The sequence below is a fragment of the Chrysemys picta genome, chromosome 5 (assembly GCF_011386835.1).
Source record: "Chrysemys picta bellii isolate R12L10 chromosome 5, ASM1138683v2, whole genome shotgun sequence".
NCBI classification, from domain to species: Eukaryota; Metazoa; Chordata; order Testudines; family Emydidae; genus Chrysemys; species Chrysemys picta.
The window spans coordinates 121318202-121390290 of record NC_088795.1 but is presented as its reverse complement, the minus strand read 5'-3'; the positions used below and the strand labels follow the sequence as shown (position 1 = coordinate 121390290).

General features: G+C 42.9%; 1 protein-coding gene across 1 annotated transcript; it reads right to left on the bottom strand.

The window, feature by feature from the left end:
- Positions 1-12078: 12078 nt before the first annotated feature.
- Positions 12079-71489, bottom strand: CPZ (carboxypeptidase Z). The gene is made up of 11 exons (XM_005309350.4): positions 71029-71489; positions 44484-44507; positions 43060-43434; positions 42237-42452; positions 40598-40794; positions 39749-39910; positions 30652-30810; positions 24017-24152; positions 20592-20731; positions 15612-15711; positions 12079-12656 (listed from the first exon to the last, which is right to left on the bottom strand). The coding sequence occupies exons 1-11, from the start codon at positions 71114-71116 to the stop codon at positions 12292-12294; spliced, it is 1962 nt and encodes a 653-aa protein (XP_005309407.2). The 5' UTR covers positions 71117-71489; the 3' UTR covers positions 12079-12291.
- Between the last annotated feature and the right edge of the window lie 600 nt (positions 71490-72089).

Genomic DNA, 72089 nt, shown 5'->3' with positions numbered 1-72089 from the left:
TTTCCCCTTTTATTGGAGGAAGTGTGATCTAGTGGTTAGAGCATGAGCTTGGGAGCCAGGGACTTCTAGACAGACTTCCATGGCAATGGGCGCCAGGGCCTGGATTCTACTAGTCTGTCACTGACTCCCGGTGTGACCTTAGGCAATTCACTCTGGAAAATGGATACAATAATACAGAATAATAATAATTAATACTCACCTACTTTCCTCTTGTTGTGTTATTTAGGGCCAATTTTGTTCTCACATACATCAATGTGAATTGAGCATAATTCCATTAAAGTCAGAAGAGCTACTCTGGATTTAGACTGATATAACTTACAAGAGAAACAAAAGTAGGTGATGCAATACCTATAGAAATCCTATAGAAATACAAAATATTAATAAACATCCTATTTCCAATCATCCCCTAAAGACCATGAAATATTGCTACAAACCTTTATAATATACAATATATAGAGATTATATTATATAATAGTATATAATATATACTGTACACTTACTCCTTATTTAAGTGATAACAATTAAGGTGATGGGAATTTATTAAAAATCAGTAACTGACATACAAGAGCGGGTGGACAAACAGATACCTAAAAGTCATTCATTTCCTCTACTCCTTAATTCCAGGAGAGGCCATTCACTGACCTTATTATGGCTGTAAATTGATAATACTAAATATAGATATATAGGTTTAAGGATATTTTAAAATGTACTGGAATTAATTCTGATCAGTTCTGATCACTTTTAAAGAATTAATGGTCATATATTAAATTATTAGGCATTTTTTATCCATCTTTCACCATTCAAATCAGCTGATAAATACAGAAACATGAATTGTGTGGTGGTCATCATAGGTAACCTGACACCATTATGTAAAGGAACCAAAAGGTGTCTGCTTCTAAACTCAGATATGTATAAAGTGAATAAAGCACAAACTGGCAGATGGTACATTAGGGACTGATTCTCCTCTATGTAATCATTTACTGCTTTAAACCAAAAAAACAGTCTCCACCTATGCTTTGTCAATGTCACTGACTTAGCCTGATAAGCAGGACAATCACCACGCGGAGTCCTAGCTGTTTAAATGAAGGTCCCATTTTAAACTGATTTAGTTATTATAAGAATATGCTGGGCCTGATTATCCACTGATTTACAGCAGTTTAGCATCAGCATAGCTCTATTAACTTTAGTGTACTGTAGTTACTCCTGATTTACACCTGCAAGAGTGAAAGGATAATGAAGACCATTGTGCTCATTTCAAATTCATATTTATTTTATGGAGTTTTTAAAAAAAAATCATTTCAGGGGAAACACTTTACTAAGGTAATTTTGACTCATTTACCAGCATAAAATGAACAAGGGGCCAAACAATTACAAAGTTAGTGATAGAAAACACCAATTCATGGCTCTTTAACTATTGTGAATAGACTACAGACAACTCCAGGAATGAAATTTAAACAGACTTTTCCATTGTTTAGAGTCATTGGTTTCCCTCACATCGGTTTTTACCCTAAGCACTCATCATAATTAATTGGGTGTGCCATTTATCATGGACTAATTAAGTGGCTTCTACTGTATTTGTCATTGCCAGCAAAGGAAAAGAGCTCATTTCAGCTTAAATTTTTATCACGGGCAAGCAATTTAAAACAAATAGCTTCACAATTTCCAGATAAAAGACATGTTAACTCCCAGCAATAAGCCCTGCCCACGGAGGAGGGGTGACAGCTCATTCCGATGCTCTGCATCTGAGTTATTTGCATTGCAAACTCATTTTTACAGCGTCACAACTTTCTGCAGCAGCAGGATTCACTCTGATGGGAATTTTTCCCTGAATGCTCTGGTGCAAAGTTACAGGAGGAGATAATAACAACTACAAGAGTTGTTTATAAGAGTTGTAATAACAACTACAAGAGAAATCCCTACAGGTGACCCAGACCCATGCCTTGCAGCCATATCGCTTAAAGACATGGTGGGCTAGTGGTAACTGCTGCTACTTCTATTACTCCTTTTGTAGTCATGACAAGGCAGTGTTGTTTCTAAGGGCTTGTCTACACTAGAATGTTTTACCCACAAAAGTTCTGCCGGCATACTGCTGTCAACATAGCTATTTCACATTTGACTGCCTTTGACTGTGCAGTATCAGAGGGGTAGCCGTGTTAGTCTGAATCTGTAAAAAGCAACAGAGGGTCCTGTGGCACCTTTGAGACTAACAGAAGTATTGGGAGCATAAGCTTTCGTGGATAAGAACCTCACTTCTTCAGATGCAAGTAATGGAAATCTCTAGAGGCAGGTATATATCAGTGTGGAGATAACAAGGTTAGTTCAATCAGGGAGGGTGAGGTGCTCTGCTAGCAGTTGAGGTGTGAACACCAAGGGAGGAGAAACTGTTTCTGTAGTTGGATAGCCATTCACAGTCTTTGTTTAATCCTGATCTGATGGTGTCAAATTTGCAAATGAACTGGAGCTCAGCAGTTTCTCTTTGGAGTCTGGTCCTGAAGTTTTTTTGCTGTAAGATGGCAACCTTTACATCTGCTATTGTGTGGCCAGGGAGGTTGAAGTGTTCTCCTACAGGTTTTTGTATATTGCCATTCCTGATATCTGACTTGTGTCCATTTATCCTCTTGCGTAGTGACTGTCCAGTTTGGCCAATGTACATAGCAGAGGGGCATTGCTGGCATATGATGGCATATATAACATTAGTGGACGTGCAGGTGAATGAGCCGGTGATGTTGTAGCTGATCTGGTTAGGTCCAGTGATGGTGTTGCTGGTGTAGATGTTGACTGTGCAGTGTGTACTTTCTCATAACATCAGGTTGACACTGGGGGTAGGCATCCCAGTGTCCCCGCTGCACCATCTGGTGCACTGTCTTTTGGGAAATTTGTGCAGTGTATTGTGGGATAGCGTCACTTCTCTCAGGGAACTGTGGTAGATTGGAGGCAAACTTCCCACAATTCCCTCTGCTTGCACTGGTTTTATAAAATTCCCACAATTCCTTCCCATAATCCACTCTTTTTTTTCTTCTGTTTTCTGCCAAAGATATGGATGCTGCCCAGATCAGAGGAGCTCTCTTGTCTATTATAAGGCTCCGCCAAATGATTTTTATTTTCAGAACCACAGCAACTACTATAGCGGCCAGTCATGCAGCTGGGCTACTGAGGAGGAGTGGATGACAAAGACACTGAATGAAACTGAAACTGACCAGCTGCGGATGGTGGAACAATGGTTCTGGGCCCATGAAACAAGCACTGAGTGATAGGGCTGGATCGTGATGGAAACCTGGGATGACCAGTAGTGGCTGCAGAATTGTCGGATGGGGGAGATTATATTCTTAGAGATGTTTGTTGAGCTCTGCAGGGCAGAGACACCAGAAGGAAAGCTGTTCTGACAATGGATAAATGGGTAGCAATCGCTCTCTGGAAGCTTGAAAAACTGGAGTGGTCAATCAGTTTGCTATTGGAAAATCTATGGTGGGGCCGTTGTCATCCAGGTGTGCAAGGCCATGAAGCATCTGCTGCACAGGATTTTGACTGTGGGCAATGTGCAGGAAATAAGAGATGGTTTCAATGCAATGGGCTTCCCTAATTATGCTGGTGCTATATATATATATATCCCCATAGTGAACCCTTCCATAACCTTGCCTCTGAGTACATATGTTGAAAGGTTTCAGAGCGGTAGCCATGTTAGTCTATCAGCAAAAACAACGAGGAGTCCTTGTGGCACCTTAGAGACTAACAAATGTATTTGGGCATAAGCTTTCATGGGCTAAAACCCACTTCACCAGATGCATGGAGTGGAAAATACAGGAGGCAGGTATAAATACACAGCACATGAAAAGATGGGAGTTGCCTTACCAAGTGGGGGGTCAGTGCTAACGGATCAACTCAACCTAAGTTACACTACTTCAGTTACATAAGTTAGATAACAGAATTCGACATAACTTAGGTAGACAGCGGTCTACACTGCGCTTCCACCTCTCGGGGAGGTAGAGTACACACATCAACCAGACAGCGCTCTGCCATCTACTTAGTTTGTCTTCACCAGACCCACTAAATCCACACCTCAGCACTGATCGCAGCAGTGCTGATTTACCAGGAAGTGTAGATGAGCCCTCAGTATAACGATGACTTATACTGGAATGTTAGTCCTCTTCTGGTATGGGAATAGCTATACTGGTATAAAGTGCCTTTGCATTGATAGAACTGCCTCCAGACAAGGAGGCTTGTATGGCTTTAATTATACTGGTATAGTTAAAGTGGCAAAAATTTCTAGTATAGACAAGACCTCAGTCACAGTATCTTCAGTTCTCCTGTACGGTACAATTTATTTACGGATAGATTGGGTATCCTTTACTCACCTTGGACTACCTGAGAGTGTAAGTGTTCTCCATGGTGAGTAATGGCTGCATGATCTAGACCTTTAATAATTAACTCATGATTTTAAAAAGACTTTTTTTCTCCATTACATTCATGTGCCACCTGAGTTTCTTTCTCTGTGTGTGTTCAGTTCTATTTATTAGCAATTTACTCTTGCAATAGATTGAAGGTTTCACCTTTACAGTCAGATTTTATATGGATTATTTGTCAACTGGGTTTTGAATGTGTGAGGCAAGAGGTGATTGAGCCAACCAGAATGTGACTTAAGAACATTCATTTGAATACCAGACACTTTAAAATTAAATAAACATTTTGCTGTAATATCATTGCAGCGACCTTCTATCAGCATAACAGCTATAGTGCATGGTCTTTGTTTTAGCTTTGAGGTTTGCTATTTACTGTTCAAATTTGATTGTGATTTTTATCCATGCAGTTTTATCTTCTGCTGACAAAAGTTATCTCTATTTCCAGTTAAAGATGAATAAAGCAAACAGTGAGTACTGAAGTCATTTTTTATTACTCTAATTTATGTAGATTTTATCAGTCATGTCCTCATTAACCATATATTATTGGCTGTTATATGTTTAGTTGGAATATAAATCATCATTTTATATGGCCTTAAATGTAATTACTGTTATTGGACATAAATTTAATATTGTGTAGAACATTTGGGCATCAGTCTGCAGTAAGAATTGGTTGCACCTGGCTAATTACATCTTTTCTCTATAAAGCAGAATGGAGATGAGCAGAAGGGTAACTATGGAGCTCAGTTAGCTAATGAATCAGTTATCAGTTGGTTACTGATTAGACATTGAAGCAATGATCCTCCTGAACTAACTTCACTGGGCTGGGCATTGCATGTGGATGCCAGACTCTTGTCTCCCAAAACAAGTCCTGTACTCTCAGCTCGCCCATGGTCAGAGATCCTGTGGCGGTCAGAGGAAGTGCTACAAAGACACACTGAAAGCGTATTCTAAGAAAACAATTTGGACATTGCAAGCAGGGAAGAGCAAGCCACCAACAGACCCATTGGCACCATAGCCTCCCTCAGGCAGTGGCCCACTTTGAGGAGAAGTGCCTTGCCCTTAAAGCTGAAAAGAGAGAGAGGAGAAAGGAAAAAGAAATAACTTTCTCCCAACAGGCCGCTGTCCTGCCACAAAATGTCTGTACCTACTGCAGGTGGATTTGTGGTTCCAGGATCGGGCTCCTGAGTCATCTCAGGACCCATATGTACATCCGTGGTAGAAATCATCCTTGAATCGAGGGATCCCTAATCACTGATTAGACAAAATCATTGATGGACATACGTAATGGATGAATCCCGGGTATTTCGCCATTTATTTCAATGGGGCAAGGATTTCATCCAATAAGTTAGAATAGAAACTCAGACTTCATATAGTGAACCGAGCATGGGAACAGAATCCAGAACCTCCCAAATTCTAATCTGGGCTCTAACACTTACTTACTATATATGGCTTCAAACAAGTCATTTAAACTTGTCACTGGACAATTCATTGGAAGGATTCCCGCAAATCAGTGGGAGTAGTTTCAGTGTGTGACACTGGCAGGCCAGCTGCCAGCTCATTATTGAGGTCCCCATGTCTCAAATGAACACTGACAACCACATAGCTGGAATTAATCTTGATCACCTGTGTGTCAGTAGTGTTAAATAGGTATTAGAATTAGAAGAATGTGTTTACTGTTTAAACTCTATTGAATGTTTGTGAGTTGCTGCATGCATTAATCCCACTTATATAACATCTGTATCCCATATTGCAAGGTAATATTGGAGCGGTTGTATTGTAAACCTCTGTGACTGTGTAAATCACCAGATAGGAGAGAGACATTAGTTAGTCTGAAGGGCTGATCTTTAACAGAAAGTTTTATGCCCTTCCCAAAAGGAAATGTCCATCAATACCAGCTGGACTACCGTGGGATGTTACAATTGGAATGTCCTACATACTGTCAACAAGCAGACAAAAGCCTTTTTTTATTCTGCCCTCCTCCCTGTGAAGGTGAGTTATGCAAGTGGACTCTTCCCATCACCTGAGTTTGTAGCTCAGAGCACATGGCAGGAGGGGAATAAAACCCCTAACAAGAAGGAACTGGTTATCTCTGCTACTTGGACTTGCGGGGCAAAGTGTTTCTAGGCATAAGAGAGAGATCCCCAGCTGCTTAGCCTGGGTTAGTCCCCTAAAGGATATATAGAGCTTGCTTATTATTGAAGCTTCTGTTACCTTTTGAAACGTAAGACTGTAAATCATTTGTGTGTGTGTGTGTTTAACCCACTTTAACCTTGTAAATAACTCTTTTTTTTTTTTTAGTGTTGTCTTTGGTATATAATCTAAGGTGCAAACTGACCTGGAGTAAGTGACTGGTCCTTTGGGACTGGTGGTAACCTGAATATTGCTGTGTGTCTTGGGGTAATGGACCATCTATCACAAAAGTGCACTCACCTGAGTGGTAAGATAGAGCAGAGTACCGAAGGGGACTGTCTGTGACTCCATGTTAAGACTGTTATAGTGCCTGAGGCATTTGCACTTGGTAATTCATTTGGTGAAATCTAAGTATAGAACTCACAACCAATTTGGGGTTTGTGCCCTGGTTCCTAGCAGTCTGCCTTGAGGCAGGTATTCATGCTTTTGGGTCACTGCAGGTAGTATTGCAAAGGGCCTTAATCTCTCTGAGTTAAATACATATATCAAATACATATACGCTGATTAAGACTTAACTTCAAAAGAAGAGAAGGTCCATATACATAATTACAGTTGCCTTTCAAATATATACTATAGTTATGTTACATCCCCTTCAATAATTCATGTTTTCAGTCACATACTGCAGTGGTGAGTGCCAATAAGTATATCAATAATGTAACAAATTTTCTTTATTTCAAAATGTTGTTTCCCTGTTCAAATAGTTTCACATACATTTCTAATAACTGGCCTTTTGTACTACTAAAAGTTTGAGAAAAAGTCAGAATTGGAGGGGAAAGTGATGATATTCTCCCAAGCTCTGCCCACAAACCAATTTGGCTCACTCATGACATCAAAATGCGACACCAATTCACGGTATACTGTGCAGATCTTAATAATATAATCATCCCTCTTCTTTCATGCATGCAACAGTGAAAGAGTTAATGGTGACATTTAGAGTAGCATCACCTAGTTCTGGGGTTAACCCACTGAGATGAATAAGGAAAATGCCCACCTCTCAGAGATATTATTTCAGTCTGTTTGCAGCCATCATTGGATCAGTTTACATTCTGTTCATATTTTGAAGGCTGTCTTCACTGCCATTTAAAGCAATTATTTAAAAAAAAATTAAACTAAGATCCTAGCAAATGATTGCTTCTAGGAAAAGGGACTGGCTTGCTGAGCTGCTAAAAACCTGCCCACTTCAACAGCTACTTCATAGGACTTTATCAGCATGCAAATGGAGATGTCATTTGAAAGCAGCCCAGTTCACCTGTGTGATGGAAACATAGTATATAGGTGTGAAAATTAGGAGAGCTATGCAAATATAAACATTATATATTATATTCAAAGAGAAATGGTCAATCAAAAGTGGCTAATGATTTTGGGTGCCTCCATTTTTGGATGCCCAGCTTGAGACATTTTCTTCTCCTTCCCTCTTTGGAAAAGCAAGAGAATCCTTCAGGAGACTGCAGGGACCATAACTGTGGCCACCTCCTGCACAGGGGGGGACAAAAGAAGGCATTTCTGCCTGCCTTCCCCTATCACATTGGTGCAAGGGACAAATATAATCTGACCCAGAGTTTCTTTAGCATAATAGGAGTTTTCACAATTCTTATGAAGTAAAAATTAATTTTCCTTTTCCCTTGGCATTTTTGCTTATTCTAAATGAACTCTACTGTATAATTAAAAGAGAAACTTCAAATATAACATTAGCAAACACTTCTCCCTGTTCTTCACCTTTTTAAAGGCTGTTAATTACATCTGTATACTGCAAAAAGAAGAACAGGAGTACTTGTGGCACCTTAGAGACTAACAAATTTATTAGAGCATAAGCTTTCGTGGACTACAGCCCACTTCTTCGGATGCATATAGAATGGAACATATAATGAGGAGATATATATATCTGTATACTGTGCATCCATTGAGGAGTTTCTAGACCGGCATATTAATGATGAAGCTCTCTGAAGAGTGTTCCCTAGACTTTCAGCAGTTCCAAATGCCTGTTAATGAAAAAAGCTTTGTGCATGGCATCCTGCTTGAAATAAACAAAGGTAACAATGGAGACTGGGAAATTAATTATTAAGGAGGATGCTACAAAAACATAGGTCAATAATGTTCAATATGTGGTTGGAAGGTAATTGAAAAAATCATAGGCTTTGACTTAGAAGGAAAGGGAGTCTCACTAGCATGTACTGTAATTCACATATAAGATGAGCTATGTTTGGGTGTGGAGTTTAGACTGATATTATAGTCCCTCTGGGGGACATGTCACACACCAAAGTAGTTCTGACATTCTGAAAAAGAGACTAGCCAAGTCTAAATGGAGGCTGTCAGGTAACTTTCATTGCTCTTATTTTCTTTTCTGTGTTCCTAAACCTTAGCGCTGCCTGAGGCCCCAATTCATCAAAGCACTTAAACACCTTTGTAAACCCATTCCTGTTCAGAAAAGCAGATAAGCATGTACTTAACTTCAATTCCCATTCCACTGGGAATTTAGCATGCGCTTAAAGTTAAACACATATATAAGGGCGTTCCTGAATCAGGGCATGAGGTTGTTTTTCATAGTGTCCGTTCTCATGCATTTATTATAGTAGTGCCTAGAGACGCCCCAAATGCTGAGCACTACATCCACATAGGCTAGGTCTACACTACAAGCTAAGGATGCGATTCCCCTGCTCGTGTACACATGCTTGTGCTAGTTCTCATCAAGCTAGCATGAGTATAAATAGCACCATAGCCGCAGTAGCACGGGTTGTGGCAGCAGAAGCATGGCTGAGGTGTGCCACATACAAACCCGCCTGAAAACTGGTGGCTTTGTACTCAGGAATCATACCCCTAGCTCACAGTGTAACATAGTCATAATAAGAGACAGTCCCTGCCCCAGAGAGTTTACACACTAAATAGATAAGACAGACCCAGGGTGGGAAATATCATTACTCCCACTTTATAGATGAGATTAAGATCCCAATTCTAGGGACTACAATCATTTTTAACATCTAACTGGTAATGCTCTGAACCAAGTCGTCGGCTTGTTCAATAAGTGAGTTTGATAGCCCCTCATCACTACATTTAAACCTGCTACTTACAACATGTCCACTTGTAATTGTCAGGAAAAAAAATAGCCCTTCACAGATTTTAGGGTTATTGACTATTCTCTTTATTTGTGGTCCTTAAAGAAAAATCCTTTTTGTGCTTGTTTATTTAATGTGGAAGCTATTGCATTCTCAACAAGGCACGTCTAGTCTTCTCGATTTTAAAAAATACTTAAAAAAATGTTGAAAATTATTTTTTTCCTGAAAAGTGAACTGTTTATCTTCTGGAGAATGAAATAACTCAGGAATTCAGGGAGGTTCAGGCTCCTTTTCCAAGATTCTACCTGTTGTTTCATGCTGGTGTGCCATAACCCAACCCCTGTATCTGGATTACCGTTCATGAAACCCATCAGAACTTCAGTCCAATTTAAAACTCCTGATTGTGGCCTGGACAGACATAGCACAGGGAAGGTTATCCTTGCTCTATTTCACACCTAGTTCAAATTAGGAAACCCTTGAAATCTCATTCACAAAAAAAGCTTCTTTGCAATATTTCAAGTCAAATTATCTTGTTACATTTTTTGCCATTTCAGGGGAGGATTTAGGGAAGGAAGTGGATTTTCTGACATGGTCATGCTGCTTTCAGGTTTTCTATGATAGCTTGCAAAAGATCCAATTAGCCCTGTGAGATTTTGGAGAATATTAAAATAGCATTTGAGGGAGACTGCCATAGAGAAAGTGAGCAGCCAACAGTAAGTAATTCTGTATGAGTTCTGAGTTTGTCAGTTCTACCACTCAATAGAACGGTGGCTTTGAAAACTCTATTATAGTAAATACTCAATTGTAATGGGAGACAATTTTTTTGTCCACTATAGGGAGACAAGAGAGCATTTTTAGTTTGGAGATAGAATCTTTTGTTTGCTTAGTTTAGTTAAATTTATGTTTCAGTGAATCATTTCTATCTCTTAGCTAATCATGGGTAAATAACAGTGATTTATATGGACTGCAGTGTGCTACAAAGTTCACCCTGTACACAAGTCAAAATGTTCTTTGTTGTTAACACTATAAAGTTGTGTTCTTTCCTCCTGTCTTAGACTCCGATCCTGTGAACACGTAAGCACAAGTAACTTTACACATGTGAGCAGATGACTCAATAATGTCAACTGGATTACTCAGGTGAGTAAAGGTATGCAGGATTGGCGCTATGAAAGCATCTCTCTGTGTCTCAGGTAACCAAGACATGAGATGTGTGTGCACATACCATCCATCATGAAACATACAGCCTAGGCACTATTGACAGAGATGAGGAAACCAGGCTTTAGAGCTGACAAGGTGATCTTGAGTCCAGTTAATAGAGCAGTATCTGCATGAAGTATAGCAACTCCAAACAATCAGCTTTTTCAGAAACCATGATATTGGGGCAGATCTGCACATGGTCTGAATTGATGTAGTTCCCCTGACACCAGTTCATGCCTGCTGAAGGTCTGGACCTCCTTGTTTCATCCAAATTAAAGATATTTTTCATAGTTCCAAATAAGATACCCAGTATTCACCCAACTTTTCTTGTGACTCTCTTGAACAGAAGTTTTATCTGATGATCTTGTAGATTTCTTTGATGTTTACTAAGTTCCATTAATAAATATGTTGAATCCACATGCATTTCTACAATTAAGTCATCGATTACCCTGGTATGACATATGTCACATTTTAACCTAGTTCCCTCATGAATTAGGCCATTTAGTCTTCACCTTCTAGTACTTTTTAATAACAAATGTTTTCAGAAATACAAATATACCTTTAGTATTAAAACTATAGTAGGGTCAAATACTCTGACTCCCATGAATATTACCATACTCTCCAAGTATTCCCATTTACTTCAGTTGTCTACTCATGATGTAAGGCACTATGCAACACATGGGAGAATATCACAATCTAGCCTTTATCACGTTTACCCTTATTTTATAAAATTGTATGGGTCCTTTTCAAACATTACCAGATGGAAACTGAATGAGAATTTCTCAGATAGAATTTGGGAAAATGTGACTTTATTCAATATGTTTCTTTATTAAGAACTGACTCTTTCACAAGTAACTCATCCTATTGTAAATGTTCCTAATTCAGAAACACAGATTTCTTCTTTCCATATTTCTCATTTCTAGTGAGACTTTTCTGAAAAGTAATGCTGAGATCAAATGAAGATTTTTTTTTCTCTAAAATCATTTAAATCTATGTTGGAAGATTTAATGTACTAAACTTAGCATGCAGAAATAATGTATAAAGAAGAAAAGGCTTTTCCAAATTTTCCTAAAGGTTGTTTTCAGTTTGCAATAATTAATGTGATAAGACATGTATGAAAATGCATTAAAAGATCAGGAAGATTCCTCTGCAGGTACTTTAGAATCTAATAAATAATAAATCTGATGATTAACTGCATGGGCATAAAGAAAGCACATTACTAGGAAACTGAATAGAACCTGGCCTTTGAACAAATGCGTACTATTTTTTTAATATATAAAAGTACTTGAATATAGTCAATTCTGTGAAAAGAGAAAAAAAAAAGAATTACAGAAAGTGATATTGAGTTAACACTGTATTTCCAAATTAAACAGATTTAAATATTGCCATTAGCAATCAGGGTATTAGGATTTTGATGGAATAGTGTCATAATACGGTGAGCAAAACAATGATCTGGCTTAACGCTGTTTGAGCAACCACAATGGTTTATGTTGGCCTAGAGAGCTGAAGTAAGACCACCACCAAGGCTTCTCATTGTGTCGTGTAGGCTGCCCTCCTTCTTCTCTTGGTTCAGACTGTGTATGTTGGGCATGAGGATCGAAATATTCCAATGGGTCGTATCGCTCATATATGTCTTCCATGGGCCCTCGGAGAAAATGTTTAGGCTTTGTATCTAGAGATCGAAGGACAAAATCTACCCTCCCAGCTCTTTTCATCTTGGCAGGCAGAGTGACCCTCTTCATCACCTTGCTGTATCCGATAGCATGAGCACTGATTATGTATCTTCCCGGAGGTAGGAGTCTCCAATAGTCTCCATCGGCAGCTAAAGAAAACAGGTATCTCAGTCCTTTGTCCAGTGGCATACATGCATAAACACATCTTTACACAGATAAGCATTGGACATATAAGGACAGATTTTGAAAAGAGCTCAGCACACTGGGTGTTCCCCTCTTTTAAAAATCAGGCTGCAAGTGTCAAAGTGGGAGCTGCTGGGAATTAAAAATCTGGCCCTTAGTAAGTAACTATACTTCTGATCTTGTAAATTGTATTAATACACCTCTACACCGATATAACGTGACCTGACATAACACGGATTCTGATATAACGTGGTAAAGCAGTGCTCCAGGTGGGGCAGGGCTGCACACTCCAGCAGATCAAAGCAAGTTCAATATAACGTGGTTTCACCTATAACACGGTAAGATTTTTTGGCTCCCGAGGACAGCGTTATATCGAGGTAGAGGTGTATCAGGATAGATGCAGTGTATGTATTACACAGTAGTACACCATGGCAAACAAAAATGGTGCCAGATTCTGGTCTTGCTTGCAATGGTATGAATACGAAGTAGCTCCAGTGAAGTCAATGGATTTACACCTGTCTGTAGCTGATGTAAGTGAAAGAAGAGTCAAGCCCAATATAGAGATATATTGTATGTCCAAGGGCATAAGAAATTCCTATTTGTAATATATAATACACATGAGACATGGAGCCAGATCCTCAGCTGGTGTAAACAGTTTGTCTCTGATGCTGAGGTGAAAATGTCCAATGAAATGACTACCTTGAAATCCTGCATGTTGGTGGCCCATTGACTTCAGTGGAACTATAGCAATTTCCTCCAGCTGAGGATCGGGCCTGTATTTTAATGCATATGCAGAAGGAGGCAGTGCAAACAATGAGCATTTATGCATAACTTTATATTTCCTGGATTTTTAACGTTTATCAGCTCAGTGAACATTGGATTAATGCCATTTTTCATAGAATTTCAATGTCTATCTGTTTTGGTTTTTTAAGATGAAAATAAAGGAAGAGGAGGGGAAAGAGAAAGGAAAAAATTAGAAGCATTCAGCTCCTGATAATCATAATTTCCTTCATTCATAGGTGCTGGAAGTAGGGGTGCTGGGGTGCTGCAGCACCTCCTGAATTGAAGTGGTTTCCATTATTTACAGAGTTCATAGTTCAGTTCAATGGCTCTCAGCACCCCCCACTCTACAAATTGTTCCAGCACCCCTGCCTTCATTTTGAATATTTTGGCTTTGCAACTGTTGGACATATTCTCTCTTACCTAAAGCCTGGTCACCATGAAATTTCAGCTATACAAACTCTTGTCCATTCTGAAATGAAACTTAACACTCCTTTTTCCTTCATATGGGCATAATATTTGTTGGTTAATTCTTTAAGGGCCTTATTCATAGCCCATTGATGTTAATGGGAAGTCATTGTCTAGAATGAGGTTTGGAACAGGCCCTAAATCAGGGGTGGGCAAACTTTTTGGCCCGACAACCACGTCGGGGTAGCGCAATTGTATGGAGGGCCCAGTAGGGAAGGCTGTGCTTCCCCAAACAGCCTGGCCCCTGCCCCCTATCCGCCCCCTCCCACTTCCCGTCCCCTGACTGCCCCGACCCCTATCCACACCCCCGCCCCCTGATAGCCCCCCCCGGGACTCCCACCCCCTATCCAACCGCCCTCTGCTCCTCATTCCCTGACCACCCCCTCCCGGGACCCCCTGCCCCTAACTGCCCCCCCGGGATCCCACCCCCTTATCCAACCCCCCCGCTTCCTGACCCCTGACTGCCCTCCCGACCCCTATCCACATCTCCGCTCCCTGACAGGCCCCCCGACAGGTCTCCCGGGGCCTCCCACTCACAACCCTCCCTGTTCCCCATCCCCTGACCTTCCTCTCCCCGAACCTCCGCCCAATCCAACTGCCCCCTCCTCCCTGACTGCCCCCCAGGAACCCCCGCTCCCTTACCCAACCCCCCTGCTCTCCGTCCCCTTACAGCAGCAGGAGCTCGCAGCCGCGACACCTGGCCAGAGCCAGCTGCGCTCCCCACGCTGCCCAACAGGAGTGGTGGGCCAGAGTGTGGCCCGCGTGACGGCGTGGCTGTGGGGGAGGGGCCGGGGACTAGGCTCCCCAGCTGGGAGCTCAGGGGCCAGGCAGGACAGTCCTGTGGGCCGGATGTGGCCTGCAGGCTATAGTTTGCCCATGTCTGCCCTAAATCATGCCCCAATTTCAGCTTCAAAAATGTGCACCATCTCAAGTTTTGTATCCACTCTAATTTTATAGGTTTACTCAAAGTAGTGCAGTATTCACTACATTATAAGCCACTCTGGCTTTCCACACTGCTATAACAGCCACCACCAGAGCAAAATTTTACCACACACGTGACACAATGTACTTCTGGGGCCTAATCCTATTCCCATTGAAATCAATAGCAAAATTCCCATTGACCTCAGTGGGAACCAGACTGAGCCCTAAATGCTCAGAGCTTTACAACTGCTGAAAATTAACAGTTATGTATGTTTTTGATTAGTTAATGCAATGAACATAGTGTGTAACTCAGTATTCCACTCTTTTTGCCTCTGACCTACATACAGTCAATCATTCATATATATTTATAACATACTATTCACCTGTGCACAGAGACCAAAATATTGCTCTATCTGAAGAAAATTTCAGTTTACTTAGCCTAGCAAGAAATTTAATATGAAATTAGAGAGATTCTGCAAAAAATTCTGTGAAAAATTTTGCACTCAGTTACACTCATGCAACTTCATTGGCACTGATAATAGTGGTGTGTGTTTGTGTGCGGGGGGTAGATTTTGACCTATGTTTTTTCACATTATTCTAAGTAAAGTCACACAGCCAAATCCTGCAGTTCTCTTCAGGCAAAATGTCCATTGAATGTAATAGAACTTTTGCCTTAGTGAGGACTACAGTTTTTCGCTCATAGTGCATACCATCGTTATCATATGAGAAAAATCCAACCAAAATAACATTACCTGTGATAACATCATGTCGGATCCCTTTGACTGAAATTCGGGCATTTTTTATTGGGTTACCAAATTTATCAGACACAATTCCCTTTATCCCACGGTGTACCTAACAAGGAAAGGACAAGTTACACCAAATGGTAATATTTTTGTGCCTGCTCATCTTTCCCTGCAAGAAAACCTACAGGAAAAGGAAGTGTAAGAATCTGTAAGGGGTACTGAGTTGCTGCCACCTCCACATCAACACAAAAGCATAGGCTAGGCTCTTGCAGGACGACCTTGTGAGGGTGGGCTCCGCAGGAAGTACTGCCCAGCAGGAGCTGAGTGGCAGCTCCTTGAAGCCCACTGATTAGCTGGCATCAGTACTTAAGCCAGGAAGCCATGACAGGAAGCTGTCTGAGCAACAACACAGACTGTCTGCCTGCCTCTGCTTCAGACCCTGTGTGCAAGAGACCCCAGATTCTGACTTCTGATTCTGCCTGTCTCCAGATGCCTGACTCTTGGTTTGCCCTCTGTCTTGCCTTGGACCCTGGCCTTCTAGTACCTGACGTGGCCTGACTCCTGCTCTGACCATTAGGTCTGACTGCCCATGTCCTGGTTGTGACAGGAAGCAATCCTCATGAGATTCTCCTCAAAATGAGTCACCATCCTTCTGATTGAGAAGGGTGGTTTGCCTCCTAGGGCAACTTAGAGGCCTGTGTGCAATCTCAGATCACTCTCCCCACTCATGGATCGCCAACCTACGAGCAACTCTCTATGGGGCCAGGGGGCAAAGGGAGATGTGGAAGCAAATCCCCCCCTTTGATGATGGTGGAATAAGATCTATGCATGGAGGGTCCCGCCTGTATATAGATCATGGGTGCATGACCCTATAACCATTATATTCAACTAATATTTTAAAATGTTTGACTTAAACTCAACACAGAAAAGAAATTTAGAGTTAAAGTTTTTAAAAGTGACCTGATACTGCCTATGTAAAGGAAAAACACACTTTCATAAACTACGGAGTAAATGAGGCCAATTTACACAAGGTGAGGATCTGACCCTCTAATCTACTAATTGAATTTACTACGAGGAAAAATACAGCATTAAAGGATATATAGAATAACTAAATAACTAATAACTAACAGTCAAACAGCATGCTGCCATCTTGACAGTGCAACCAATTAATGCAGCTCACTGCTATGAATAATATTTGCATAAGAAAATCAGAGGCATTAAAACTTGTTGCAATAATAATAAACAAACAAGTATTTTTCAGTACCTCATATTCAAGGATCTCAAAGTGCTGTAAACTGTGCATTAATTAACTGAACCCCTCAGCAATCTTGTGAGGCAGGCATGCATTATTACTATGTTAAAATCTCTCCCTGTCACAGAGAACAGTGATGGAGATACTAGAACAATGACAGATGTTAATAAAAAAAACCTGATGTGAATATTTATATTTTATAGAGAGAGCGAGCGAGAAAGAGAGAGAGAGACACTAGAGCAGCAAACTTGGACTTCAGGGTTGTCATTGTGCTGAACAACATGGCCACTCAGAATGTCATGGTAATAGTGGGTATAGGACTCTGAGGGCTTGTCTCCACTTACCAGTGGATCGATGTTGCAGCAATCAATCCACCGGGGGTCAAGTTAGTGAGTCGAGTGAAGACCCACTAAATCGACCTCAGATCGCTCTTCCATCAACTGTGATACTCCATTGGAACAAGAAGAGTAAGGGGAGTCAACGGGAGAGCATCTCGTGTTGACATAGCATAGTGTGGACCCCGCAGTAAGTAGATCTAAGCTACATCAACTTGAGTCACGTTACTAACGTAACTCAAATTAGCGTAGCTTAGATCGACTTTCCCCCATAGTGTAGACCTGCCCTGATTCTCCACCTCTAAAAGCGCAGGATCCGAGGGTCTTGAGCTAAAAGGAAATACCCCTATCTCCTAGCAAGACAAAGCTGGTGGCATACAGCAGACCAGTTTTAATTCCATGCACAAGAGGGCAAAGGTGCAGATACAAAATCGCCAGTTCATAACAATCTGAGATGGTCAAAAAGTGGGGGGGGGGGGGAGAATCAATTTTTTAGAATTTTGGTCATTTTTGTTCTGCAGGCTCCACAAATGGACAGTTTTTTATTTATTAGAAATTTTCACAAATATTTATTGAAAAAATTCAATTTCAAAATGATTTTTCTGAATTTTTTCATTTTTCTGAGTTTTGTAGGTTTCCTATTTTCCACTCCTTTTTCTCCTCTTTTCCTTTCCCCTTCATTGTTTCTCCTTTCCTCTTCTTTTTTCCCCTCATTTTGCCCCAGGAAAACCCAGAAAAGCAGGAAAACTAATAAACAATGAAAAAAAGATGATTCCCCCCCATGGAATTAAAAAAATGGAAATTTTAAAAAAATCGTTAACATATCCAATTTTTTAAAAAGGCCATTTTTTGGATGAAAAGTTTTTTAATCTAAAAATGTTGACTTGTTCTAATTACAACACTTATTTAGGACCAGATTCTGCTGCTCCTACTCATGTTGAGCACTACCTTACCCTTTGCATAGTTTAATTTATTTGAATGGGACTACTCAAGGTATGAGGTACTACTGAACAGAAGGAACCAGAATCTGTCCCTTAAGAATTATTATAGCAGATTGGTGCTGTTTTCTTTCCAGTCATCCTGCAGCATCAAAGTATGGAAAAATCTTAAATCAGCATGAGGTGTTAAAAATAGTGGGCCTTTCTCTCCACTAATTTGCACCCTCATCATTAACACTCATGCAAAGTGAATGGAAAACACTTCCAAATCAGAAGGACAGAATTTCACTTTCTGAGGAGCTGTAAATTCTCTATACAGCATACAAGGAAAAAAGAGAATCTACCCCATAATGCAGCAATTCTATTTCAATTTTGCTTTGCTGGATTTAGGACAGATTCTGTTTTAAGTCCCATTTCTGACATCTTTTTCTGACATGACTTCAAGAATTACTAGGCAGTGCAGGTAAGAGTGACAGAATTGGTCCCTTAATTACTTTATTGCTATTGGGTTTATTGTGTTTCCATGAATACAGCCCTGATCGTGTATCATTACAGTCAATGGGAGTTTTGTAACTGCTTTCAATAGGAGAAGGATTAGCGCATATAAATATATGTTTAACTTTTCCTAGTTAAACCAAGTAGATTTATGCACACACCAAATAATCTGGTAAATATCAGAATGAGAAAAGTTTGAATTGCTTATGGCAGACTTAATCCTTATCAGGAGTAATTCAGTCAATCTTATCTAGAGAGTTTTCGCTTACTGTTCTGCATTTGCTCAAAAGGCTTTTCCAGCATAGACTTCTACAGTATCTCACACTATAAAAATCTTTACATCTTAAAGGCTTCAAGTGCAATATATATGGATTTAATCCAGTCCCATTTGGACCCACTAAAACTCATTTTCATCAGACAGCTGTAAAATGAAATGAGGTTGGTGGTCTGGATTGTAGTCTTTATCGAATGATGATACTTACCACAAGTAGCAAGAGGTTGCTTAAAAAGGCCATAAAAAAAAGCTAACACACTCCTAACAACTTTAAATTACTACATAGTCTATCAATATAAGGCATGACAGAAAGCTGATCTGCTAATGGCTGAAAGAAAGATGTCTGCCTTGAGTCTCTGTGATCAGTTACCTGTTATTAGTGAGGCATTTGTTATTGCTGAGTGAACCTACATAAATTTGGTTTGGTTGTTCCTCCATAAGTTCAAGGTCCAGACATTTATCCTAACAGCTTTTGTTCAGAAACTGAGCTGAAATATTATAGGAACAGGATTTCCGATGAATTTTTCAGTATTTCCTAGTTCCAGATGGGTCAAAAACAACACTTAAAAGGTCTCTGTTACAGAATAGTGGAACTTCAGACCAAAACCATGGAATCGGAGAAGCATGTAAAAGTGAAAAATTACCTAAACTTCAGGGCCGGCTCCAGGCACCAGCCTACCAAGCATGTGCTTGGGGCGGCACCTGGAGGGGGGCGGCGCTCACCCGGGGAGAGTGGGGCCGCGGCCGGGCTTGCCGCCCTCCCCCCGGCACTCCAGCCGGTCGGGGAGAGCGGGGCCGCGGCCAGGCTCTCCGCCCTCCTTCCGGCGCTCCGGCCGGTCGGGGAGAACGGGGCCCCGGCCGGGCTCTCCGCCCTCCTCCCGGCGCTCCGGCCGGTCGGGGAGAACGGGGCCCCGGCCGGGCTCTCCGCCATCCTTCCGGCGCTCCGGCCGGTCGGGGAGAACGGGGCCCCGGCCGGGCTCTCCGCCCTCCTCCCGGCGCTCCGGCCGGTCGGGGAGAACGGGGCCCCGGCCGGGCTCTCCGCCCTCCTCCCGGCGCTCCGGCCGGTCGGGGAGAGCGGGCCCGCAGCCGGGCTCGCCACCCTCCTCCCGGCGCTCCGGCTGGTCGGGGAGAGTAGGGCCCCGGCCGGACTCGCCGCCCTCCCCGTGGTGCTCCAGCTGGCTGGGGAGAGCGGGGCCGCGGCCAGGCTCGGCGCCCTCCCCTGCCGCGCTCCCCGCCAGGGGGCGGGGGGCGGCAGGAGGCTTTTTTGCCTGGGGTGGCAAAAAAGCCAGAGCCGGCTCTGCTAAACTTTATGTAAATTTAAATTAAGTTAGGTTTAGTTCTTTGAGAAAGAGGTTGAGTCTTATTTTTCTGAATGAGTTGGTCTGTCTCTAGTATTGGATTTTGAAGAGTTGATTCATAAACCCACCCAAACTATTTATAGACATTTCTCTGGTCCTATTTTGTGTTGTACTTAAGCACATCTCAATCTTCAACCCACCCACATGTGAGTTAGGGAAATAATATCCACATTCTTAGACAGCCAAACTGAGGGACAGAGACTGGTGTGGGAATATCTGAAGATCACAATGTCATAAGCATCCTCAACAGGGAAAAAAATAACAATGGAATCCCACCAAAGAATGCAGAAGAACAGCCACAAGCACTAAAGGAATATATATAAAAGTAGAACTCTACCATTTCCATAAAAGTCAGAAGGGATTCTTTGTTTTCATGCCAGGCTGAATACAGTTCCTCCTCCAAAGGAAACTTTTCACATCCCAGCTCCAAGGTGATTTCAAAACAGTTTGTGTGAAGGTAATTAAAATCTGCCATACCTAAATTAATAGAAAGGGAAAAGGGAAGATTATGAACAATCCATGTCACATTTAATTAGAACTATGTTGCTCCAGTTAGTTGATTACCCAATGCAGCCCTGTGGACAAGGATATATATGTTGTGTAGAATGAATGCATGTACCATATGCACAGTATTCGGTATCTTTGGAGCTTTTCAAGTATTATTTTAAACATCAGTTAACTAATTAATGCTCACAACACCTCTTTGAGATGGGTAAGCACTATTATTATTAAAACTCATTACATTTGTAGAAGCTAAGGTGGAGGGATGGGAGTTGTTCATGATCAGCTTTATACCATATACTGCCCACGGTCACAGGGAAATCAAGGTCAGAGCTGGGTTTAGAACTCTGGAATTGACTTCCAAGCCTGTGGTCAGGGAATGAGACTTGTTCTTGGACTGGGGAATAAAGAAAATGTCTTTGCTGTCTTATGGTATCTTCTTCTTCATTATTACACCATCTAGCAAAGGTACCATACCCTGTCAGCAGTTCCTTTGGTGGCAGCAAACATCTAAGAGAAGCTAACACCATGAGAACTCTGTGCCTCTAAAGGAAAGGTCATGACATTATTATGTACTAAAATGTTAATCACAGATAACAGGCACAATTTTCAAAAGCACCCCATTTTCAAAAGTTATTAATGACTTAGGAGTCTAAAAAAACAACAAGGAGTCTGGTGGCACCTTAAAGACTAACAGATTTATTTGGGCATAAGCTTTCGTGAGTAAAAACCTCACTTCTTCGGATGCATAGAGTGAAAGTTACAGATGCAGGCATTATATACTGACACATGGAGAGCAGGGAGTTACTTCACAAGTGGAGAACCAGTGTTGACAGTGCCAATTCAATCAGGGTGGATGTAGTCCACTCCCAGTAATAGATGAGGAGGTGTCAATTCCAGGAGAGGAAAAGCTGCTTCTGTAGTGAGCCAGCCACTCCCAGTCCCTATTCAAGCCCAGATTAATGGTGTTGAATTTGCAAATGAATTTTAGTTCTGCTGTTTCTCTTTGAAGTCTGTTTCTGAAGTTTTTTTGTTCAATGATAGTGACTTTTAAATCTGTAATAGAATGACCAGGGAGATTGAAGTGTTCACTTACTGGCTTGTGTATGTTACCATTCCTGATATCCGATTTGTGTCCATTTATTCTTTTGCGGAGGGACTGTCCGGTTTGGCCAATGTACATGGCAGAGGGGCATTGCTGGCACATGATGGCATATATGACATTAGTGGATGTGCAGGTGAATGAGCCCCTGATGGTGTGGCTGATGTGGTTGGGTCCTCTGATGCTGTTGCCAGAGTAGATATGGGGACAGAGTAGGCAACGAGGTTTGCTACAGGGATAGGTTCCTGGGTTGGTGTTTCTGTGGTGTGGTCTGTAGTTGAGTATTTGCTTCAGGTTGGGGGGTTGTCTGTAAGCGAGGACTGGCCTGCCTCCCAAGGTCTGTGAGAGTGAGGGATCATTTTCCAGGATAGGTTGTAGATCGTGGATAATGCGCTGGAGAGGTTTTAGCTGGGGGCTGTATGTGATGGCCAGTGGTGTTCTGTTATTGTCCTTGTTGGGCCTGTCCTGTAGTAGGTGATTTCTGGGTACCCGTCTTGCTCTGTCAATCTGTTTCCTCACTTCCCCAGGTGGGTATTGTAGTTTTACGAATGCTTGATAAAGATCTTGTAGGTGTTTGTCTCTGTCTGAGGGGTTGGAGCAACAAGGACAATAACAGAACACCACTGGCCATCACATACAGCCCCCAGCTAAAACCTCTCCAGCGCATTATCCACGATCTACAACCTATCCTGGAAAATGATCCCTCACTCTCACAGACCTTGGGAGGCAGGCCAGTCCTCGCTTACAGACAACCCCCCAACCTGAAGCAAATACTCAACTACAGACCACACCACAGAAACACCAACCCAGGAACCTATCCCTGTAGCAAACCTCGTTGCCTACTCTGTCCCCATATCTACTCTGGCAACAGCATCAGAGGACCCAACCACATCAGCCACACCATCAGGGGCTCATTCACCTGCACATCCACTAATGTCATATATGCCATCATGTGCCAGCAATGCCCCTCTGCCATGTACATTGGCCAAACTGGACAGTCCCTCCGCAAAAGAATAAATGGACACAAATCGGATATCAGGAATGGTAACATACACAAGCCAGTAAGTGAACACTTCAATCTCCCTGGTCATTCTATTACAGATTTAAAAGTCACTATCATTGAACAAAAAAACTTCAGAAACAGACTTCAAAGAGAAACAGCAGAACTAAAATTCATTTGCAAATTCAACACCATTAATCTGGGTTTGAATAGGGACTGGGAGTGGCTGGCTCACTACAGAAGCAGCTTTTCCTCTCCTGGAATTGACACCTCCTCATCTATTACTGGGAGTGGACTACATCCACCCTGATTGAATTGGCACTGTCAACACTGGTTCTCCACTTGTGAAGTAACTCCCTGCTCTCCATGTGTCAGTATATAATGCCTGCATCTGTAACTTTCACTCTATGCATCCGAAGAAGTGAGGTTTTTACTCACGAAAGCTTATGCCCAAATAAATCTGTTAGTCTTTAAGGTGCCACCAGACTCCTTGTTGTTTTTGTAGATACAGACTAACACGGCTACCCCCTGATACTTGATATTAGGAGTCTAAGTCACTTTTGAAAATAGGATGTAGGTGCTAGTATCAAAAATTATACAAGCCTGAAAAACCAAATAATGCTAATGATAAAATAGCAGTGGAAACCTGAACACCAGTGAATTGGATGTCAGTTGTGACATTTCTACTTATCATGACTACTACTAATAATCAATTATAGTTTAGTCAATACAGATTAAGCACACTTCAAATCCATAAGGTAGAATATATAAAATTCTGCATTATGGATCTGAAGTCCAAATTCATGCTGCTGTTGAGGCATTAATGTTTCATTCCTATCTGCTAGAAAATTTCAGATTTTAACACCAGAACAGCATTTCATAAATACACAATGCCAAATTCATCCCATGCATAATTCTATTGATTTCACCGGAGTTACGTCAGGGATGAATTTGGCCTGCTCTATTTGAATATAGACGTTGCCATTTAAATCCTCTAAAGACATTTTTATGCGCTGGGGGCAGGGTCTGATCCAAAGCCCACTGAAATTAATGAGTCTTTCCACTGAGTTCACTTGGCCTTGGATCAGGCCCTTAATTGTCTCTCTTAAGGGTCTTACTCAGGTTTTGCTTCACATGACATAATGGCAAAGAGATTTACCTCCAGTAAAGCTGTACCACTGAGCACCATTTATAATGCCTCCTCGTTTAACGAAGTTTCCACCACAACGGGCTTCCAATTTGTCTGAGATGACTGGATGTGCACCTGCATATGCTTTAGCCAGCGATCTGAACATCTGAAATGAGGATTTTGAAATATATTTACTTCTTCTGTGAATTGTAAGCACTTCTTCCACTTATCTTCACATCACTGAGATCCACTCCAGCAGTATCTGTTCCTGCCCACCAGATGGTGTCCTCTAAACCTATGTGCACAGCGGGAACCTCTATACAAGAATATTCCTCTTAGATAAAATTTACAAAAGTTCCTGAGTCACCTAGGAATCCAAATTCTGAGACCTAGGCTCCTAATTCACCTAGGTGCTTCAAAAAAAAATCCATTATCTGCAATGCAATGACAAAGGATTCTAAATAATGGAGCCACTTTTACCCTAGTCTTTACTCATCTATGATTTGAGGAATAAATAATAATAACAATAGTAACTTGTTTTCACTTTATCGAAGGTGCCAAATGCTCTGGGGTCTAAACAGTTTTTTCACAATGCCTGTAACTTGAGGTAATTAATGCAAGTTACAGGCCTCCTTATTTCTCCGGGCACAAACTAAAATGTTTATAACACCTCCTAGCTTAGTGTCATTAATACTCGGTTGCATGTATGCCGCTAACAGAGACTGAAAAGTGTTACAGAGAGACACTTAGCAGTGCATGTGACCAGGTAGAAGATTCTGATGGTGAAGAGTCTGCTTGAGGGAACTCAGCCAATGCTATAGGCCCATAAAGAGCAAATGTGCCATAGTGATTAAGAAGTGGAGACAGCAAGTCTATGAGTACATGTGACTTCTGAGTCAAGAGCCAGTCTGCAGCTTGGAGGGAGACTGCAAGGAGAGGACAGGCTGCAGCAAGGAAAGAAGAGGTTAGCCTGCAGCTTACAGGGATTGTTTTCTGTGACCTTTCATGCTAAGTGAGGGGGAGTCAAATGGCCCTGTGGGTGAGAACTTGGGGCTTGATTCACAAAGGTACTTAGGTGTCTAACTGACTCTTTAGGTCCGTAAGTCTAATATTTAGGCACCAATGACATTTTCAAAATGACTGCTCAGGTGCAGCCTAACTCTGAAGGTTCCTGCCAGTAGACATGTGCAACGCCACATAAGTCCTGCTGTTACCCCACAGTTAACGAGCTGCTGGGATCCCTAGCGCAAGCTGAATCCCATTAGGAGTCTCAAGCTAGGGGTGGTTCTGTCTACCTTGCCTGTGGGGACCAATCCATTAGGTGTGCTCTGACCACCTAACGCGAGTCTGAGAATTCCACTAGGTGGCAGAGTGCCTTGGAGTCAGGTGTTACAATGCTTAGAGTCCCTTTGTGAATATAGGGATCCTCATCGTTAATTAAATAAACAATGGGGACAGCAGGCAAATCAGGCTTCAGAAGCCTGTCCCTAGCCTCTGTTTGCCAGAGGCAGGAACTGGGCGACAGCAGATGGATCACTTGATAATGACCTGTTCTGTTCGTTCCCTCTGAAGCACCTGACATTGGCCACTGTTAGAAAACAGAATACTGGGCTAGATGGACCTTTGGTCTGACCCAATATGGCCATTCTTATGTCCACTAAACCACTAAAAGGAATTGGGTTTCACGGTGACTAGGGCAGAAGAAGGTAATTGTCCTGGTTTATCATCTCAGAGATCATTGCTTGGGACAAAAAACCAAGAACATTCCAATCACTGGCAAACAGAAAGCCAAGCAGGGGACTGAAGTGACAGATCATCTCTGGAAAAATGTGGGACCGTAGAGGTCCAGACAAGGACTTTTAATGTATTCAGAGTAACATAGTTATCCACAAGGTTCAGAATGGGATTTTCAAAAGCTCTCAGCGCTGACCTGACTTCACCCATTGAAAAGAGAGTTTTACCACTGCCTTCGATGGAAGCAGAGTCAAGTGAACACTGAACATTTCTGAAAATCTCACCCTCGATACCTCATTGGGGGCCAAACTGAATGACCGAAGGGTTTGGGTTTGTTATTTATTAGTATTTCTGCTAACCACGTATCAGTGTTGGCAAAGGGACATGCTGGCGAATTGTTGAATGAAGACAAATGAGTATTCATGTAAAATTTAAAGAAAGTCCATCACATTGTTTCTGAGTTACAGTCCCCGTTTCAACATCTCAGACAAAATGTTTTTGAGTTTCCCTCAAGCTTAACTGTGATTTGTTGCCACCCTGTGCACCTTCCCAGATAGTTACATCTCCTTCATAGTTCAAGGCTCTGTTGGAAGAAAATAGCTAATAATTAAGTATATTTACAAACAATATTTGTGGATAGTTTGGGATCCAATCCTGATCCTACTAACTTCTACTAAGGGAGTTATGGGCTCAATCCTGCTCCTATTGATGTCAATGGGAGATTTAGGGTAAATTTTTTAGAAGTGCCTAAGGGCTTGTCTACACTGCCTTGCTAGTGGCTGGTGGCTGCCTTGCGGGTGGCTCCTACTCTGCGCTGGGCTCAGCTGCTGGTCCCAGCTAGACTGGAGAGGATGGGACTTTCTCTTCTCCTGCACGGCATCCAGGGCCTGGTCAGACCCACCCCCAGACTTTTCCCCCAGTTGCAGGAAGCTCTACAAACTTCCCCACGATGCCCCGCTTCCTGCACCCGTCACTCCTCAGCTGCAAAGGAAGGGATCTATGTACGGGGAGCTGCTCCCCATCTGCCCAACCCCCGTACATCCTGATTCCTTCATACCCAGACCCTCCCACCAAGCCTCTCTCCCCACCCGCACTCAGAACCCCCCAATGGGCCCCACTCCCCCTGCACCTGGACCACCCCAACAAGCCACCCGCACCCGGCTCCCCACCCCAACAAGCCCCGACCAACTGCACTTGGATCCCCACCCAACTGAGCCACACTCCCCCTGCATCTGGACTCCCCACTGAACCCCCCCCAGACCCGCGTGCTGAGCTCTATCCCCCCCCACACTCAGACCCCCTCCTGCTGAGTCCCAACCACCTTCACCTGGACCCCCCTGCAGAGTTCTATTACCATTGCACCCAGAACCCCCCAACAAGCCCCTGTGCATCCAGATCCCCCCCGCACCCGGATCCCCCACTGAGCCACCCACACCCAGATTGCCCCACACAGAACCCTCTCAACCCACACCTGGATCCCCCCACACTAAGCCCCTCCACACCTGGATCCTGCCTTGCTGAGTCTGCCTGCCCCCCACCTGGTGCACCTGGCACGGAGGGGCAGGGCCCTGGGGTGTTTCTGGGGCAGGCTGGGTCCTTGTGCTGTGTCAGGGTTGGGTGCAGCCTCACTGCTGAGTCTGTGTCCCGGGGTGGGAGTTGCACAGTGATCTCCCACCTCTGTGCACAAGTAGCCTGTGCTCCCCACTGCCATGCTGTAACCTCCACATTTATTTGACAAATAAAATTTGCAGAATTTTAAAATATTGTGTGCAAAATACCCATTTTTTTTGGTGCAGAATGCCCTCAGGAGTAATGAGCTAATCTGGCAGCTAGGGATAAACCAGATAAAGCAGTGTCCCACATCCCCAACACCAATGGAACCAGGAAGGGGTAACATAGGGGCCAAAATGCCACCAGAGAATATATTCACATAGGGGGAGTATCACTGCCTATATAAGTACACTTTGCCACATTGACTGAGCCCAAAAACAACTCAACAGGCTGGAGAATCTGAGCCTTCAAGTTTAGCTTCAGCAGTGCTATGGTACTTTACTTTTTGCTGCAACCAAGGATGCAAATTTGCCCTCTTCCTCCTTGCCCAGGTGATTTCCACCGGGTCAGCAGTCAGAACAGAGGTTACAGCTAACAGAACAGCAGCTAAAACAGAGCAATAATATTTCAGGACGCAAGTCCCCAGACAACAGCAGCTGCAGAGGAGATTAGTTAAATGCAGGTCACTTAACAGGTGTGGTTTTATAACTCTGACATTTAAAGGGATACTGCTAACATTGCTCTCAAATTGGCTTTACAAAATTATTTTAATCAGCAGGAGATCAACATGTACTCTCCTGCCCCCCATCTCTTTTAACCTGGTAACTTTTCCAGTCCTTGTAGCAATGGTGGATCTAGCAAACACTGCTTTGGTGCCCCAGATTTAAATGAGACTCCAGGTGCAGAGTCCCTCACACAGAAAGGGGCCTGATTCTCCTCTCCGCCACCCAAGTGTGAGTCAGGAGTCAGGAATATCTCCGGTGCAGTCTGTGGAATCCCCTAGCTGGACAGCTGTTATGTGAGGAGAAGGCGGCTCAAAAACATCAAGTCACAGGTTACTGTTTATTTTTGGGGGATGTTAAATATTTCACTACAACAAGTATTGGTCAATAGGGGCCTGATGCTGCTCCTTTGGAAGCTGGTAGCAAAAGGGGGATATTAGGGTAATCTTTACCTAGACCTGAGCCTGCAAAGGGTTCAGGGTATGTCTGCACAGCAAGGGAAAACCCACGGCTGCTGGTGCCAGCTGACTTGGACTCACAGGGCTCAGGCTGTGGGGCTGTTTCAATACTCTGTAGGCTTCCGGGCGCAGGCTGGAGTCCAAGCTCTGGAACCCTCCCACCTCGCAGGGTCTGGAGCCTAGATTTCAACTCAAGTCCAGATACCTACACAGCAGCGAAACAGCCCCACAGCCCAAACCCGAGTCTGCTGGCACAGGCCAGCCATGGATGTCTAGCTGCTGTGTAGACATACCCTCAGAGGCCCATGATGTCACTGGAATTTGAAAAAAACAGTTCCTATGCAGGAGGCATTCAGCACCTGACCATTTTTAAAGGGCTGTGACATCATCGTTCACGTGTAATGGTACCTTACTCCACAAAGCCGTCCCTCACTGACAAAAAAAGCAAGGCAGAGGACTAAACATCTGAGCTGTGATTTTACAATTCCAGTCACTAAAACCTCAGCTCATTTCTGTTCTCCAGTGACTTTTCTGAGGCTAGCTATGCTCACCTTTGATTGAAAGTGATTCGCAGAACATGCAGCTGGGTGCTAAGTTAGAAACCTTTACCATAGATCAGTGATTTAACATAGAGAAAAAGCCAATAAAATCCCCTAAGTTCACTGGCTATAAACCACCTGCTCCTTACCAGATAAAGAATGGATTTCCCCCTCTTCTTCATAACGTCTTGTAGTTTGCGTTACCATTCAGTAAACCTATTTATGACATGCTATGTGCTTCTCACTGTTCAGCATCCCTACTTTGTGTGGCTTCCCCTGCTAAGTATATCACTGAGTATCCAAACAACAGACTTTATGCAACTCAAATCAAGACACTTAATACTAGTTCCTAACTGCAGATCTCTGGTGCCCAGCCTGCATAAGGAATCAGCCCAGTCCTGCACTCCTCAACAGAAGGATCTGTACATCACACTAAGGAAAAGTGGTTTCTTTGTTTATTTGTAGCATTGGTTTGCTAAAGAAAGTTGGTTTTTTTAAGACTTCCAGGCATTTCTGACATAAAAGCACAAACTTCTCATTACTTGTGTCAACGACTAGTTTTAGGAAATCAAAAAAGAAGTAGAGAAGAGGGCTGATAATTGTGCATATTTAAAGCTCTCAAAATGAAGAATAATACAAACCAGGGACTGGAAAGACAAATATTCACTAATTCGTCTTAACCTGTAATAACTATTACAATATTGCCCCCTTCTGGCATCCTTTATTTCCTTTGGTTTAAATGAAGATTAGAACTGTATGTTCAGGACCTGCTCCTTGTGAAGCCAGTGGGAGTTAGACTGGGCCCTTAATTCCTTAAATATTAAGGGGCAGATTCTCTGTTCCCCTACACTTGGTGGAATTATTTACACCAATGCAAAGTGGGTGTAAAATGCTACCACAGCAGAACTGTAAATATGTAAGTGACTCTAGAAGGTGCAGGACAGTGGACAGTCAGGCCCTCATGTGTTGTCACTGAAATGTTACATTTATTGGTTTTTTGGCTACAGGAAGTAAACTTTCCTATGAGTAGCTCTGTAAATAGTTTAACTTTGCAAGTCTTATTCTTTATTCCCCCTTAGTCTGACAATAGGAGCACTCAGCATTAGCACATCTCTAGCCCCTTAGAAGCCAATGCGCAAACTCCCATTGATTTCACTGGGGCCATGTTTACACTATGGGGCCTGAAGCTACAGCGGCAGCTCTGGTGCTGTAGCACCGTAATATAGACACATCCTATATCGATGGAAGGGGTTTTTCCTTCAATGTAGGTAATTCACCTCCTCACGCAGCAGTAGCTAGGTCAGTGAAAGAATTCTTCCATCGATCAAACCACATCTAGACCAGAGGTTAGGTCGCCTTAACTCTGGCACTCAGGGGAATGAATTTTCCACACCCGGGCAATGTGAATAGGTTTACCTAAATTTTAAGTGTAACCAGGCCTGAGAGTGACGTTAGACAAACACTAAGTACTTTTGCAATTCCCACCCCTAGAGTATAATGCTTGCAGAATTACATTCACCCCTTCATGGCATAATTAGAGATATTGTTGCAAGTCAGGCATTCAAAAAATCCACATCAGCTCAGAGTTAAAAGGATTGGTTCCAAGTAGTTCCATATCTGAAGCTATACTAGTTTATGTAGCCATCTGAAAGAAGTATTACCTGCTCATCAGGAGTAGGGGAGTACATTTTCTCTTCCAGTGGATGCCTTGAGAAGTCATAAGGATAGGTAACAACTAATTCACCTCCATGGAGACTGGCAGACAATACAAATGGTATAGCCCTCATCCACTTCATAACTGCTTTTGTCTCCGGTGCTACCTGAAGAGTAGAAAGAAAAATCACTTGAGTGAACATTCTGTTTAGAATGGATTCACTTAAAATAATTTGGGGCCAGCATGACCCTTTTCATAGAAACACCTGCAGATAGCAGTGTGGTGGGGAAGAAAACTGTGTGTGATTCCCAGATCTCCCATTAGGGGATGGGGTGGTGGTTGTTTGTCCCATGTAACAAGCATGGAGTTTGGACCCCAAAATACAGGGATCTTCCCTCCCTCCAAGACCAGAAAAATTGTTACAACAAAATTGAAAGTCAGACTCACAATTCCTAGCCACCCAGACCCCAGAGGCAATTACCATTTTTGGAAAAAAACAACACAACATGGAGAAAAGACTGACATAGACTATCTTTTTGTTCTGTGTTTATACAGCAAGTAGCACAACGGAGGACTGGCCCATGACTGGGGCTCCTAGGTGCTACAGTAATACAAATAAATAACAATAAGATGTGATTTGAACTAAAATTCAGATTGCAACAAGATTAAGGGCCATAATAGTGGTCACATTTTAATGAAAATGTAACATGTTGCTTTCAAAATTTTCCCTGGACAAGCTGGGACTCAACTGCAAAATCCTAGTGTTCACCACTTGTTGAAAGACAAAGTAGAAAACAACTTTCAATTGACTCTTGTAAGATAATTAAGGATATGATTTAGTCACAGAAGTCACATGACTTTTCCGGACCTCCGTGACTTCTTTGGTTTTAGCTGTCCGTGGCTGTCACCAGGACTGGAGCCGGGGCTGTGCCCCCCCCGCCCTTCGGCTTCAGCAGGGGCCGGTTCTGTTCGCCTGTGGTTTGGGCTGGGGCTGGGGCAGTGTCCCCCCTTCCCGCATGGCAGTGTGGCTCGAGCTGTCAGTCCCCCCTCCATGGGGCTCCAACTGTAATTCTTTCCCCATCAGCCCTCCCTCCTGGTTATTTTTAGGAAAAGTCACAGACAGGTCACGGGTTCCTGTGAATTTTTGTTTATTGCCCATGACCTGTCCGTGACTTTTCCTAAAAATAACTGTGACAAAATAGACGGAGAAGCATCTCCATGTCCATGGCATGCACTGGTATAGCCATGCGTTGCTTGCAAAAGAGTTCAGTGTGTTGAATCTAAGCCATAGGATTCTTCATGTTGCCATTTCATGCTATGAAGTACACAGTTTCCTGTTGAAGCAGTGAGGGATTTGTCTGGCCTCAGTAGTTACTGAGGAATAATTTCATTCAGCCCTACCTTATAATTAGCTACTCCTTAAATGCAACAGTGACACCTCGTGGCCAGTTAGGGTAATCCTCGAAATACAGCTGTCAGAGTGTTGTTAGTTTTAGGGAGGGATTCTCTTTCCATTTGCACCTTATGGGATCATTGACAGCTGTGGAAAGTGAGTGCCAAGTGACTGTAAAATGGTACCAAATGAGAACAGCAATGTGTTTGCACAAATGTCAAAGACTACACAAGGTGTAAAGCGAAGGAGGGTCAGGCTTTCTTACTTTGGGCCCAGTCGTGCATGGATCTATGCAGGGCTGCTAAAGCCCTCTGCCACCTCATGCTTAAATACCATCAGCTATCAGAAAATAATCAAGATTGGAGGATGACCATCCCTTGGTCAGCTGGTCACTTGCATGAGTGACTTCTCAAGTGCACCCCTACAAGTATTGCAGGAAATGTGTTGACAGTTCAGTAAAGCAAGTGGCATTCTTATCCCAGTGGCATAGACAGCACTGTGGAATACTATTACGCCATTTAATGTGTAGTAGGTGCTGGGTAACTGAGGAAGGCAGCTGAAGCAGCATTAGGCTTTATAGCCACTGTAGACTAGCCATTGGTATGGGTGCTTATAACATATTTGTTTAGCAGAGCTGCCATTTCATTTAGTAGAGGGCAGTATGCACAAGCACACTAACCAGTGCAGAACAACCTGAAAACACCTTCTCTGGCAATAGCCTGAGCAACAGTTTCCCAGGACCCATATGAATGGTCCTTTATATTGATGCCAGTTGCTGATTAGGGCTCTTCTGCAGAGCATGTAGCCAGTGGCAGAGAGTGGGGCTTCATTTATTTTGTGTCAGTACTTTTGAAAATGAAATTTAAGCTCCTAAATCAGCAACGCAACGCTGAGAGCCACAACATCTAAATACCTTTAAAAATCTGGGTCTAAGTGTAACAAAGGCTGCAGTGCTGGCTTTAGGCAGCTGCAGTGAGAAATCTGTCTGATTGTTTGATGTATTTTTCCTACGGCGCTGCATAAAAATTCATTAGTGAACATTTTATAGGCCCGGGACACTGTGGGACAGGCGGCTATGTGGTAAGAACTGGGGGAGAGATAGTGGTGGACAGAATAACAATAGTCCAAGAATCACAAATTATTTTTACTTCATTGTTGTTAGCATTTAGCTGGTAGAAGTACTGTGGAACTGGCAATTAAGTAAAAAACTAAAAGAAAAAATTCAAGTTGGTTCCTGTCTGATCGATGGTTTGGAAATGGGTGTTATAGCGATGGAAGAAGATACAGCTAATAGAAAATAATATACTGAGGAGAATGGCAGGCGACCAGAGGATAGATAGAGTGCTCATGGAAGATATTAGGGGGAAGATGAACTTGGAATTCTTAATGATAGAGAGGCTGGAGAGCACACTTTTGAGGTTGGATAGACATGTGATAAGAATGACCAGCAAAGAAAGCATGGGAGAAAGAGGACAGCAAGAAAGGGCATGGAATACCGAGGATACGACGGGAAGACACCGTCAAGAGAAGTTTGAAGAGAAAAGGACTGGAACTCCAAGACCTATGAACCTGTGCCAAGGACCAGAAGGAGTGGTGAAGAATTGTGGGCACCTCCGACCCTGTGTAAACAGGAAAAGGAGTAGAGAAGTGAAGTATTGTTAGCATTTAGGAACATGCATTTCAGGACTTGGCATGTCAAATTCTTCTGTTGTTTATCATCATTTGAGATAAGTGAAGTTCTACATCCTAGTTATTAGCTATGTTCCAGTTTCCAATACACAAAAAGCCATTAGTACCTTTGCATATATTTGCATGCCAGTATCACTAAAAACTATAGTATTACAGGTGAGTCCAGAGAGAAAGACATGCAAGGAGTGGCAGACAGGATGGAAACTATCATCTCCTTGCTTCCCCCACAATTGACTCTGGGTTTTAAAGTGAACCCAATGCCACTGATTCCTGTGAAAAAAGAAGCAGAGAGGTCTTTCATAAGGAAGTTATCATAATTCATTTGTAGGATTGCAGTAGCACAAAGGATCCCTAGTAATGGACCAAGATAAAATTGTGTTAGGCACTGTTGAACAAAAAGATGATCCCTGCCCCAATGAATCTACAATAAGACAAGAGATAACAAGGGGAGACAGTCAGACAGGGGAATACAAAGGAACAATGAGACAATATTTGTCAGCATGTCAGGCACACTGGCTGCCTAACCATTGTCAAGTTTGGTAATATGGCAATTCCTCCATATGTTCAAGAGCGCGAGAGGATTTTATTCATGGCTCAGAAGACGGGAGACCATTTGAAAAGCCCTGGGGAGTTGAGCTCCATGGGTAAAGGACACCAGAGAAGTCTTTCAGGCACACGCAGGTACACACACACCAAAGGTGGGGGAGAGTTTTGTGAGAATGAACTTGGGGAGTCTCAGAGGATGCTCCCTTCTGGGTTTGCAGTGAGAGTGGGCTTTCCACAGGGAATCTGAGACCTGACTCCATGGATCCCATGAAATCAATACGAAAAGTCAGACCCTTCTGGACTGATTCCTGGGCTTCCTTCCCAAGCCTTGGCTCCCTTTAACTCCATCCCTTCTAAGAAGCAGAAACTGCAGAAAGAATTGAATACAGCCTGGAGAAGTACTGATGCCCTCCTGGGCTTCCTCTTGGGATCAGCTGGGTGGCCAACGGACCATGCTGTGGCAATTCTGATGCCTCCCAGCTCTGTCAGTGCCCACACAAAAGCTGTTATGTAGGCTGTTGAGTAACTGGGAAGCCTGCTGCAGAGAGGGCTCAATTCGTCTTCTCTGGTTTCAGCACACAAAACTGTCTGCTCTTTGCTCTTCTCTGAAGCACTGGATAGGCATGAACACAGACCCTGTCCTATTCTTGAGGAAATAGATACTCTCAGATTTCAGTAAAAGTCTTTTATTTAACTGTTATATCAATATTTTCTGGGACAAGCCCAGATTAAATGTCTTATTCAGAGAACTTCTAAACTCAACCTCTCTCCACGTTTCTCTCTAGCCTACTTCCTTGGTAGATACCTACATACACCGCAAGACGGTGAGCCCGTTTGTGATGCTGGCAGACCAGCTGCCAGCCCATGCCACGGTCCCCATGTCTCAACCGAATACAAACAAATACCTAGCTGGAATCAGTTTGGCTCACTTCTGTGTTAATATTATTAAAATAGGTATTAGAATTACAAGATTGCATTTAGTGTTAAGACTTTTTTGACTGCTGGTGAGTTGCTGTGTGCATTAATCTCACTTACAGCACCTGTATCCTATATTGTAATATTTAAGCATTTGTAATGTAAGCCTCTGTGACATTCTAAATCACTAGACAGGAGAGAGACATTAACTTGTGTGAAGTGCTGACCTCCAAAGCTGTTACATATTGGTCAACAAGGAAGGCCCATCAACACCACAAGGACTATTGTGGGACATTGAAGAGAACAAAAGACTTTATTTCTCTGCTCTCTCACTCCATGCCTCATGAAGAGGAGTTATGCAAGTTGATTCCACCCATCATCTGAGTTCACAGCTTAGAGCACATCAGGGAAAGGGAATAAAAAACCCTAACAAGAAGGAACTGTATCTCTATGACACCTGGACTGCAGGGGCACAGCTTCTAAGCATAAGCAAGGGATCTCCAGATGCTTCGCCCGAGTTAGCCCTATAGGACATATACAGCTTGTTTATTATAGAAACTTCTATTACCTTTTCAAATGTAAAATTGTGACTCGTGTGTATGTGTTTACCTGCTTTCATCTTATAAATAACTCTATTTCCTTTTCCCTGTTAATAAATCTTTAGATAGTTTATTATAGTATTGACTACAAGCATTGTCTTTGGTGTGAGATCTAAAGTGCAACTGACCTGGAATAAGTGAATGGTCCTTTGGGACAGACCGTAACCTGAATATTGCTGTGATTCTTGGTTTAAGGGACCATTTATCACAAAGGTAGGCTCGCCAGTGTGTCAAGACCGATTGGAATATCCAAGGGGATTATCTGTGACTCCATAGTTAGGCTGTTATAGTCCCTGATGAGTTTCCACTTGCTAATTGGTTTGGTGAAATCTAAGTATAGAAAGCACAACTCATTTGGGGTTTGTGCCCCCATTGCCTGCTCTTGAGTTAACTGCAGAACAACTTGACACCATTATTATTTTATTGCTGCAAATTTTGTGGAAAATGGTTAGGTTTTGCAACCCATATAGCAATTTAGCTTTAAAGAAACTATATTTTTAAATCTATATTTTTCTGGTTCAGCTCCGTCAATGGTATCAGACACTACCCTTTGACTATTCATAGATTTTTTTCTTTAATGTGGCTTATTAATTCATCAGAAGTCCTTTGCCTTTCAGTCACAGACAATCATTCTTAAATTATCCATTTTGCAAGAGCAATTTAAGATACAATTAGAAAGGAGCTAGATAATTTGGCCATAAATACAGTGAATGGCCATTACCCTTTTTAAACCTGATTCCCATTTCTGTCAATTATATCGTATTTAGCCACTGTCTCCATGGTCTGTAAAGATGATTTCTTTTTTTCTTTTAGAAACAACTGGACTAGATTTCTTACAGTTTCTGCCAGCCTCCACTATAAGCCTCCAAATCCTCTATGAATCAAGGCAATTTAATTTATTTAATCTCTGATAATGTTTCTCAATTTCAACTCTGACCATTTATTACAATAATTGGTAATAACAGAGAACAAAGCTTGTTGTAAGGGCAAGGATTATGGGAAGGGAAGGGGTTTTTCTGAGTTTATGTGACTGGCAAAGAGCTAAAGAGCTTGCTTTCAATTTTCCCGTCTCCATGTGGTGCTTTGGAATACCTGCATAATTACTTTAATAAGCCAGGTAATAAATACTATTAAGTAAATGACAGTTGAAAGGCTGGCTTTGAAGCAGACATATTAATGCACAAAGCTGAGTTCCATAACAGCGTCCCCTCACTAAGGTAAATGGTTCATATCCCTAGCAAAATTGATGCTCATTACATCAACAACTCATCTGGCTCTTCTGTGCCCACTGCTGTGGGAGTAGGTTAACTCCGGACTGAGAGAAGATTCATGCAGTTTCATCTCTTAGCTAAATGTAACTGTAGTTGTCAAGAAAGTTTTGCGTGTGCCTTCAAGGTCACAGGATGACAGGTTCTCTCATTCTCTCTCCACACAGCACACATCAGAAGGTACTTTGTATGTTGTTGAGCTGCTCGTTATGGAGGGAACAAGTTTTGTGTGCGTTTGTGGTGTGTTAAATAGTCACTTCCTTCATGGCTAATTCCCCTTTAAAATGTAATGAAAGGCCTGCAGTAGAACGGTTGTAGCCTCTGGATATGTTGAAACCCCTCAGTAATTTTGTGCATTTTGTTCCTGTTCAGGGTAGATTTAGACAACAGAGGGGTTAAAATGCCAATGGCTGTCTACACCTTTTCTTGTTACTAGGGGAGCAGAACTTGTGATAGCAACAGTGGGAAATTTGGGACAAAAATACTAGGGACAAATTCTGTCACCCATCCAGGCTTCTGTATGCTACTGTGATGGCATACAGGGGCTGGAAAGGCACAACAGGAGTCCGGGGAGAATCTGACTAGCGTAGGGCCTCTATACAAGCTGCTCCACACAGGGGGGCTTCTATGCCTATGCAGAGCCTGGAGAAGTCAGCTGGGCTCAGGGCTCCAGCTACATGGGGTAGTTTGCAGGATCAGAGCATAATCAGCACGTTTATCACAGCTGTACAGAAGTTGTGGGTTTGTATGGCCCCCGTTACGGTAGGATCTGAGCAACACACAGTCTGTAATGTATTGATTCTCACAATACCCCTGTGAGGTAGGGCAGTGCTATTATCCACATTGTACAGATGGGGAACTGAGGCACAGAGAGACTAAATGACTTGCCCATGGTCACATAGGAAGGTTTGTGGAGAAGCAGGGACTCTCCAGAGTCCCCTGCTAGCATCCTAATTTCTGGATCATCCATCCCCTCTGGGACTTTGAACATTTGGGATTGCAGGCTGGCAAACAACGGAACCAATCTCACTGAAAACCCACGCAGATGAAAACAAGGGTTGCATGGGGAATTGAAGCGAGAGTAGGAGCTCCCAGACTCAGGGCTAGTGTTTTGCCTCACACTTACAGTAGGTGATGGATTCTGTGTTTCCTCTGTTTGTAGGGGGATAAATTGCAACTGCAGCCACTGGAGCTGGGGGATACCGTTCCCTGCCATATGACAGGGATATAGCCTTTGATACACCTGTCCTGTGATTGGGGCTAGGAACTAAAACACTCCTGAGTATCACACTCTTACTATGCAAGCACATGCCTTACTTAACTTGCTGACGATTAACTTCAGGCCCAGTGCTGCTTCTGCTGCTCCCAGTACCGGGGAGGAGAGGTAACAGCTGCTTTCTCTCACCCACCTTCCAGTACTGCTGCTGGTGGGTGGGAGTGTGAACTAGCAGGCACTCAGATAACAGCTTCAGTTACTTGAGCTGTTTGTTAAAGGGCTTGGCTACACTTGCAGCTGTAGAATGCATTGGGTTAAACCAGCCTTCGGAGAGCTCACTACGGAAAGCGCTCCAATCTGTCCACACTGACAGCTGAAAGCGCATTGTTGTGGCCACATTTGCGGCATTTGCAGCGGCATTGGGAGCGGTGCATTATGGGCAGCTATCCCAGCGTTCAAGTGGCTGCAACGTGCTTTTCAAATGAGGGGAGTGGGGTGGAGTGTGTTGTTTGTATGTGGGGGGAGAGAAAGAGTGGGTTTTTGGAGTGCTGAGAGTGTGTCAGCACTATCTTGTAAGCTCAGATCTCCCTAGCCCCCCTGCCTCTCACTCACTCACTCAATAAATGTTTGCTTTGCCCAGTTGCAGATAAGCAGCAGCTGTCTGAAATGGAGCTCTGAAAAGGCACTTACGCATTCCTGAGCTGATTTCACAACAAAGGGATGAGAGACCACTTGACTTAAGGGGGTTATGGGATGTTTCCAGAGGTCAGTCAGAGCGCTGTAACTTAACTCCCTGTTTACACTGGCCCTGGGGCGTCTCAGCCAATACGCAACAGCTGCTATCCCTCTCGTGGAGGTGGAGTACCAGGAGCGCTCTAGCCAGGGAGTCCTTGCCAGTGTGGACGGGGAGTAAGGTAGAGTGCTCTGTGAGGCTTTATTGTGGTATAAAGTGCCAGTGTGGCCAAGCCCAAAATGTCACCTTGGTCATTTCCAAGAAATGCTGAGGATACATAACTCCCAGTGAAGTCACTGTGAGCTTCATGAGACAGGGACCGGCTTGGTGTTCTGTCTGTTCATCACCGAGCACCAACTGGGGCTGAAAAGAACTACCGCAATACAAATAATACATTTAATAATAATAATTAATTCATAATCAAGTCAATATGAGTTGTGGGTGCTCAGCACTTCTAAAAATCAGGCCCTCCCAAATGGTTTCTACTGTACAATAGCGTATAGTTTAATGAAATACTGAAACCTGTGATTGTGACATTTTTGTTTGCTATTCATTTGAGACTTTTGCCTTTTCTGCCATGACCAGCCCATACAAATCCTATGCACATCCAACTAGTCCTCCTTATAAGAAGAATAGCATTAAGCTAAAACAAGCATCAAGGATAACTTGGTACCAATTTTTTTTAATATTCATAATTATCTGAACCTTTATACAATATATTTGATAAAACGTCTGTAATTCATACCTTACCCTCCCAATAGGATTGTGGAATGGGGATGTGGTCTAGGCGTGCCCATCGGAGCCCGGCTCTGTTGTAAACTTCAGATGTCAAGTCAGGGAAGTTTCTGTTAAGATCAAGGTTCTGAGCAGTTTGACGTCCATTAATCCAACCATTGTAACCAGCTCCCTAATTTACAGTAAAGAAAGAAGCTAATTAAATAGATCCAATCCTGCCTGTCTCATAATGTTTGGGGTTTAAAAAATGTTATTTGCTAATGAACAAGTGGAAGTTTTAAATGCCAAAAAGGCCACCAGAGATTTGTTAAAAGTGTCCAGAGAGTGGAAATAATATATTTATTTATAGAACACCCTTTATCCCAAAGGACCTCAAAAGCACTTCTGAGCACCACTGATGTGACTCTAAGGTGGAACACAGCAGCTGTTAAACAGGGTTTAAGTCAGGGTTCAGCAAGCATAAGAAATATTAATATTTAATTACATCTGATCTTCTAGCTGAGGAAGAAAATATATTAAACTACAAGTTTATACAAAATAAAAGGATCAACTTCAATCATCAAAATTGGCTCGTTGGGCATTTTGCTCAAATATTGGGCAGGCTATTGAATATGCAAAAAAGACTTTCATCCTTATCAAACCTCCAGTGTACAAACAGGAACAATGGAAAATCTGGTCCAAATTACCTGTTAGTTTTGTTAATCTGGGAACTACAGAGCAGCTGCCCAGCAAATCAGATGGGAATAAAATCTGTCAGTCAACTATTGTCAAAACCCAAATTCCCCAAACCCCAGATTTTCCTTTCTCTTTTGCAGGGAATTTTATAACATATTCACTTCATTGCAAAAAGGTCTTTTACCTCTTCTGCAGCAAGTTCATACCCATCTGGGTTCAGCGAAGGCAGAAGGTGAATTCTAGTGTTGTTTATCAAAGTCTGGATCCTGGGGTTCCCAAGGAGATATTCAGAGCACAAGTATTGTGCAAGGTATATTAACAATTCTTTCCCAACAACTTCATTTCCATGCATGTTTCCAATATACTTAAATTCTGGCTTCACTGTGAAAAGATGGAGTAATGAGATGATTTGTTGTAATTCTGAGAACAATTGGATGCCTTCCCAAACCAGTGCAATGCAGATAGCTGACAGATGAGTCAGTGAGTTTTATTTACAGTAATTTAACATGCATATTCCCGTAAACATCATGTCAATTCCAGATCCATTTGCACCAACTTCAAGTCAGTTAACAAATTAAATATATTTTCTTTATACAATAAAATGAACTATTTGTTAAGGATTCACAAATGTTATGAGGCAATCACTGTGGTTAATGATGAGAAAAGCTAAAACTAATTATAAATCAGAGTATTTTCAGAGGACTGCAAACAAAAACATCTAGGAAAAGAATAATTGGCTAAGACATCAGCTAGACTACACTGTGATGGGATCTATCAGGCCTTCTCTATCCTCTGCTGGAGGCACGAGCACCCTGATACTCTGCACCCAAGGAAAATCCATCTAGACCGGGTGACCAACAAGGCAGTCCTCCAGAGGCTAGAAGGGCCAGGAGGAATATTGACCTATCAAGAAACAGCAGGCCAATTAGGAGGTTTGGCCTGCTTTTCCTTGAGGGCAGAGCTGGGTGAAACTGGGACACAGGAGGAGCACCTAAGTGATAACCCAGAGCCCAGACCAGGACCTTACTCTAAGCACAGCAAGTAAGCACTTGCATTCTGAAGGATTTTTTCTTCTTTGTTTAAAGTGGCAGACAGCCGAATCCTGAGCTGGGAGTTATTTTTGCCCTCTTTAAAGTCCCATTATGCTGTTCAGAGTGGTGTAATTGCTTGCTAAAGTATCATTTTTATGATAAAACATGTTGAATTATGGTTTTATTTTAAAACATGTTTATTTACTGGTTTGTAGGCTACCTAACCACTCCACTGGTGGAGGGAACATTATATTATTAAGGACAGTGCTACCACTGTTCCTTTAATTGAAGGTGAAGGATGGCCTAGTGGTTAGGCTTCTAACATGGGACTTGGGAGATTCAGATCCCTACTCTGATACAGACTTCCTGTGTGATGTTTGATAACAGATGGCTCTTCAGTCTATCAGAGAAAGGTATAACAAGATTCAATGGCTGGAAGTTGAAGCTAGACAAATTCAAACTAGAAATAGGGTAAAAATATTGAAGTGGGTGTAATTAACCATTGAATCAACTTACCAAGAGTGTTGGTGTATTCTCCATCACTGGAAATTTTAAAATCAGAATTGGATGTTTTTTCTAAACGATAAGTTCTAGTTCAACGACAGCTATTGGACTTGAAGAATTAATCTAGGGAAATCCTATGCAGAAGGTCAGACTAAATGATCACAATGGTACTTCTGCCGTAAAATCCATGAATCTATAAGGAACATGATAGAAGTATGCCATATCTCACCCTAAGAGGCTAGCTGTCAGCGTTATGTCTACACTGCAGCTGGGAGCATTATTACTCACTCGGGTCATGATGTCCAGGATTAGTTGAAAACTCAATCACAAAAAGGTCTCTCCCTTCAAAGCTACGGCCAATGCTGTAAGTTCTTGCAATGTGGGAGCACCTAGAAGCAGTCTTCTTCAAAATGCTCACCATTTTGGAATACGAATGATGGGTGAACTGAATTAAAGTTGTAGGCACCTCCACAAGTAAATCTTCCTCAGTTAATTCTGGCTCCCCTGCAGAGAAAAATTATAACTGCAACTAAGTGAGGTCAAAAAGTTTGTGCCAGAGTGGGGTTATCAAGCTACAGTGAACAAACACATGCCCCTCTGTTCATAAAACATACATTTCCAATAATAGAAGTATGGAAATTAGAAATGAGCCTGAATCAAAACCTTAGATCTGAACAAGAACCTCCTCCATGTGTTCTTCCATGTGAGGTATGTTAGTCCAAGTCTCCAAAACCAGCTACTGCACTTGCACAATGACAGATATTTTAAGATGTGCAGCCATATTTGCTGTGAGCTTCACCAAGTAAAAAGTGGCCTGTAGTACACTGGTAAACTTCAGCCTTCAGCATAGAGATTGGTCCTTTAAATCTATTGGATCAAATTCATCCTGGGTGTAACTCAACTGACTTCTGTCACCTGCACTTTATACCTCTAAACAAAAAATATAACATTCCCAGAGGCAATTTACCTTCCATGAGCTAGTTAGTATTGTGCATTTCCTGTTGTTCTAAAATTTCAGGTAAGACGTTAAGGTATAATACAAAATCTGTAGGTATATTATAGCGATCATGGATAGTTTATTATGATGTGCCTGTATAGCTTCAGTTCTTACCTCGTAGCTTTGCCAGTGGATCAAAACAACCTTCTTCTTCACCAGCAAAGAAGCGATCACAGTCTAAGAAGTAGGGCCAAGCCATGTCTATTGTGTCAAATGCAGGAAGGCAATTTTTTCTCAGGTTTTCACAGACGTGCCTGCAGGGCTTTATCATTTTGTCTTTTTCACACCGTGGAGCCAGTATTGAGCAGCTCAGGAGTCTCAGATCAGGATTACATTCTCCCTGAAGCAAGTTGTGTAGCACACTCATGAGAATATATTCGGAGCTGAGTTCAACCACTTCTCTGGACTTCTGATCCAGCAAATTAGGATACATTGTTTTGGTGTAGGAAACATCACTACAAGAGCTTAAGGTGATGTCCACGCATTTTGCTATGAGAAACGATAAGATGAACATGTGAAAAATACCTTGCTCATTAACCACACTGAATCCAATACAGGATTGTTTGGATTATTGCTCAAATAATATGTATTGAATAATAGGTTCAATTAATTTAATTTAATCTATTTGCTGTTCACAGATTGTCTGGCAATAGATCACAATATTCTCAGATAGATTTATTGTTTGAAACTAGTTGCCAAATTATTCTTAGTCTGTGGCTTGTTTGTGAGTAGTTCATTGCAAGTAGCCAGTATTCAAAATTTCAATTAGATTTTCAATTTTTGTTGGACACATGGTAATATTTCTGTTCTCTGATTGGCTGAGTGTAACTCTTAAAATCAGATTTCTGGTGTATTTACAAATTCAAAATTTGAAATAGTTAAATGGACGGATTCTGACCACCACAGTGGGTGCTTTGCAAGTCTGGATGCCTGCGGACTCCCCTGTCATGTGGAATCCCCATGGGGCCAGAATAAGTAGTGTGGCCAGAGAAAACAGTTGAGATGGACAACTGGTATAAGTTAGAGTAACCCCAAGATTGCTCTATATCACACCAGGGACAAGAGCTTGGGCATATCAGCCCCAGCATGGTGGGGCTGAAACGTTGGCTGACATCTGCCTTCTACCATACATTTGCACTGGAGGATATGGGCTAAAGCAGATTCATTTTAAAAATTCTATCAAGTAGAAATGTTTTTGCAACATTTAACCAGTTAAAGAAACAAAAGGATAAACTGGTATTTATCACGTATGGTAGAGTTATTGGATATTACGACACTGGGCAACTTGGATGTCCAAGTCTGAGTCTTACGCTCTGTGCTGAGGTCCCGGGCTGGTACGAGATGATATCACAGTAGTGGCAGCAAACTCTTGCCTTGGGAGAGAGAAAACATCTCCCATTGCTCTCTAGTACCTGACTAGGGCCAATGCATGGAGCAGTATTGCCAGGATCCAGGGACAGGAAATAACTAGGTAATACTCAGGGTGCTGAGAGCCCCAGGAGGGGCGGGTGGGGAGAGAATGAGAAGCCACACCATACCTTTTTCTCCTGTTTGGCATTGTCCTGCAAATAAAGAGAAGATAAATAGGGATTAGCATCATGAACAGGAGAGAAGGGCTGCTGCAATACCTGTCTAGTACTGTCGTTCTTGCTGCATCTCAAATGCAGGGCTGGCCTTACCATGAGGTGAACTGAGGCGGCCACCTCAGGTGCCAGACAGTGTGGGGGGGGCGCCACTAGGACCCAGAGTGTAGAAAATTGTGTCTGTTGATGGTGCATATGTATTCTCTCTGCTCTAGATGCACAGAGATGGTGGAGTGCTGTGCTGGAGGAAGGAAGGCACAAGAGACATAACAGGCAGGCAGGAGAAAAGGTGAGAGGGAATAACAGAAAGCAGCAGGAGCTGCAGGGAGAGAGAGGAGGAGGAGCCTCTTATGAACCTCTCTAGCACCCCCAGGAGCCTGGACAGATTAACACCAGCTTCTCAGGGAGCTTTCTGTTTCCTGCTGCTTTCCTGAACCCACTTGAGGAGAACAGGCAGTCAACTGAAGTAGTAGGAGCCAGTTAGGCCCTTAAGACGCTGATATCCTCCCTCACTCAGGCCCTGCTACCAGTCTGCTTATTTGTCCCCTTCAATTGACTGTTGAGAGCCACTATAGCTGGCACAGAACAGCAGTCATGAGTGAAAGAAGAAAATGCCCCCCTGGGGCTGCATTCAGAAAAAGAAAGAAAGCAAAGGAAGCTTTCCTATCTAAGCAGGAAGGAGCTCTCCTGAGGTACATAGACACAAATGTTCACAATGAGCCTTCCGGCCCCAATGAGGATATGAGTGGTGAGGAGATGCCTGATCTTCCAGTTAGTCAGAGTGCAGGTGACCTGGCAGCTACTGCAGCATCCATATCTCCATCTCAAATGGATGTAACCATGCACATCCTGAAAAGTGTAGATCAGAGAAGAGTGTGGTGGAAGCACAAGAAACAGCTGCTGCTGAGTTTAGTTCCTTAAGTCTAGATGATCCAGGACTGTGGATCCACTTGAGCAGTAGTCTGAGAGACTTCCTTGTACTTCATGGGCCACAGCAAGTGAAAAACTTCATGTTCCCCAAAGACAATGAAAATAGACGTTTCCATCCAACACATTACTGGCATGAAATCCCCAATGGTGACAAAGTGGAGAAGCCATGGCTTATGTACTCAAAAACTTAGAATGCTATGTGCTGTTTTTATTGCAAACTCTTCCAGTCTAATGTTCCACATTGGGTTCTACAGGAACCAAGGACTGGAAAATTCTGTCTAGAAATCTGGCATGCCACGAGAAGGCAGCAAATTACCAGAGAGCATTCCATAGGTGGAAAGAGCTTGAGATGAGACTAAGGTTAAAGGCCACCATAGATGATCAGCATCAAGAGACGATTGCATCAGAGTCTCTTTACTGGCAAAATGTTCTGAAAAGGCTCATTGCCATTGTGAGAATGCTTGCTACCCAAAACCTAGCACTGCGTGGCACTTCAGATCAGCTGTATGTGCCAAACAATGGAAACTTCCTTAAAATTGGGGAGCTGATGGCTGAGTTTGATGCTGTACTCCAGGAGCATCTAAGAAGAGTCACCACCCAAGAAATGTTCACACACCACTACCTTGGAAAAACAATTCAAAATGAGATCATTCAGTTACTGGCAACAAAAGTCAAACAGAAGATTGTGGCAGATCTGAAGTCAGCAAGCTATTACTCTGTTATTCTGGACTGCACACCTGACATCAGCCATACGGAACAAATGACTTTAATGGTACATTTTGTAACAGCAACAGAACCTAGTGAAAAATGTCCCTGCAATGGTGACTGTCAGAGAGCATTTTCTACAATTTATTGACATTGATGATACTACAGGAGCTGGTATGACAAATGTGCTTCTTAAAAAGCTGGAAGATATGGGAATTGCGATAGCTGACATGAGAGGTCAGGGCTCCGATAATGGTGCCAACATGAGAGGAAAGAACAGAGGAGTGCAGACACGGATCCTAGAGTTAAACCCTTGAGCTTTTTTTATCTCATGCAGTTCTCATTTATTGAACTTGGTGGTCAGTGATGCAGCATCAGCTTCTAGTGAGGCTGCTGAATTTTGTAATGTAATTCAAAGCATCTATGTATTTTTCTCTGCATCAACTCATCGATGGCAAATTTTGAAGCAACATCTGGGAACATCCTCTCTGACACTGAAACCACTGAGTGCCACACAATGGGAAAGTCGAGTGGAGGCGATAAAGCCTATCAAACACCAAATTGGGAAGATAGATGATGACATAGTTGCCATTATGGAGGATAATGCTATGACAGGAACTGTTCGTGGGAGAACAGTGGCAGAAGGAAATGGAATCACCAGAAACATACATAACTTCAAATTTCTGTGTGGCTTAGTGTTGTGGCATGACATACTGTTTGAAATAAATGTTGTAAGCAAGAGACTCCAAGGTGTTGATCTTGATATATCTGGAGCAATGGAACAACTGGACAAAGCAAAGTCATACCTACAGTCTTACCGGTCAGATGAGGGATTTCAAAACGTTCTGAAGAGCGCACAGAAATTGGCAGAGGAACTTCACACTGAAGCTCTTTTCCCACCCATTCAAGAATACAAGAGTCACCGAAGAAGAAGACATTTTGATTATGAGGCACGGGATAATCCCAAAAGAGACCTCAAACAACAATTCAAAGTTGAATTCTTTAACCAGGTGCTAGATTGTGCAATACAGTCAGTTGAAGAACGTTTCATGCAGCTCAAGGAACTGATACCAGTCAGCTTTGTGTTCTTGGGGAACCAGGGCACAGTATCTAGCCTGTCTGACTCATGAAAGGACACCCCCCCTCCAGCCTCTGCTGGAACCAAAACCGATCAGAGAAAAGACTTAAAGAGAGCAGTGAAGGGCGGTGGGAGACACACCTAGACCTCTCCTGATAAGGGTAACAAGATTAAGACATCACCATCTGCATACAGAATGGAGAGCAGAGACAACTCCCCTAACCTCATCTGCATGAAAGATGGGACAGAGAGACATCTCAATTTGCATACAGAATGGAGAACAGAGAACCACACTGAACTCTGGGACCAGAAAAAGCAGGGAAGCACTGAATCATGGGAATCTCTGCTCCAGATGTTAATGAACATATGCCTGCCTACACTCAGCTCAACAGTTATCAGACCAATTCTAGTAATGAATCCTTGATTGATTTCCAAAATACTGAAGCAGCCTAGTTGCATTGTGACCTCCCTGGAAGAAAACACCACCCATAGCCAAGAGTGATCAGCTCCTATTGTCTAGCCTAAAGAAAACCCTTGAGTCATCAGTTTACCTATAAACAAATCTAGTGTTCTCCCTTGAACCATTGTATTTTCTCTACAAAAATCGCCACTCCAGTCAAACTATGCATCAGTTCCACTGGGACTCCATCTTCTCCTGACGGATCGTGCTGGGGACTCTGCCTGTCTCCAGCACTCAGGACCCTGAGCTACCACCATCACCTGGGAACCCTGACCAGTTCAAGCTTCTTTCTCTCTCTCTGTTTTCCTTTCTACCTTAGGTATTAATCTTTAATAATGTATGTTATGTTGGTTTAGCCCTCCTTGTGTAGTGATCACTGTTATTACTATCAATAAATAACTTGTATGGTTAAGCTGGTTGCTTCTCTCTCTCTGGCTGAACTTTACTCTTTTGTGTTTTTAGCTTCCCCCATATACTCTGCAGCAACGCTTCTTTTACTTAAGCTAAAGATCCCTGCAGCGCCCAAAATACTGTGGGGTTTGCTCATCAAGAAGGTTACGGCCAGTACAATTGTGATGTGAGAGTGGGGATAGGGATGTGCTGAAACTGGGATGCATAAGGGTGACAGCTTGAAAATGCTGCTTGACCCGGTCCGCCCAGGGGCATATAGTGCTGAAAGTGCTGATTGACCCGGTCCGCCCAGGGGCATATAGTGCTGAAAGTGCTGATTGACCTGGTCCGCTCAGACTTGCTCTGTTAATGTATGTGTGTGTGTTCATCCGATTCTGGGGCTGGAGAAACCCAGCCCTAGGGAACCTAGGTCCTGCAGGATAGCTCCATTGGGAGGGGACTTGCAGCAGGGAGAAGTAGAGCTCCATATGAAAACACAAGTGACACAAGCAGTACACTGATAGAATTACAGAACCCCCCGCCCACCAGAAGAGTAACCCGAATAAATGAACATACCCCAAAGTAATGGGCAAATCTGGTAACAGAACACCGCAGTATATTTGGGATGTTGTATGATATTCCAAAATTCCTCACTATGCCTGAAGAAGACCTACACCAGCAATACAGGGCACCAGAGACAGTGTTGACACATGATGACATATGCGATATTGATGCGAGTGATTTAGGTGATGAACTGAAAGCCCTTTCAAGATACATTTCAGCAGGATCAACTCCAAAGGCTGTTCTGGAATATATGTGCACAAATAAGATGACCACCCTCTTTCCAAATCCTTTAGTTGCTCTGCGCATACTTCTAACACTTTCTGTAACAGTTGCCGGTGGAGAACGCAGCTTTTCCAAGCTGAAGTTAATAAAAACACATCTACGCTCCATTATGACACAGGAGAGGCTGGTCGGCCTTGCAACCATCTCAGTAGAGCATGAGCTGGCCCAGACTGTGGACCTTCAGCAGGAAGTAGTTCAAATCTTTGCAACCAAGAAGGCACGGAAAGCACCACTTTGATTATTCAAACAGATAAAAATGCCAGTGTTTACAGTGTTTACAGTGTATGCAGACAAGAAAAGTTACATTTGCTGTTCAGGCATTTGAAAGTTAAGTGTTACTTAAAATTTTTGAACAAGGCAATTTAAGTTGTTAGTTCTCCCTTATTGGGGTAGGTAGCAGAGCAGTACCATGAGAGGAGTAGAACAGGAAGAAGGCAGAATTGAGACCTTTCAAAGTTTTGGCCCAAGCAAGGGGGTATGGGGGAGTCATTTGTGCTTCCCACCTCAGGTGCCAAAATGATGTGGGCCGGCCCTGCTCAAATGTTTGAACTCAGAATAAAACATGCCTAGTTAAGAGACTTTTTACAGACACAAACAAAGATATGTGACAATTGGTTAGTGGCCCTGAATACCAAAGGGAAACACAATGCAATATTACTGTGGCTTGTAGGGAAGGAAAGGAAAAGTTCAGTGTGATGTCAAAACCTCAGCTCTCCTGTGTCCAACTGACATTCCAGCCAAGAAGAATATGGCCATTATTGTCAGGTGTATCAATCTAATCCAGTGGTTCTCAAACTGTGGGTCGGGACCTGAAAGTGGGTCATGAACCCATTTTAATGGGGTCGGCAGGGCTGGCTTAGACTTTCTGTGGCTCAGGGCCCAAGCAAAAGCCTGAGGGATTCAGGCGGTGGGGCTCAGGTTACGGGCCCCCTAGCTGGAGCTGAAGCCCTTGGGCTTTGGCTTTGACCCCTTCCCCACCTGGGGCAGTGGGACTCGGGCTTTGGCTTTGCTCCCCCCACCCCACCCCCCAGGTGGTGGGACTCGGGTGGGCTCAGGCTTCAGTCCCCACTGCTAGGATCATATAGCAATTTTTGTTGTCAGAAGGGGATTACGGTGCAATCAAATTTGAGAACCCCATATCTAATCTAATCTAACCTAATCTAAAGCATTTATATCATACTCATCACTGTAATAACTGAGCGCCTAACAAATCTATCAACACCACAATATACAGGCCCACACATGATCTATGTCCCTTTCTCTCTAAAGCAATTAGACAATTTTTATTTTAAATCTTCCACCACCTCTTCTACCTTCTTATCTTTTCTAACTTTGGCAAAATGATGCTACTAAAATAAGACTCCAACTGTTTGTTTTTTTCAGTGCCCCATTGGAAGTAAACATCAAAGGGTATGTTTTCACTGGCATGTATTGGGGATCTAGCCATGTAGCTATAGTCAATGGGAGGCTGGCAGCTAGCTCCTCATGCTTGTTCTTATCAAACCAAATGTATATTATGTCTACTAAGAAAAGTGTGAATTACTACTCCCAACATATTCAAGAGTTATTATCTGAATTCACTCTGTTAATCACTCTCTGGAAACCAACTAATTTTTCACCCTCTGGAAACCAAAGCAAAATCATTAACATGAAAACAAAATTAGCCCCGGAATTTGATCTTGACGATGGGTAATTTAATGGGAAATGAGTCTGGTTATGTATCCTGAATTATCATCAATTAACATTACTCTGTAAAGCATTTCTGCGGCTCTGTGCTATTATAAATATTTAATTTTTGACACCAGCAATTAGTGGTAACCAATAATCTTGTGGTAACTTTTTGAATATATACTATTCATATAGGCTTTTTGTCCTGGCTTGGTAGATAATGATAATAACAATAAACAATACTTAGTAAATCTATATAGTGTCTTCCATCAGAGGATTTAAGTGTGCTTTCATTAACTCAGCCTCACAATCTCCCTGTGAGGTAGTTATTATTAACTCTAGTTACAGATGAAGAAGAAGAGAGACCAATTTCCTAGTTTTTGTTTTGAGATCCTCAAATCTGCCTCTTGCAGCCACAATGTTATGACTGGAGATAACTGTGGGTGCATTTTGTAGCATATAAACTGGAAAGGAACAATCAGGTGGTCAGATATTTCATACTAGGAAATGCACTAGCAATTATTTCTGCCTATATAATCATAGGACATTTTTCAAAATCAAGCCTTAAGAGCCTCCTCTCTGCACTCACAGTGATTATTAGCAATAGGTCCCTTTGTTTCATGGGTTACCTGTTAGGATGGATGAGACAAAAATCATTTCCAGAAAATGATTGTTCCCTGTCCACTCTAGCTGGTCAATCAAGTTCAACAGCAGTGCAGAGGGAACTGCTACTGACAACCATTGCTGAATGCAAATAAGGCTTCTGTGACTTGCCCAAGTTCATGCTCTTCATTGGTCTTGGTCCATAATCACAAATCCCCTGTGACAGGGTGTATGTGGTCCTTCATTGCTGGAGGCCAGGGCTGGCCTTAGTCCAAATGGCACCCCAGGTGAGGAGCAGCTTCAGCACTCTCCTCCCTCCATTTGTTACATTTTTGAATACCTTATTTTTATTGCACCTGTAGTCCATTTCATAACTTGGATGCACAATTTGCATGCAGATTTATCCCTGGCATATAAGAAGATAAATTTGCACACTAGGATCTGTAAATCTGTATTTATTCATGCCATAGATGAGCAAATAAAAAAATCATTTCTTCTATGCTTATAGAAACTTTTAAATTTTAAGAATAACTGAAATGTACTAATATCAAGAAATTGAACTATGCACCAACATTGGGTGGAGCAGTATTAAATAGTGTTACAGTAGGTGTTACAGTAGATGATAGGGAGTTCAAAGGGTCACTTTTCTCGCCTTTGCCCTCGTGAACTGAAGCACCGCATCGGAGAGATCCAAAGATGGCCAATGGCATTTTCAAGCAATAAAATAGCAAGTGATGTCAGTCCTCTCGTCAGCCATCACTGATCAAAGATATGTTTTAATGAGCTTGAACTTCGAAAAGCTGTGCTCACTACTCACAAATGTGACCGACAGTGTGAGCAGATTCCTCAAAGCTTTCCACACATTAGGAAAAGTGTCCTTCAGCTCTGCATCATGAATGAATTGTAGAACTTGAAGTGGAGAGTGCTTCTCATGTGGCAAAGTGTGATGGATGTTGTCCAATTCGACATAGAGGTCATTATCATTGACATCCGAACATTCCCCATGGGTCAGCATCTGGTGAAACTCCATACAATTGTTCAAGAGTATTTTCCAGTCCGGCAGCAGCTTGCTAAGGTCATACCAAAACTCCCGGGTCTTTCTGTGGTGCTTCATTTGTCCAAACCTGTCTTTGATGGACACTCGAGCAGTGTCAACATGCGAGCAAAAAAACTCCCTCTTGAATTTTTCTTCCGAGCTTCCCATCAACCCATCTCTACTCTTGTAACCAAACTGTCTCTTCTTCCGATGAATACGAGTTTCCTTGAAGACAGGCTCACCTCCTACGTTTTCCACCTTTTCTTTGGCAGCAGTGATGACATCTTTGAATCCGTTATTTCTGGAGGCCACAACGAAATCAAGGCAGCTTCTCATCAAAATAGTAGCAGTCACGATGTCCATTGACTGATTTTGTAATGCCTTGCTTAGAACATTTACTTGGAACAGGATATCGTGCCAACCCACAATTGAGACCAGAAATTTGGTTTGCCAGGCTTTGTCTCAGATTCCAGCCTTGGCTTTACTTGACTGCACCAGCTCCATCAGGGCATTGTAAACCTCAGTCACTTGGTACTTCACTGGCCTTATGTGGTCAATGCGGCTCTCCCAGCAAGTGTCACTTAGTAGCTTCATGGTCAGATTTGTAACATTGTCTGTGAGGCTCCGCAGGCTCAGATAAAAGATGGTGAAGGGCCTTAGCAGGTCAGTGCCTGACTGGGACCAGAAGGGTGAGGAAAGGTGCTCTACTCTGGCCACAGGAGCTCATCTGGCTACATTTACTATTCCTGGGGGAGAGAGGACTTTAGAACTCTAACCCCAAGGTAATGACTGGAGGTAAAGGGACAAGGTGGAAAGAGGCTCAGCAACTAATCAAAGGAAGTAGTACACGACTGCTGTTCATAAGGTCCCTGAGTTGGGATCCAGAGTAGTGTGCAGGCCTGGATTTCCCCACCAGCCACTGGGAAAGTGGCCTATGCCCCAAGAAAGAGAACATAAGAACGGCCATACTGGGTCAGACCAATGGTCCATCTAGCCCAGTATCCTGTCTTCTGACAGTGGCCAATGCTAGGTGCCCCAAATGGAATGAACAGAACAGGTAATCATCAAGTAATCCATTCCTTGTCACCCATTCCCAGCTTCTGGAAAACAGAGGGTAGGGACACCATTCCTGTCCATCCTGGCTAATAGCCATTGATAAACCTATCCTCCATGAATTTATCTAGTTCTTTTTTGGACCCTGTTATAGTCTTGGCCTTCACAACATCCTCTGGGAAGGAGTTCCACAGGTTGACTGTGCACTGTGTGAAGAAGAACTTCCTTTTGTTTGTTTTAAACCTCCTGCCTATTAATTTCATTTGGTGACCCCTAGTTCTTGTGTTATGAGAAGGAGTAAATAACACTTCCTTATTTACTTTCTCCACACCAGTCATGATTTTATAGCCCTCTATCATATCCCCCCTTGGTCATCTCTTTTCCAAGATGAAAAATCCAAGTCTTATCAATCTCTCCTCATATGGCAGCCGTTCCATACCCCAAATAACTTTTGTTGCCCTTTTCTGAACTTTTTCCAGTTCCAATATATCTTTTTTTAGATGGGGCGACCACATCTGCACACAGTATTCAAGATGTGGGCATACCGTGGATTTATATAGAGGCAATATGATATTTTTGCTCTTATAATCTATCCCTTTCTTAATGATTCACAACAGTCTGTTCACTTTTTTGACTGCCGATGCACACTGAGTGGATGTTTTCAGAACACTATGCACAATGACTCCAAGATCTCTTTCTTGAGTGGGAACAGCTAATTTAGATCCCATCATTTTATATGTATAGTTGGGATTATGTTTTCCAATGTGCATTACTTTGCATTTATCAACATTGAATTTCATCTGCCATTTTGTTTCCCAGTCACCCAGTTTTGAGAGATCCTTCCATGTGTCTGGCAATTTTGTTCTTTACTATAGTTTCAACCATTTTGCCCGGCACTGAAGTCAGGCTTACCGGCCTGTAATTGCCCGGGTAAACTCTGGAGCCCTTTTTAAAAATTGGCATCACATTAGCTATCCTCCAGTCATTTGGTACAGAAGCTGATTTAAATGATAGGTTACAGACTACAGTTAGTAGTTCTGCAATTTCACATTTGAGTTCCTTCAGAACTCTTGGGTGAATATCATCTGGTCCTGGTGACTTATTATTGTTTAGTTTATCAATTTGTTCCAAAATCTCCTCTAATGACACCTCAATCTGAGACAGTTCCTCAGATTTGTCACCTAAAAAGAATGGCTCAGGTTTGGGAATCTCCCTCACATCCTCAACTGTGAAGACCGATGCAAAGAATTCATTTAGTTTCTCCGCAATGGCCTTATCATCCTTGAGTGCTCCTTTAGCATCTTGATTGTCCAGTGGCCCCACTGGTTGTTTAGCAGGCTTCTTGCTTCTGATGTACTTAAATTTTTTTTTGCTATTACTTTTTAAGTCTTTGGCAAGCTGTTCTTCAAATTCTTTTTTGGCCTTCCTAATTATTCTTTTACACTTCATTTGCTACAGTTTATGCTCCTTTCTATTTTCCACACTAGGATTTAACTTCTACTTTTTAAAGGATGCCTTTTTGCCTCTCACTGCTTCTCTTACTTTGTTGTTTAGCCACGGTGGTTCTTTTGTTGTTCTCTTACTATGTTTTTTTAATTTGGGGTATACATTTAAGTTGAGCCTCTATTATGGTGTCTTTAAAAAGTTTCCATACAGCTTGCAGCGATTTTACTTTAGGTGCTATACCTTTTAATTTCTATTTAACTAACCTCCTCATTTTTGTGTAGTTCCCCTTTCTAAAATTAAGTACTACAGTGTTGGGCCGCTGTGGTTTTTCCCCTGCCACAGGGATGTTAAATTTAATTATATTATGGTCACTATTACCAAGCGGTCCAGCTATATTCACCTCTTGGACCTGATCCTGTGCTCCATTTAGGAATAAATCAAGAATTGCCTATCTTCTTGTGGGTTCCAGGACTAGCTGCTCCAAGAAGCAGTCATTTAAGGTATCAAGAAACTTTATCTCTGCATTTCGTCCTGAGGTGATATGTGCCCAGTCAATATGGGGATAGTTGAAATCCCCCATTATTATTGAGTTTTTTATTTTAATAGCCTCTCTAATCTCCCTGAGCATTTCACAGTCACTATCACCATCCTGGTCAGGTGGTCGGTAATATATCCCTACTGCTATATTCTTATCATCTGAGCATGGAATTACTATCCATAGAGAGTCTATATTCGATATTCTATGGATAAACAGACAAGGCTTGTTTAGAAGCCCAAGTGAAGGATGGGATTTAAAGGGCCCAGAGACTGGGCTTAAGACCCAGGTGAGGGCTGACAGTTTGTTGAACTCTTTACTACGCCAGAAGGGGTTCATTCCTTTTTGACTGTATGACTTGGCTGGAGGGCCAAGTCACCAAAGACCCGCATAGTGAGATTGGCAACCTACAGGGGGAGAAAAGATTGCAGCCAATAAGGGGCACTCATGAGAGGTGAGTGTGTCTGTCATATTCCCCTTGTGTTTTTCTTTCTAACAGACCTCGATCATTAAATGAGACAGTTGGGCATGCACACTTTGCCAAACTCTATTCCATCGCTGACCAGGAATGTTACACCCATCAGTCAGTGTGATATGTGGCATAAAACTAGTCTCAGTGGAAACTCAGTATTCTTCCCACTCAACTGCAGTAAAAGGTATTCTAGCAGCAGCTGGGGACAAGAGGAGAAACCCAAAGAGAAAAACATAGCAATCTGAAACTGCTATAATACTGCTGGTTCCTTCCTCCCTGGCCATCCAAGAAGAAGCAGACTTGCTAAATTTAGCAGCTACCTAATCCTGCCTTGCTGGCCAGAAGGAAAGATGCCATGATGGCAATTGATGGAAGAGATGGAAACGCTCATCAAGTCATATACAGTGGCTGGATTCAAAAAAGGGCCAGATAATTTTGGGAGCAATAATATATGTAAATATACATTTTATGAGAGGGATAAACTGATCATCTACAGAAGTCAGGAGGGCTTCCCTCCCCCATTATATACAACACTGAATATTTGCTAGATGCCTTATGGATTGGTCTTGGACTTCTTTTCTTCACCTGAAACGTCACATACTGACTAGAGTTGGTCAGAAAACAAATTTTTTGCCCCATCAACAATGTTGAGATTTTGGGGAGGAAAAGCGTCACACATTGGGATGAAAAGCCAAAATTTTGAAATTTTTCATGGAACAAAATTCTATTTTTTCCCTCAGGTCAATCAAAAACTTTTGTTTTGATAAATTTGAACTGTTTAATTTCAATGTCAATCTTTTTAATTTTTAATATAAAATAAAATAAGTTTAAACCTTTTTGTTCTGGAAATATTGAGAGAACATTTTAACATTTTCATAGTGCTTTTTCCATTTTCTTCTAACAATTTCATCAAATCAATACAATTTCCCACAAAACGTTTCCAACTAGCTCTAATGTTGGCCACTGTTCTGGAGGTTTCACAGACTTGATGGTCCAGAAATATGATCTCCTACAACAAACTCTGGGGCATATTCCCATGAAAATGAGCTAATTAGGCAGTTAAGTTAATTAATTAAGTTAGTTCTCATACTGTTGGTTGGACAGTATGAGGACAGCAAATGCATTATGTGTCTCCATCATTTTCTGTCCTGATCCTGATAGAGCACAATATGGGATAGAATGCCATCTGTTGACATCATCCTGCCATCGTGTTTTAAGTCTTCCAGGAGTCTTTTTCCATCCTGCTTTCATTGGGTCAAAGTTAAAGATGATTCTCACAGGGAAGTTGGAAGGAACTCTGAGCAAATGACCACACCGCCTTAGAGAGCATTGAGTGACGGTTTGAGAGAGCAGGACCTGATTAGTTAGAAAATGGATCTCTTCATTCTATTGGAATTCATACCATTTGATGCTTCATCTGTGTCCAACTTCTTTTCAATCTTGACAGTAAGAGACCTTTTTTCAGTCCCATTGGTCAGAATACTGACCACCAAAACATTATATATCCTCAGCTTCATCTCTGTACTTATCAGGGTGTTTGGTTAGCGAAAGACATTTCTGATGAGACACTCCTTTACTGATGACACTCTTGCAGTGCAGGCTTCAAGTTTTTTCTCAGTGCCACCTACATGATTAACAGTAGAGTGAAGGTAGGTGATATCATCAACAATCTTGACTGGGTGGTAACCCACAAAGGGGCTAGTGCCTACAGAGTGTTCAAAATACGTATCTGGAAGAATTTTGGTTTGATTCCAATTAAGTTTGAGGCTGACTTTTGCCACTGACCTTTTCAGGGCTTTAATTGCTGCAACTAGCTCATCCATTGATTCAACAACTAGCATTATATTGACAGCAAAATCAGTATCAGTGAAGTTCCTGTCACCAAGGGGAATGCCTAAACTGCATTTACTTAGTTGTGTTGTCTAGCATGTAATCTATGCTGGCACTGAGGAGATCTGGGGCAGCAATGCATCCTTGTCAAACACCTGACCTAATTCAGAAGATGGCAGTTCTTTTCTCACTTACAAGAATGCAGCTTGAGGAGTTATCATATAGAAGACAGAATATTTTGCAAAGCTTGCCAGGGAGGCCTTCAAATTTCAAGCTCGGCCAAAGCGATACAGAGTCAATCACAGCCTTGATATCCTCAAATGCAATGTGAATGGGTCCTTGAATTTTCATGCCTTCTCGATACACTAGTGCACTGTGAAGATTTGCTTTGTCATGGAATGAAGACAGCTTGTTGTGGTCTTCTCTTAAATACCATCAGCTCAGACCAACAAGAGAAAAGGAAAAACTTTCCTTGGGACTGATAGAAGAGTAATGCCTGAATAGTTATAAAAGTCTCATTTGCTGCCTTTACATTTCCAAAGTGGTAAAATATTACCTTTTTGCCAGTCAGACTGGACTGACTCTTTTCCAGATGATAATGAACAGTGTCTGCAGCCACAAAAGAATAGTTGGTCCTGCACTTTTTAATAATGCCACAGGAATTTCACAGATTCCTGCTGCCTTTTTTAACTTCAGCATCTTTACAGGTGTGATTTCACCAGGATGGTTTTATGCAAAATGAGTCAACTTGGCAGAAGCCTTAATGTCAGGGTCCAAAGAAAGAGGCGTGCATTTAGCAGCTGTCGGAAATGTTCCCTCCAACCTGCCATGAACTCCACTTTTTCACTGATTAGCTGACAAAAACTGGAGTAGACCACACCAAGTAAATGACCTTTCTCATGAGTGAGATTGCACAGGTGTTTATAGAATGGAAGCCACATTGTTCCTGGCAGAAGCTTCCTCGAGTGAGATGGCTTTGGCTTTCATAAAAACTTTTCAGTTAGTGCGTATTGATTTATTGAGAGTCATTTAGCTTACGACATATGATCGTATCATCTCTCATATGTGATACTGTTCAGTGATGATTACGATATTAACAGCGATCCAGGGCTTCCTGGCTTTTTGGGAGGGACTAATGAGAGTCATGTCAGCATCAATTATCTGAGATCTAAAGTCTGTCCAGGTGGATTCAGCATCAATATATTCTGACAGCCTTTCCAACGTGTTCAAGATTTTAACTCCATAGTGGTTATGAATGCTACTGATTTCTAGATTAGATCATTCAAATTTTGGTAACCCAACTGTTGCTTTACTTATGCTCTTTTGTCTGAAATGGAAATTGGCGAAGACTAATTTGTGGTCGGTGTTAGTGAGTGCGGCAGACCAATAAGTACTGCCGTTTCTGATGGATGATTTCCTGCAAGAGATTATAATGTAATCAATCATCTTCCTTGTTCATTTCATCATTCAGCCAAGTAAATTGGAGATTTAGCTTCCTATAAAACCAGGGGTTCTTAATGACAAGCTCATGAGAAATGCACAACTGTACAAGGCATTTGCTTGTATCCAGGTATCCAGGATAACAGGTCCAATTTTTTTCCCATGCTCCACTCGAATTACCAACAGTAGCATTAATGTTACCAAGCAGAGTGATGATTAGATCTATTAATAAACAAATAAAGTTGACCCCAAAAGATATTTTAATTTTTAGATGATGAGCAGAAATCTGCTATCAGTAACATGGATACAATGCCCAAGTCAACTTAAGTTACTTATGTCATACAATTGGCTCCATAGATAACTCTACAACAGAGATGGCTAGAGATTTGCTACTTAGTTTGCTGTATTTCTGATAACAAGATTAGTATTTCATATACATAAAAACAGAGGACAGAAATGTTGCAAGGCCCATCCCAAATGTGTGTTTCTGATTAAATAGTTCTTTGGAAACTATCATGATCCAAAATTCCAATGCTTACACATAATCCAGAAGTTATAGTTCAGCACGGGACAAAAATAATTGTCCAGGGCCCATGCTTAAAAATAATCAGGGATGCACTTACCTGGGCCAAACCCTCCCTGAAGTTGCTGCTGTGCACTCTCCTCCCCTGGGAAGGGTCTGTGGCCTCTGATCCCCACAGAGCCCAAGGATCTGTAAGGAAATAACACAGGTCCGAGGGCTCTGCACAGAGATGACATACGTTGCAGTGCTCCACCTGCTATGTTCTGTCACACAAGCAGTGCCACTGACCATACCAGATCAGCCCCTCCACACACACTCCATTTTAGAGGCCCATGAAATTGGAGGTGATGCACAGAGCATTGATATCTGCCAGCTCCTGTGGTTAACCCTGAGCCCTGCTCCTAGTGATCCCATCCTGCAGAGACATTGCTCCCTTTCATGTCATTGTTTCCCCAGTTTTAGACCCTTCCTCAAACAGAACTGGATGGATACGAAGAACTGTTTGTCTTCCAGATCCAGTGGACCCTGTATGTGTTGTGTTTATTGTTATCCCTGGCTGCTCTACAAGAGGTGCAATAAAGTTTGGGACAGTACATCTTCTATTTAAAAATATGGATAAAACCCCACTTTTGAAGAGCTGGTTGGAGCTGCCTGAGTGCTTTCTATAATATACTCTTCTGCTTTCAATTTGCAAAGGCAAATTTGAAAATCTAGAATGCAACATATACAAATTCTAGCGCCAAGCTTAAATTCCGCCCCCGCCCCCTCAGATGATTCAGTGGTGAAAGACGCAGGCTGCTAGGATTAACCTTCACCCAGCCAATGTGACTCTATAGATATTTCCAGTATCCTGGTTTAGTTTATCGTGGATTTTAATGCAGTCAATAGTGAAGCCAATGGGGAACTTGTGTGAAGAAGGGTTGCAGATTCAGTCCCAGAGTTGTTAATGAATCTAGACCCACAGAAGTACCTCAGCGAGATAATGTAACGGTGTCATTATGGTTTATAGAATGAGCCAGATTAGATCATTTGTATTATCATGACTGACACATCCACTTCTTGGTTCACTGAGTTTCTTTGTGACTATGAGAGGAAAACCCTGGGCTTCTTTTGTTGGAAATATTCATTCCTTTTCTAGAAGGGTTTATAGACAAAACATCTGCTTTTCGGAATATACACAAAGCATTTCAAATTCCATGGATATTAGCTTTGGGGTTTTTTTTTTTTTTTTTTTTTTGCCAAACTATATCATTAACCAACTCAGTTTTCACAATGAATGTTTTCCTTGAAACATTATTTAGACAAAAGCTGCTATTAAGCAACAATACACAACAAAACAAATACTGTTGGGTAATTCTGCTTTGCAAAGGAAAGCACAGAACAGCAGCTGGAAACAATAAGTGGAAGGCTGCCTAGCTGCTCTACATGGCCACTGATAATAATAGGGGGAACTGAAGAGACAGGAGCCACTTTCAGGGACCAGAACCACCAGTGAGAATGGAGGTGACAAATGCCAAAGGGAGAGGAATTTCCAAGAGACAAGGGAATGAGGCAGCTGGGCAGTACATCCAGGGAGAAAAGGACTAAGTGGCCAAGCAGTGTGTCCAGGGCAGAAGGGAACCAATTGGCAAGACAGCATATGCAGGGATAGAGGAGGAGAAAAACACCAGGAAGCAGATAAATATTTCCTGGAAAATAGGGCGAGCAAGGAACAGAGTGGAGCGGGTGTCACAGGAAAGTGATGTGATTGCAAATAAGAAGGGGTAGGCAAGATCGTGAATGGCAGGCATGCAATCCATGAGATAATGTCCTCTCAAGACCTGGTCCACAGTATGAAGAAGTTTGAGAACCTGAGATATAGATTAATGCCTAACCTCCCTTTGCTTTGAAAAATAATTCATAGCAGTATGAGAGGAAGAAGTAATTCTCTCTCCTCTAAACCATACACATTTGGAAGTTTTCCCCACATTATCCTTTCATTTTATTACCACTCATTTTAGGACCCTCTGGAAGCCTAGAAGATCAAAGACCAAAGACATTGTGGGTTGGAGACATGGCCATAGTCTCTGTCCTGCTTGAGGCCGAAGCGATCACCCACCCCATTGCTTAACAGTGTTGCAGTTACTCTTTCCTCCAAACCACCAGAGGCATTTGCCTCTCTCCTCTGCAGTCTGAATGCCTCCAGAAACAGGTCCTTGGTGCTATCCTCCATGTCTGACTGGTTCTTACAGTCACTCTATGAGGAGCTCTTCCAGCTGAATCTTTTAAACAGAAAATGACAGCGAAATAAATGCATTTTGGCCTCAGATAAGGTGCTTTTGAAATCTGTGCTTGGGCAACTACCAGTTTAAAAACAGGGACTGCCAGATTGGCTGGAGTTTTTGACAATGACGCATGTGGCCGGGCTGCTTTTTAACGTGCATTTTCCATGAACAATGCTAACTTAGAGGCCTGCAGATCCTTTCTTTTAATGCTTCTTTCATAAGGGAAAGTTAAATCAGCTCAGCTGCGGGTGTAACAGATTAAAATAGCCGGTGAGATGTGGTCAGGGAGCATTCAAAACGCCAACAATTTAGTCAGGGATCTAAATAGCAGGGTGTTACTGAAGAGGAGGGACAGTCATCAGACTAGAGCTTAGGCGATGTGAACTGAGTCCCTGGCTCTGCCACTGTCTTACTGTGTGACCTTGGGTAAATCACTTAACCTCTTTGTGCCTTATTTCCCACTCTTCAACTTGTGTTCCTTTCTCTGAGCCTTTAGGCACAGGCACTATACAGACAGGCCCTGCTCTAAGCTTTTCAGGGCAGGGGCTGTCTGTACAGTGACTGGCACAATAGGGTGTTCTCCAGCTTCCACCAACTGCATGGAATCACCCCAAGTCCCACCTTGGAGTATGAATTCCTCGGTAAAATCCAGGCTCAGTGGCACTGGTTTGCTGCAGAAGATGTGCCTGAGTGTGCCAAATGCATCCAAGTAGCCTGAAGTCAACTGGACCTTTTGGGGCAGCCTTATCCTTCAGGGGATCCTGGGGGGAGGGGGATACAGTGGGAAACCCAGGGACAGACCACATATAGTATCTTGTATCAGAGGGGTAGCTGTGTTTTTCTGGATCTGTAAAACGTGACAAAGAGTCCTGTGGCACCTTACAGACTAACAGAAGTATTGGAGCATAAGCTTTCGTGGGTGAATACCCCCTTCGAAGTGGGTATTCACCCACAAAAGCTTATGCTCCAATACTTCTGTTAGTCTATAAGGTGCCACAGGACTCTTTGTCACTTTATATAGCATCTTGTTAGGCCCAGGAGCAATTTCACCTGCCAGTTGGTAGTAGGGAACTGGGTAGTAGGGAACTGGGTAGTAGGGAACTCTAACAGGGCTGTTCCCTTACTGGCTAAGGGTCAGATTCATCCATTCCCCAGGGCACATCCTAAGTATTTTGTTTCAGCACAACCCACCTTGCACTTTGCAGAGCTAGCTGTTAGGCCTGCCTCCCTTTGAGATGACAGGACAGTGGCAATCCACTTGAGATGATATTTCCTGGTGCTACAATAGACAACAATGTAATTGAGATAGGCCTCAGAGTACTGCCAGTGGGGCTGCAGTACCTTATCCATTAACCACTGGAACGTGGCGGGAGCCCCCACAGAGTCCAAATGGGAGAGTTCAAAAATGAGAGAGGATAAAAAGGGTGGCAAAGGCTGTCTCATCTTTAGACTCTGGTGCCAGTAGCCTTTCATATGGTCTAGCATGGTTATTAAGTTATTTCCAGCATCTATTCTGGGCATGGTATATGTATGAACCTCGACATGACATTAACCTCTCTAAAATCAATACGAAAGTGAACACACTTGTCAGGTTTGGCTACTAAATCAGTGGGGCCGCCCCATTCACTTGGTGACTCCTTGACTACCCCTAGCTCTAACATATTTTCTAGCTCCCTTTTCACCATCTCTCACACTCAGATCCGGAATTTTCCTTTCTGTACCTAACATCTGGGATAATTTGTGTATGGTACTCAGTGAGGTGCATCCTCCCAGGCTTGATGGAGAAGATGTCATAAAAGCTATGGACTAGCTTGTGGGCTTGCTCTCTCTGCAGGATGGTGAGGTTGTCTCCCAGAGTTACAGCAGGACAGACCCCCCACCTCTGGTATGTAAGGGCCTTAGTCTAGTTCCTGTGGACTGGGTGGATAAACATTGCCTTTCAGCCATTCCAGGACTTCAGTAAGTTCACATGGTCCATCTGGATGCCCTGTCTCTTTCCAGCTAACCAAATCTCATAATCTTTCCCCACCCAGCACTGTCTCAAAGTGCTCCTTCCATTTAGCCAGCAATTTGCCCTCGGTGCTAGGTAGCAATACCAGGGCTTGGTCCCCAGGCTGATAAACCCTCTGCCTTGCAATGCTATTGTAATACTGCTCCTGTGTGTGCTTCACACCCTGTACATTTCTGCTTGGCAAAGGCCCTCATTAACTACAATCTCAGAAGATTCAGGACATATTGGACTGCATTTTCAGCCTTAGTGCCTTGATCTTGCCAGGCTCCCTGCACAAGGAACAGAATTCCATGGGGTCACCTTCCATATAGCAACTCAAAAGAAAAGAACCCCGTGGAAAATTGGGGCACCTCTCTGACAATAAACATGAGCTGTGGCAGCAGTCTGTCCCCATTGTGGGATTCGGCTGTGTTGAACTTGCACAGTATTCCCTTTAGGGCCAGTTACAACACTCCACCAACCCACCTGTTTGGGGCTGGCAGATCGAGGTTCTTATGGACTTTAAGTTGGGAGCAAACTTCATTCAGTAGCCTTAACATGAAGGTGGTGCCTTAATCAGTCAGCATCACCCAGGGAATGCCTACCCGAGAAAACACCTTTAGCAACTCATCTGCAACCATCTGAGCTGACACTGACTGCAGGGGAATTGCTTTAGGGTACCAGGTGATGTAGTCCAAGATAAATAAAATATAGTGGCACCCCCTGGCCATAGGCTCCAGGGGCCAGACTAAATCTACCTCAGTGCAATCAAATGATATATCTACCAGGGAAAGAGGAACCAAGGGGCCCCTTTGAATAGATTGGGGACTCACCAGCTGGCACAAGAAGTGCAATAGTCCTTAACCTCTTGACATATCTCTAGCCAAAATAAATTAGCCAATACCCATTTCTGGTTGGGTTTGTTTTTTCACACCTAAGTGACCAGACCAAGGTATTTTGTGGGCCAGCCTGAGGAGCTGGAAACCAGCAGTTGTGACTGGCATATCCCAGTTTGGACTCTTTGACCACCTGAATCAGAACATCTCCCTCTAGTTCAAAGTGAGGGTACGGTGCATCCTATACCTCATCCACCAGGGTCCTGTTCACCCTGGCCAGATGCCCATACAAACGGCTACTCTCCATGATTTTGGTGTTCTTGCACAAAGTCACTGGAGTTGGTGAGAGACTAATTATCCATCAACAGGGTCACCAAAGGTAATAACCCTTGTGTGGATCTATCAGGGGTGTCCGAATTACTCTGGGTCACTGTCCCCTTCTATATTTGTTGCACTGGCTCTGGATCAGGGTCTGTAGGGCCCCTGGGACCCTGAGTTGCCCTAGCCTGTGGTATCTGGGAGTCTGACCTCTGCAGGGTTACCTACAGGGGATTCGAACCACAGTGGGTGGCAGTGGATTTATGGGCCCACCTCCTCAGATCTTATGTGGTAGTAGAATTCACTTCTGGGCAAGACGATGCTCCTTATGTGTTTTCTACATTAGGGTATTAGGTCAGGATCAGCAAAGAGGAAGCTCTTCCCAAGCGGTACATCAGCCTCCTTCTGTGGGATGGGATCCAGGCAGGATTGGTTTGGCTCCTGTAGCAGGCCCATTACTGGTCCCCAGGCCTGATCCAGCACCATTGGATATGACAGTTCTTTTGCCCCAGCCACTACTAACTTTGCAGCTTTCCTGTTTATGGGCAGCTTAAGTTGGATAGTGGGGTTCGGTTGGAAATCCCCATAAATACAACCTATCAGCAACACCCCCCACCCCCACCCCACCCAATCCTTGGGAAATTGGGTCCCAATTGCTGCTCATGGAAAAATGTCTGGCCAGATCAGGAGTCAACCAACTCCATTGACTGTAATGGGGATAACTAGAGCACTGAGCTCCCTGAGGAGTGCTGAGGTCTTGGCGAAGCAGGCTATGACATAGTCACATTCCATAACGGTGCAGGAGCTGTAGCTCTGGGCTCCTTCCTGTCCCTAGGGTTGTACCAATACCCCTCTGGTCCGTATTGGCTGTCAGCAAGGAAGCAGCTTCTGCAGCTCCTGTCTGCTCCCCTTCTCTCATGGGCCCCTTTAATCCCCATCCAACTTACCCTTTGGGGACCATTGCCCCAAAGGAGGAGTAGTCTCCAGTGGGGGGGCTGGCCCAGCCCATGGAACAACCTTCCCATGCATTGTCTCCTCTTTCATGACACCAACACCTTGCACAGGGAAGCCAGTGGACCCACTTCTCTTGATTCAGGTCAGGCAGGTGACCCACAATCTAGTTCAGCCTCCAAAAAGTTCTTAACCAAACATACTGCGGTCTCCAGTTTGGCTGCCCATGCCAGTAAATCCACTCCCGGGCTCCCAGTGGCATGATATGACAGAACTGTTTGAGAACCACCTGCTCAATGATTTCCCTGGGGAACTCAGATTCTGGCCTTAGCCACCAGCAGCAAAGGTCTAGGAGGCATTGTGCTGCAGCCCAGGGTGAAGGCTTCAGCCTGGTACTGTTGGTGGTAACCCTCCACAATGAGACCCAGCTGGTTCAAAATAGCAGCCTAAGGGCTCTATAATCCCTGACCATAGTGCAGTTTTAGGCCCTGTATGCTGCCTGAGCCTCCTGTCAGACAGGGGGCCAACTGGAGGGACCATTGCCCCTGGGGCCACTGGTGTGCCAGGGCCAGCCACTAAAATGTCTCCAAGTACCCTTCCTGATCATCTTCCAGTCCCATCTTGGTCAGGGCCCCTTCCCCACTCAGGTCTATAGGGACAATGCATCTACCCCTGCTCTTTGGACTCCAAGGTGTCCCTGGTTCACAAGACAGAGGAGGATCTGCTGCAGTTGGTCCATAAATCACTGGAACTGGAGTTGCTGCTGCTGCTTCACAATCCATTGGAGATGGGATTCCTTTTCCATCTTGGCAGTACTGGTGTTCAGTTTCAGGCCAGATCAGCTCCCCACGTTCTCTACCATATGTGATCTGGTGTCGTTTTCCCAGTCCAAATCAACAGTCAGATGGCCAATCAGTCAGTCCTAGTCCCTTCTCCTCAGTGATCCATTTATGGGAACTTATACAAAGTTCAAATCAACACAATAGTAGCAAACCAAGGTAACAGCCACATTCACCGTTCGGCAGTCCCCCCAGCTCTACAAACTTGTGAGCATCGGCGCAGCTCATACCCAGCTATTTTCCCCCATTGCTGTCTCCCAGGCAGCCCTTTATATTTCATCTGCTTCATCTAATAGGTCAGGGTTAACTGGCTGCTGCCCGAAACCTATAGGATCTGGGCTAAAGAGTGCCCTTGTACCCGGTCACAAGGCGTAATTCAAAAATGCATGACCCAACTTTGTATAAACATTCAGAGGAAAATGTTATCACTGGGCTGAAATCATACTTGAAAAATTTCAGTAGAAAAGGATCTGTTCGGAAATTAAGATTTCCCTATAAGGCAACTTCCCCATATAGTTAGTAGTTTCTATTCCTGCTTTCCTTGTTAAATGTAAACCATAATATATTACTATTTATATTATTTAATCTATACTGTACATTGTATAGGATGTCCACTGTGGCTGGGTTAATATTGAAGTAGAATTATTGGGCCAAATTCTCCTCTGAGTTACAGTGGTATAAATCCAGCATAACTCAAATGAATCAATGAAACACTCCAAATTTGAACATGTATAACCAAGACTAGAATTTGGCCCATTAACTTAAGTATGTTTGAGTTCATAACTTTAGCATTAGCGTTTGTTTAGGCATGTTTTCATCTGAGTGTGTGTGTGTGTGTGTGTGTGTGTAGATATAGACATCAAGGGAAAAGTAGTTTTAGAAATACCTAAGGCAGATAAATCGCTATTCATGTGTACTATACGTATATTCATTCACACACAGAGATAGGGCCTTTTCCAAAGCCTATGGAAGGCAATGATTTTTATGGGCCTTGGATATCTGTAGAGAAATATATGTTTTGAAAACATTTTTATAGAGATAAAATATAATTCCAAAAATATTTGGTTTTACCTGCCTTCTCTGGGCTGGAAAGGGTCATCATGAGGGCAGGGGCTGTTTTTGATATCAGGGGCAAAGTCAAATTGGCCATGGTTGTCCAAGTTTATTACTTAACTAAGCTTTCTGGAGTATGAATGTGAATGTTCTGGCACAGCTGGACAAGGTTATCTGTAGGATGTGTCTGGCATATTGTTAATAGTGAGATACCTGAATATAGATTTGTGGGGAAGGTTTTCATTGAAAGTCAGTGGGATCTGGATGCCTAAATCTCCTTTGGAAATCTCCTGCTTAGGTGCCTAACAACTTTAGATATTTTATATCACAAATTGTGATAACAATTTCTAACACAATTCTGCCCTTTAACCACTAGGTGGCACCAGAGACAGCTGCGAAGATAGCAGTTACATTTTCTTCAAATACACATATACAAAGCCTCCTTCCTATCCACCTAAACATTTTATATATTTTCAGCAGTAGCACTAGGTATTTGGATGAGCGAAGTGATTTGCTATACACAAATTGCAAAATGTATGACCCTCACAAATCACCTGCACTCATAAATAACCATTTATGGGACACACTGCAAAGTGAAGGATCTGTGAAACTCCTACCACGAGGCGCGGGAGGCAAACCATCGTTCTGGTGCTGCACTCATGAGCTCCCGGCTCTATAAAGAGCTGGATGCGATACTCGGTGGTGACCCCACCTCCACTGCGAAGGCCACTGTGGATACTTCGGTGGCTCACGTGCCAGTCGAGAGTGGACCGAGCAAGGAGGAGGAAATCTTGGATGAGGATGTGGAGGTGGAGGGAGACCCAGAGGCAGAGGATGTGTCGGAGGTCAGAGATGCTTGCAGCCAGGAGTTCTTCTCTACCCCGGAGGCTAGTTGGGATTAGGTCCTGCTTTGAGCAGGGGGTTGGACTAGATGACCTCCTGAGGTCCCTTCCAACCCTGATATTCTATGATTCTGTGATTTAGGATGGGCTTTTCAGAAATGTTCAGCATTGCCCTAACTCTGTTCCCACTGAAGGAGCTGTTAAAGCTCCCATTTACTTCATTGGGAGCAGAGTTAGGACAATGCTGAGAACTTTTGAATACCCCATTCGTAGTAAACATATTATCTTCATTAATTTGCCCCCTAAAGCTTTATTGCCTATAGTGTCTCAATACCAGGGCTGGCCCAATCTCAGAGGAAATCATTCGCTTTTAGTATTTTAAGCTATATGGATTTCAGACTGCCTCTCTTTTGTTTTTATTTTTGCTGACACTAATGATAAAGTGATGTATTCCAGTTATCAGTGAAATATACCATTTAGCTAGGGTGTTATCCACGACCCTCCAGGAAACAGGCTGTGTGCCAGAATGGAATCTCATCCTCTCAACTCCCAATTTACAGATGGGGAAATGGAGACACAGAGACTTGTCCAAGGTCACAAAAAAAGATCAGGGGCAGAGCCAGGGATGGAATCCAGGTGTCTACAATTCCAGGCTAACGCTCTACTCCTTTGCCAGTGACAGATGCAACTCCCTCACATGCCCCTCCATGGGGAACTGAAACCATCTTACTTTGGAGCCATTGGCCAGTTCCTTTTCCATCTCTAACACCCATACCCATTGCCCTATTCAGGGCTGGTGCATAGCCTAGATCACCACATGCAGGGTGTGCATAATCTGTGAGCCTGACCACAACTACCTTTCCCTTCTATTCAGAAAGGTGGCAGTTCTGCTGCAGTTGAATTTTGCAGGCCCGTGCTGCCAATTGAATTTTACCTTTATGTATTGTGCTTGCCCACACTGAAGTCAATGGCAAAATTCCAAGTGACTTTAATTGGAGCATAATCAGATCCTATAAAGAAACTGTATCCTGTACCCTATATAGTCTCTTCCTGTAACTAGCTCTGAATATTCTGTGATACTTACCTTTGAGCAACATGATACAAAAATAAACCCCTTCAGTCTATGGTAGACCTCACTTTGAGGTTTGTGAAAGCTGCACTGACAGATTGTATGCAGCATCGCCCATGAATTGTAGTGTCTGCCATTTCAGCCACAGAATAGAATCTGGGTTATATTTAAAAACTCAAATTATAGCTGAACTTCTGTGGGTAACATTTAGGTCAATTTCAGGTTAACTTCCTTCCTCCCCTGACAAATTCCCAGTTATAAAACAAAATATAATGTCTTTTATAAACCACTTTAAATTGAAATCTACTGGACGTAATTTCCTCTCCCTTACCTTTGGGTTTTCTTTGGTGTAACTCTTGATTCCACTAGATTACTCTGTATTTATACCCATGTATATGAAATCAGAATTAAGCTAATTTAAAAATAAATAAATAAATAAATAAAACACTATATACATTTTTTAAAGGCTACTAAAGTTTTTCAGCACTGGTCAGTTTTAAGCGTAACTTTAGTTTCTGAAATAAAAGGTTTCATTTCATTTTAACCAAGTGCTCCTATATTAATCTAGCTTTTATTTCAGTGTGTGTAAAAGTGTCTATCAAATCAATCTATCCAAACTGTGTAAAATCTACAGCTATTCAGCACACTTAGCTCCTCATAAAATTCATTTGGACTAAATAAAAGTTCCTTTGGACTTAATAAGTAACCAAAAAGAAAATGCGAGAAGATTTTCATAAGCACTAAAACACACACCAGATCGAAAGTTCATCTTCCAACAATCTGAGGGTCACTGTCCTAGAAAAAAAGGCCAGAGCGAGGGAGAATCTTCTGTGTTCCCCAAAACAGGAATTAGAGGGTCCTATTATCAGGACTATCCCAAGATTGGGGGCTTTGTCTCATATAAGCAACTATACCCCCCTCCCAGGGAAAAAAAGTGTCCCAATTTTTCACATTTGTTATCTGGTCGCCCTACTCCTATCAACTGTAACTTTGTAAGTACTTCAACAAAGAGACACGGCCACACATGCTCTATGAAATGCTGAGGGGGAAACATTTTACATCCACCAACATCAGATATTTGATTTTCTATTACAAAGCAACACAGTTGGCTTCCTTCTCATTGATGCTTAGAACATAAACACGTTACTAGCATCGGCAGTTTGTGTGTCCTTCCAAAGAGCAATCCGATCCCCACATCTGGGGGGGGGGAAGAGATTTTGTTCATTTCTCCCCCTCCCTCAGCCTGAAGTTTGCTCCCTTTCTGTTTACCTCCAGAAGCAGCAGAAAGGAATGAAGGGGCGCTTGTTAGTTTTTTAGCCTTACCTAAGGTTTCCTGGCCGGGTTCACAACGTGGGGCAGGCTCAGTGACCCTAACCAGGGCACCAAGAAACAGCAGGAGCTTCAGAAGCATGCTGGAGCTCCTTTATGTGCAGTCAGAATAGTGATGTGGCACTGGCTGCTGGAGGAGTTTCTCCACTTTGAGCCTCCACGCCGCGCGCGCTCTCTCTCTGTCTCTTTCCAAGCTGCAAAGGAAATTAGTGCAATGCAAATACATGCCCACGTCTTACAGGATATACGGTCCAGGAATCATATTACAGTTGGCCTTAGTGCTTTGAAAGCAAAGGGTTTTAAGACGAGAGGGAGAAGCCCCTCCCCCCGGTGGCTGGCGTTTGATTTTGTTAAAAGCTTCAGGGGGGTCCCACAAGAATCCAGCCGCCTGCTCCTTGAGTCAAGGGCCCCTCCAGCGTGTTTGCTCTTTCTACAGCAGAGATCCCAAGGGAACTGAGAACTTCCTTCAAGTGTGTGACATTAGAGCTTGCTGAAACTAACTGACTGTAACTGCCTGGGAAGGCACCAATTAAAACAGAGGAAACACAATCGATTCCCGTCCTGTAACTATCTTCCCACAAATGATATTTCATGTGCATGTACACATTTAAAACAGAATGCACATTAAACAATGCAGAGCCTTGTTGTGGTTACCTATAAGAAGAGTCCAAAAAGGGAAAATGGGACACCACCTGGGGCTAGCCCAACGGCCCCCTTCCTCCACCACCCCCAGTGCAGGGCTAGCCTGAGCCCTGCATCACCCCCGCATGGGGTTGGTGTCAGTCCCTAGCCTGACCTTGCCCCCATGCTCCCCCCACACACACACGGGGCTGGCATTGTCCCCTGCCATCCCCGCAAGTTCCTCTGCACCCTGCTAGGGGGGCTTTTTTGGCAAAACTGGGTATGTGTCCCATTTGCTCCTGCCAAATGCTGATAATCAATTAGCAAGAGCAAATGGGACAAATGCCCAGTTTTGCCAAAGCAGTTGGGATGGCCAGGAAGGGCGTTGAAAAGGGACTGTCCTGGCCAAAACAGGACATATGGTCACCCTACCA

Bases quoted from the DNA above. Each gene is read 5' to 3' on its own strand.
- CPZ (XM_005309350.4), bottom strand. From the start codon at position 71,116: ATGCTTCTGAAGCTCCTGCTGTTTCTTGGTGCCCTGGTTAGGGTCACT. The intron at 42,453-43,059 runs GTAAGAACTGAA...TTTTCTCTGCAG, and splicing joins TCCACTGGCAAAGCTACGAG to GGGAGCCAGAATTAACTGAG. The intron at 12,657-15,611 runs GTAATGTTATTT...TGTTTTCTTTAG, and splicing joins CCGACATGATGTTATCACAG to CTGCCGATGGAGACTATTGG.